General features: G+C 40.0%; 4 protein-coding genes across 4 annotated transcripts; 3 read left to right on the top strand and 1 right to left on the bottom strand.

Annotated features, from left to right (window-relative positions):
* The first annotated feature begins 17330 nt into the window (after positions 1-17330).
* LOC146606834 (uncharacterized) lies at positions 17331-49922 on the top strand. Its single transcript, XM_085349356.1, has 22 exons — positions 17331-17480; positions 17561-17612; positions 17870-18013; positions 18105-18290; positions 18959-19114; positions 19211-19378; positions 19841-19870; positions 20401-20556; positions 20669-20836; positions 20965-21584; positions 21693-21745; positions 35991-36103; positions 36228-36446; positions 37206-37409; positions 37612-37740; positions 37834-38012; positions 40635-40811; positions 40916-42229; positions 42324-42365; positions 49393-49443; positions 49564-49630; positions 49864-49922. The coding sequence occupies exons 1-22, from the start codon at positions 17331-17333 to the stop codon at positions 49920-49922; spliced, it is 4437 nt and encodes a 1478-aa protein (XP_085205482.1).
* LOC146606835 (uncharacterized) lies at positions 43576-48952 on the top strand. The gene is made up of 6 exons (XM_085349350.1): positions 43576-43738; positions 44440-45107; positions 46671-47216; positions 47862-48059; positions 48163-48276; positions 48878-48952. The coding sequence occupies exons 1-6, from the start codon at positions 43576-43578 to the stop codon at positions 48950-48952; spliced, it is 1764 nt and encodes a 587-aa protein (XP_085205476.1).
* Positions 49923-54847: 4925 nt separating the features above from the next.
* LOC146606833 (PAN2-PAN3 deadenylation complex catalytic subunit PAN2-like) lies at positions 54848-58045 on the bottom strand. Its single transcript, XM_085349367.1, has 12 exons — positions 57966-58045; positions 57694-57836; positions 57409-57515; positions 57214-57312; positions 56988-57116; positions 56594-56731; positions 56447-56506; positions 56108-56356; positions 55820-55963; positions 55542-55721; positions 55383-55434; positions 54848-55032 (listed from the first exon to the last, which is right to left on the bottom strand). The coding sequence occupies exons 1-12, from the start codon at positions 58043-58045 to the stop codon at positions 54848-54850; spliced, it is 1566 nt and encodes a 521-aa protein (XP_085205493.1).
* Positions 58046-64570: 6525 nt separating this feature from the next.
* On the top strand, positions 64571-69748 carry LOC146606832 (uncharacterized). The gene is made up of 5 exons (XM_085349364.1): positions 64571-64778; positions 66899-67162; positions 68208-68951; positions 69120-69542; positions 69684-69748. Exons 1-5 carry the CDS (start codon positions 64571-64573, stop codon positions 69746-69748), a joined length of 1704 nt encoding a protein of 567 aa, XP_085205490.1.
* The last annotated feature ends 2341 nt before the right edge of the window (positions 69749-72089 follow it).

Here is a 72089-nt window from a genome sequence, read left to right as displayed (position 1 = left end):
ACAACAGTCTCTAATGTAGACATGTACAGTGTAGTGTAAGCATTAAAAGATCATAAAAGAAAACACTCATAAGACCCTTATGAAAAGGACACCGAGGGAACAGTTTACCCTGCCCGGGATAGGGTTACCGGGGCCCCGCCCTGGAGCCAGGCCCGGGGAGGGTGCCCGAGGGCGAGCGTCTGGTGGCCGGGCCTTAGTCCATGGGGCCCGGCCGGGCACAGCCCGAAGAGGAGACATGGGCCCATCCTCCCGCAGGCCCACCACCCGCAGGAGGCGCCATAGGGGTCGGGTGCATTGTGTGCCGGGTGGCGGCCAGGAGTGGAGGCCCTGGCGGACTGACCCCCGGCTGCCAAGACTGGCAATAGGGACATGGAATGTCACCTCTCTGGTGGGGAAGGAGCCTGAGTTAGTGCGTGAGGTTGAGAGGTACCGGCTAGATATAGTTGGGCTCACCTCTACGCATGGCTTGGCCTCTGGAACCAGTCTCCTGGAGAGGGGCTGGACTCTGTCTCAGTCTGGAGTTGCCCCTGGTGAGAGGCGGCGGGCTGGGGTGGGTATTCTAATATTCCCTCGGCTTGCTGCCGGTACGTTGGGGTTTTTCCCGGTGGACGAGAGGGTTTGTTCCCTGCGCCTTAGGGTCGGGGAACGGGTCCTGACTGTCATCTGCGCTTATGCGCCGAGTGGCAGTTCAGAGTACCCAGCCTTCTTAGAGTCCCTGGGGGGGGGTGCTGGAGGGTGCTCCACCTGGAGACTCTGTTGTCCTGCTGGGAGACTTCAATGCTCACGTGGGTAACGACAGCGAGACCTGGAGGGGCGTGATTGGGAGGAACGGCCTCCCTGATCTGAACCCGAGTGGTGCTTTGTTATTGGACTTCTGTGCTAATCACAGTTTGGCCATAACGAACACCCTGTTCGAACATAAGAGTGTCCATAAGTGCACGTGGCACCAGGACGCTCTAGGCCGTAGGTCGATGATCGATTTTGTAATCGTATCAGCAGACCTGCGACCATATGTTCTGGACACTCGGGTAAAGAGAGGGGCTGAGCTGTCAACTGATCACCACCTGGTGGTGAGTTGGATCAGGTGGCGGGGGAGGACGCTGGACAGACCTGGTGCACCTAAACGCGTAGTGAGGGTGTGCTGGGAACGTCTAGCAGAGGCCCCAGTCCGCGAGATCTTCAACGCACACCTCCGGCAGAGCTTCAACAGCATTCCGAGGGAGACTGGGGACATTGAGTCCGAATGGACCATGTTCAGCGTCTCCATTGCCGAAGCTGCGGCATTGAGCTGCGGCCGCAAGGTGGTTGGTGCCTGCCGTGGTGGTAATCCCCGAACCAAATGGTGGACACCAGAGGTGAAGGGAGCCACCAGGCTGAAGAAGGAGTCCTATCGGGCTTGGTTAGCCTGTGGGACTCCGGAGGCAGCCGACAGGTATCGACAGGCCAAGCGGAATGCAGCTCGGGCAGTGGCTGAAGCAAAAACTCGGGTGTGGGAGGAGTTCGGAGAGGCCATGGAAAAAGACTTTCGGACTGCCTCGAAGAGATTCTGGCAAACCGTCAGACGTCTCAGGAGGGGAAAGCGGTGCTCTACCTGCACTGTGTATAGTGCTGGCGGAGCGCTGCTGACGTCGACTGAGAAAATTGTCAGGCGGTGGAAGGAATACTTCGAGGACCTCCTTAATCCCACTGACACGTCTTCCAAGGAGGAAGCAGAGTCTGGGGATGAGGGGAATGACCCGCCAATTTCCGGGGGCGAGGTCACTGAGGCAGTTAAACAACTCCTTGGTGGCAGAGCCCCCGGTGTTGATGAGGTCCGCCCCGAGTTCCTGAAGGCTCTGGACATTGTAGGGCTGTCCTGGTTGACACGCCTCTGCAATGTAGCGTGGAGATCAGGGGCAGTACCTGTGGACTGGCAGACCGGGGTGGTGGTCCCCATCTTTAAGAAGGGGGACCGGAGGGTGTGTTCCAACTACAGGGGGATCACACTCCTCAGCCTCCCTGGGAAAGTCTATGCCAGGGTGCTGGAAAGGAGAGTTCGTCCGTTAGTCGAACCTCGGATACAGGAGGAACAATGCGGTTTTCGTCCTGGTCGCGGAACACTGGACCAGCTCTTTATCCTCTCCAGGATACTTGAGGGTGCATGGGAGTTTGCCCAACCAGTCTACATGTGTTTTGTGGACTTGGAGAAGGCATTCGACCGTGTCCCTCGGGGTGTCCTGTGGGAGGTGTTGCGGGAATATGGGGTGTCTGGCCCATTGCTACGGGCCATTCGATCCCTATACAACCGTTGCAAGAGCTTGGTTCGCATTGCCGGCAATAAGTCGGACTCGTTCCCGGTGGGTGATGGGCTCCGCCAGGGCTGCCCTTTGTCTCCGGTTCTGTTCATAATTTTTATGGACAGAATTTCTAGGCGCAGCCAAGTGGCGGAGGGCTTTCGCTTTGGTGGCCTCAGAATCTCATCTCTGATTTTTGCAGATGATGTGGTTCTGTTGGCTTCATCGGGTGAGGGCCTCCAGCTCGCACTGGAACGGTTCGCAGCCGAGTGTGAAGCAGCGGGAATGAGGATCAGCACCTCCAAATCTGAGGCCATGGTTCTCAGCCGGAAAAGGGTGGAGTGCCCACTCCGGGTCGGGGATGAGTTCCTGCCCCAAGTGGAGGAGTTCAAGTATCTCGGGGTCTTGTTCGCGAGTGATGGGAGAAGGGAGCCGGAGATTGACAGACGGATTGGGGCTGCAGCTGCAGTAATGCGGACGCTGCACCGGTCCGTCGTGGTGAAGAGGGAGCTGAGTGTAAAAGCGAAGCTCTCAATTTACCGGTCGATCTACGTCCCTACCCTCACCTATGGCCACGAGCTGTGGGTAGTGACCGAAAGAACGAGATCGCGGATACAAGCGGCGGAAATGAGCTTCCTCCGAAGGGTGGCTGGCCTCTCCCTTAGAGATAGGGTGAGAAGTTCGGCCATCCGGGAGGGGCTCAGAGTAGAGCAGCTGCTGCTCCACATCGAAAGGAGCCAGCTGAGGTGGTTCGGGCATCTGACAAGGATGCCCCCTGGGCGCCTCCTGGGTGAGGTGTTCCAGGCATGTCCCACCGGGAGGAGGCCCCGGGGCAGACCCAGGACACGCTGGAGAGATTATATCTCTCGGCTGGCCTGGGAACGCCTTGGTATTCCCCCGGATAAGCTGGAGGAGGTGGCTGGGGAGAGGGAGATCTGGGCCTCTTTGCTTAGGCTACTGCCCCCGCGACCCGGCCCCGGATAAAGCGGATGAAGATGGATGGATGGATGGATGGATGGATGGATGGATGGATGGATGGATGGAAAAGAAAACACTAACATTTATGTGAAACTAATTGTAATAAAAAAATGAACAGGTGGTTAACCCTTTACAGCCGATCGGAGCGGGCACGCTCTGTTTTGCGTAACTATTTTTAAATCCCGGTAGCTCTGCAACCACTTAAGCTAGCACAATAATTTTTTTTGCATATGAAACTGGAGGAGTTGTACTTACATCTTATGCCATCAGCTTGTCCTAGGTCACAGTTTCCTTCCACATATAGCTTTGCAAAAACTGCATAAAAATCACTTGCAGCAACAAAAACATGATATTCCAGAAACACGCTTCGCCGATCCATCAGCTGTTTGTAACACTTCCTACGTCCATCAGCGGGAACTATCACATGACCGCATGACCTGCCCGAAACCGGAAGTGACGTCATTTTGCGGAAATGTAGTTTTTTACGATCGGGCCCTTATGAGCTTGTGTTTTACTTGTTATGTGTTTTAAAAAGTTATGTTTGAGTTTATGACTTTCTGTGTCGTTTCTGGGATGCTTAAGACTCATATTGCACTGCTGGAAATAGTTTATTTTGATGCATATGCTGTTATTTTGCAAATTTGCACTATAATATTTATTTTCGTTTTTCCTGCAGTATATAAAAATTGGTGTATTTCAAAAATAAAACTATGAAGACACTCAAAATAAATTTCCTGTGGTGGGAAACTAGTTTGTGTAACTTTTTTGTATTTACAGTTTTGAGGGATAAGCCTCTTAAATTTCTCTAACTAGAAATATATGTTAAAAAAACAAAAACGATTTTCAATTTTTTTGTAGTTTATTGCACTTTTTTGCAATTTATGTAATTACTATGCACCTAATGCAGACATATTATTAAAGTTTGGGCTATAATGGTTGTATTGATGTATAGCAACTTGAAATGCTCCCAAAAATGGCTCCACAGCATGTAAAAATATAATATAAGCTCTGGCGAACTTGGTTCTATGGTAGGTCTTAAAGGGTTAATAGATGTAAAAGAAAGAATCTGAAAACAACACTTTTTTGGTCTAAGTGATCAAAGTAGAAAACAGAACTGATGTTCAAAAACAAACCGTAGCTGCACTAATATTACACATCTCCATTGTTGTGGTGAACAGACATGTTGCTTTTAAAACCACATGCAGTGTGTGACCATGACTGTTCACTGAGACCATGGCTGTGTCCCAATTAAGAGACTGCATGCTTGAAGTACGCATTTTAAGTGCGGTTACGTCACCGCCACGCGACGACGGCTGTCCCAATTCGAAGTGTACTTCAAATGCATACTCCAAATGCGCCGTCGATTTCCTTTTTTTTTTTTTTTTTTTTTCAAAATATTAAACTTTATTAAGAAACAGTATACAGAACATGTATACAATCAGAACAAAATTAACATATGCCAGGGGGTGTAATACAAAGAATTACATACATTCAAATAATTTGTAATTACTACAAATAGTAATAGTTTTCATAGCCTTTTTGTTAAGTGATCCACTAATCAATTTTATGTAACATAAAACATCATTATAGTAATGTTTAAAATTAGGTTTTCTGTTACTGTATTTGCATTTGTGAAAATAAAGTTTAGCTAAGATAACTAATAAGTTTATTATAAAGTAAACATCTTTTTTTTGCCTTCGAAAGAAACAAAATACAACATTTTCCCATTTCACAGTAAAGTCATTATAGAGATGTCCAGCAATGAATCTACTGAAGTCTTTCCAAAATGTTCTAGCGTATGAACAGATCCAGAAGAGGTGTTGCACAGTCTCAGGATGGCTTCCACAAAATCCACAGTTCACATTTATGTCCCTTTTGAACTTCGTCATGTAATGATTAGCAGGATAAAATTTATGCAATATTTTAAATGAGACTTCCTTCACTTTATTCGTTACCAGATACTTGTTAGGAATTGTCCATACTCTTTTCCAGTTAATGTCACTGACAAAGGAATTCCAATAAGAGACCACATGTGGGATAGTTAGAGATTCTGTCTGGAACAAAGCACGAATATTCTTATTACTTTTACTGTGGTTTGTTAGACAGATTCTTCCTATGTGTGAATCTAAAGGGTTGGGGAGAGAAACAGATGATATGCAAGGTTGAATACCTTTAAAAAGCATTATAATACCCGTAGGTATTGCATCAAATAATATGGCATATTCTTTGGGTGTGGCTGGAAATTTATAGGTGTTTAAAAATTCTGAATAGGACATGAGCTGCCCATTAGGATTAAACAGCTGATTCACTAAAACAATCCGTTTCTCAACCCACCTAGAAAAAAATAATGATTTATTTTTATACACTATGTTCCTATTATTCCAAATTGAATACGTATGGGGTGTAAAGTTGTGTTTATATATAAGGGACCAAGCTAATAGAACTTGTTTGTGAAACATCGAGAGCTTTTCTGGAAGCTTATCTATATTATAATCACAACCTAAGATAAAACTTAGACCACCAAACTTAGAGAAAATGTAGTGAGGAATAAAATTCCAAATGGATACCGGATTTTTAAGAAAATGTTTAGCCCAATTAATCTTAAATGTATTGTTTAGAGTAGTAAAATCCAAAACATTGAGACCACCGTGTTCATAGTCATTCATCAATACACTTTTTCTGATGTAATGTGTCCGGTTTTTCCAAAGGAAGTTGAAGAGCATTCGGTCAATATCCTTACAAGTTTTGCCGTCCACATGCAGAGAAATTGCTGCATAAGTCAGTCGAGACAGACCTTCTGCTTTTGAGAGCAATACCCTTCCTCTTATACTTAAATCTCTCTGCAACCATTGATTTAATTTGGTTTGAGATTTTTTAATAATTGGGGGAAAAATTAGTAAAATTCTGTCTTTTGTATCTTTGCAGATATTCCCATCCATCCATCCATTTGCTTCCGCTTATCCTTTTCAGGGTCGCGGGGGGCGCTGGAGCCTATCCCAGCTGTCATAGGGCGAGAGGCAGGGTACACCCTGGACAGGTCGCCAGTCTGTCGCAGGGCTAACACACAGAGACAGACAACCATTCGCACTCACATTCACTCGCACATTCACACCTAGTGGCAATTTGGATTATCCAATTAACCTATCCCCACAAGTTGCATGTCTTTGGACGGTGGGAGGAAGCCGGAGTACCCGGAGAGAACCCACGCAAACACGGGGAGAACATGCAAACTCCACACAGAAAGACCCCGGCCTGATGGTGGAATTGAACTCAGGACCTTCTTGCTGTGCGGCAACAGTGCTAACCACCGTGCCACCGTTCTCTTTGCAGATAATCAGACCTAAATATGTTGCTTCATTTTTAACTGTTATATTACAAATACTCTGAACATTACACTCTTTGACAGGTAATAACTGACATTTATTTAAGTTTAGGACCAATCCAGACCCTTTTGAGAAATCCTCTATTACACGTAAAGCAATTGGCACTTGGCTGGCATTTTTAAGAAAAATTGTGGTATCATCTGCCAATTGACTGATGACAATCTCTCTGTCTGCTATGTTTATACCCTTCACAGGGCTATTCGAAATATGAGAGGCAAGAATTTGGGTGCAAAGTAAAAAAAGATAAGGGCTAATCGGGCAACCTTGGCGTACACCTCGATTAAGACTAAAACGAGAAGTGGTGCCATTTTTCATTCTAATAGAACTATTAGCATTGGAATACAGAGTTTTGATAGCTCTGCAGAAGATATCACCAAAACCAAATTTCTGAAGTGTAAGAAATATAAATTCATGCTCAATTGAGTCAAAGGCTTTATAGAAGTCCAGGAGAAGGATAAATGAGTCATCAGATATTAATGCTGAGTAGTCCAGAATATCCAAGACGAGTCTAATATTATTGGAGATGTGTCTGTTTGTCATAAAACCAGACTGTGTCTCGTCTACAATATCGTCCAAAATATATTTAATTCTTCTAGCTAGCAATAGAGCTAATATTTTATAATCATTATTGAAAGAAAACTCCGTCTGTGAGGATCGGGTTTCCTTCGAGACATGGGCAGCGATAAGCAGAGTTCATCCTTTAACATAAACAAAATTAAAATATTCTCATGCATGATCAATGGTTAATCACGGTACCAGCTGGAGTACCGGGAGCAGTTTGGAAAAACAAGAAGACGCGGAGACTGTTCTAGGTTGTCATTCCAAACTGACTCAAAGGTTTATTCATCTTACAACAGTATATATAGAGGAAAAAGGTTCGTGTGTCAACAGATTCTCAGTTCAAACCGGTACAGACCAAATAAGGAAACGTCTTCCTGCCTTGTGAGCAAAGAAGTATCCTTTGTGTAGTTTATCAGTTCAGCTACAATTTATGATCATCCCAGCAAAATACACTCCTAGACATAGAATACAGAGTTCTTTCATTAGTGAATTCTGAAACGAACCACCTGGCCTTTAACAAGCTCCTTTCTAGGAGATAAAGAAGGGGGGATGGGAGTAAGGAAGTGGTCTCTGTGGTATTTTCGACCTTGAGGTACCAACCTGTGATTCTTACACATTAATTCTTAGGTTACAGAGAAAGAGAAAAACAACTAGTAAATGGGCCTTATTGAGTAACAGTTTTCCTGTATAATATCACTATAAAACAATATCCTGTAAATGCTACCATGGTATCAAAATATCACAACAATTATTTAGGAGGCTTATTGGTCTCCAGTTGTCTATAAAAAGTAGGTCCTTCTTAGGTTTGGGAATTAAAGTAATAAGTCCCTGAGTAAGGCTGGGAGGAAGAGTGCCCCTTTTAATACTTTCATTATAAACCTGCAACAAAAAGGGTGCAAGCTGACAAGAAAATGATTTATAGAATTCAGCCACCAGCCCATCTGTGCCCGGAGATTTGTTGTTTTTAAGAAATTCAATAGATGTCAATATCTCTTTTTCAGTAATTGGACTGTCACAAAAAAGCCTATCAGCACTTTTAATCATTTCAACATTGTTTACAGAGTCAATGAATTGGGTAGCGACCTTTGCGTTATAATTGGATTCATACAACTTTGAGTAGAAATTACAACAAAATTGAGAGATAATTTTTGCATCATCACTGACCGTACCATTTATATTCAATTTATGAATAGTATTGGTTTTAGATCTATGTTTTTCTAAGTGGAAAAAATAAGCAGAATTCTGCTCTCCCTCCTCTATCCACCTTTTTCTTGAACGAACAAAAGCTCCTTCAGCTTTCTGGCGGTAAATCTCATCCAGTTTAGATTGAAAGGACCTAAGATGTAATCTATCCTCCTCCGAGACCTCGTCTGGTGGGAGTTGATATATTGCGGAAATTTGAACAATTAGATTTTCTTCTTCTGCTGCCCTTGACTTAGCTATTTTTGCCCCATACTGTCTCAACATTTTACTTGTCTCAAATTTAAAAATTTCCCAGTTTGTGCTATAGGAATTCTCAATATTAGCCTTGTGTATAAAGTGTTTTAACAGTCGTGTAATTTCAGATTTTACAATTGTATGGCTCAGAAGCGAGCTATTTAATTTCCAATAGGAGGATCTATTAATTGCAATAGTAGGAAAGAGTTGCAGATTAATATATATTGCTCTATGATCCGTAAGTGGAGTTGTAAGGATATTGACCGTAACACTGTCCTTTGATAGACTACTTGATATTAACCAGAAATCAATACGTGATTTCCTTGAACCAGAACGGTTACTCCAGGTAAAAGATATATCATCAGGAAATTTGTCTCTCCAAATATCAATTACATTAAGTTTGATTTGTCACCTTCCTTACGTACTATTTTGGTACAGGAAGTGCTGAATGAAAACAGACCAACCATCAACTAGGGCTAGGGTTAGGGCACAATTCAGTGTTGCTTAAAGAAATATCTAAATAACTGATCACTAATCAGTGCCAGTGTATTTAGATTTAAGAAATATTTAGATTAAATATCAATTTTATATTAGTAAATATTTCAATTTAACATTCAGTCATAACACTTGAATTCAGATGTAAATGTTTGTAAAATTTCCTGTGAAAAAAAGGGCGTGTTGAAAACATAATAATCAGAGCCCCATATCCTAAAGATTTTTTTAAACTGTAATTGCTAAAGTTAAGACATATATGGGATGGGTGGGGTTGAGTTGATAATAAATCAGTGCTATCCAGTGACCAATAATAAAAGTTGTCATGTTAAATATAACAAGAAACTAACATCTAACCAGATTATTATGTTTGCAAAGATGGGAATTTCTGCAGAGTAATATTTTATCAAAGGCTGTGTGAATGAGGAAATGAAACCAAGTCAGTCAGCTGGATCAGCTGTAGCAGGACAGGAGGAGTCAGAGAGAAACTCAGAGTTTGTTGAAGATAACTTGCCAGCATGCAGCTTCACTACTCAGGTGACTGTCTCAGAGATCTAGGTAACCCTCTTTGTCGAACAGAAAACCCAGTCGCCCCGATCTTTCACTAAGTCTCTTGTTTAAAAAAAATAATATTTTTATTAAATTGTTGGTAATCAGGTAACAAAGAAAATAATAAATTTAACAGTTACATATCAAAAACAATCACACTTTTAAAGAGTCGATTGTGCCGTTCGAAATATAGAATTAGGGTAGAGTTAGGGTTACAATTGTCACCTATGATGGCTCAAACCCCAAAAGTTAAAAAAAAAAAAGTCTAAAATTAGATCACAGTAAAATTCATTAACAAATAAGGAAATTTACTTTTTCATTTATTTGTTGAGGAAAATTACCCACTAGTGAGTGACAAAGGTTTGTAAATCTCTCTCTATATATATTTTAAAAAGTTCTCGCCACTCGCCATGCAGGTGGTCTTTATCCTTTAAGCCTGGATCTTCTACCAAAGGCTTGGGAGCTTGAGGGTCCTGCACAGGATCTTTGCTGTTCCTAGGACTGCGCTCTTTGGGACAGAGATCTTGGACGTTGTTCCTGCGATCTTTTGGAGCAACTCGCCCAGCCATGGGTCACTGTCCCAAGTGCTCTGACTACCAGGGATCACTGTTGCCCCACTGTTGCCTTCACCCTCCACCACGTTGTTTCATCCTGGATAGTGGTTCTGACACTCACTAGTTCTCAGTCACCTTCCTTAGCATACAATCTCAGGGTACTGGATTTGGGGTAAAAACTTCCATGCACGGTAAAAAGCTTTCTTATTTTGATGATAGTGGCTTCTACCTCTTTCTTTGGTCATCTTATTATCTAAGCAGGGTATCTGATAACCGGCAGGACGTAGGTGTTAATTGTATTCTTTCCATTCAGCTGACTCCTCAGGACTTGCCGGACCCTCTGCAGGTATGTTGCAGCTTTCCTAGCAGCCTTTTCATGATTTGCCTTTGTGATTGGATTTGCCTTCCAATAGCACAATGCCCTTTGTTGTGACTACTTTCCCTCTCATTGATACCATACAATTACACTCCGATATCATTGCTATAAGTGCTCGTGGTTGTATATCACTTGTTTGATATCACATTCACTCCTTAATGTCATGAGGTTAGCTTCTAGAATGAAAATTTTCATCAAACAAATTGAATGACAAATAATGATTAAAAAACAAAACAAAACTGCATGACATCTGAAGCAAATATCACAAATTTTAAAAAATGAAGCAAATATGTTTCTGGATCCAGGAGCTAAATGCATGCATATTATGAATTTAGTTCCTGACAGCCCTGTTTGTTTTTCTGTTTGTTTTTGGATGCCTCATTTCATGAGCTGTCTAAAAGAATAGTGTACTTTGTAAACATATGTTATCAGCCAATTTGTAAATAACAGATTAGATCGTGTTACAGTATTAGCTAAGGTGAGAGCACAGATTGAGCTCAGATAAAAGCACTAGACATAAAGACATAAAGTGAGTAAAAAAACGTCCTAAATGCATTTAGAATTTATTTAGAACTACAAATTAAATTTCTTTTAGCGATTATTGTTTTTTTTAATGTCCCAATTCTAACCCTGCTCCTTTATCTGGGCTTGGACCGGCAAAAGTGACCCGAAATAGGCACTCTGGTGGAGTTACTTTGTGTATGTGTGTGTGTGTGTGTGTGTGTGTGTGTGTGTGTGTGTGTGTGTGTGTGTGTGTGTGTGTGTGTGTGTTAAGTAGTTTTAAACCTTGTGAGCCACAAAACAACATAACAGTAAAAGAAGAATTGATTGCGTTACAGTCATTGTGGGAGCAGAGGTTTCACTCATGCACGATCATTTGCAGTTTGGACGCATAGGTGGGAACATTTCCTGCCCTGATAGCAGCTGGGGGAGGACTATCCTCTGCCCGTGAGCGCTTTGGCACGGGCGAGGTGCCCACGGCAGCACCCGCTGCTTGTTGAGAAGAGCAATACATACTTTCACGTCAAAAGTTGTCATAAATAAGTCTCCAATAACACCAGAAAAAGTCACCAGATTTGATTTCATTTTGTAATTTTGCAAACAGGTTTTAATCAGGTTCGTACAGTTTTTGGGTTCGGGGACCTTAGTTTTACTGCAACTTAGTGTAGTATGGTACTGTAACATGTAGCTGACTTCACTAATGAACTGAATGAATCAAAACATGTAATAATCACAACCTACAGTTTTGAGATTTTCTTTTTTTTATTATTTTCTTGTAATATTACATTTTTGCTTCATTTCTATTTTTTCCTAAAATTATTATAAATAACAGCACTAGTAATATACAACATGATTTAAAATAAATAGTTTAATATGTGATATCGCAAATGCAAACTCATGTGTTAATTATGTCTCAAAAGCCTTCAATTAAAGGTGTGATTATATAGTGTGAGTGTTGCTGGGCCCTGAGTTAATATGTTACCAAACAACAAAACACAAATATATTCTCCTTCCCCAGATCATCTGAGGTGTTCAACATGGGGCCTCACTCTTTTCCAGCAATAAGAAAACTAAAAAAACAAACCAATTAATGGCCATTTAATGATCTGAATAAAGTGAGATTATACCCACAGAGTCCAATTAACATGAAAAAAGGAAAACAGACAAGGGAATACATTCTGTGTATTTACAGGAACACATCAGAAGTTCACTTCATCCACTTTATGATGTTAGTTACACAGATATCTAAACAAATAACTATCAGATGAGTACCACAACTTTGGAACTTTTATAGCACTGGTAATATGTATAATAATACATAATACATAATAATTCACATAAACTTACCACAAAACATAAACCATGTTTGGCTCATTGTTTCTTTTCTGCAACAATGGTTCTTGGCAATAAATTTTATACAACTGGAAAGCCCATTTATTTGCGTTTTACCAATGAACAATAAAATGTGAAATTTTTCATCAAACAAATTGAATGACAAATAATGATTAAAAAAAAAAACCTGCATGACATCCTAAGAAAATATCACAAACTAATAAAATAAAGCAGATATGTTTCTGGATCCAGGAGCTAAATTCATGCATATTATGGGAGAAATTTTCAGATTTGGCACCCCTGTTTGGTTTTCTGTTTGTAAACACCAGTCAGCCAATTTGAGGTACTGAACGAAGACCATGAAGCACTGTCTGCCTCAACAAGGACAATCATCAACACATTGAAGTTTATCAAGTGTATGATCTACATTTCTCTCAAAGAAACCAGACAGACAGGTTTGTGACTCAGAAAAAGCAATCAAGGAAGTTGGTTTCTCATTTGATGCTGTAGTCTGTATGTGAAGGTGTGCTGCAAAATGATTATGCTCTCCTGACAAGAGGCTTTACAGACGGCAACAACGGCAAAAGGTAATCAACTTAATGTAGAATTTCCATTACTCAGTGTCTTTTATATTGTATTATTATTCCTCATATCTTCAGACCAATTTTAAAAAAGTATCCTAGAATGTTTACCGACATATCTAATATCTAGCTATTTTGCATTTACTGCTATTCAATAAGCAGTATTGAATAGCATACTGCTATTCAATACTGCTAAAAACAAACAAATAATTAACTTTGCAAGCAAACAGCAATAAATTAAATATTTTGAATGTTTGCTATCTGTTATCGTATGACTGTCACGATCCTGGGTCCTAGGACCCAGTGTTTTGAGTTTTAGTTCATTTTGATGTTTATAGTATGTTTAGGTCATTAGGCCTCCTATGTTGATTTGCTTATTAGTTCCCCCTTGTGTTTCAACCCATGTTAAGTCTCCCCTGCCCTTCATGTCTCTCTGTGCCCCCTCTGTTCTGTTTATGGTGTGTCTTTGCATGTTTGAGTTTCTTGTTTTCTGTCACCCTGCATTGTGCATTATGTTCTCATGGTTGGTCTTTTGTTACTCCCTCTAGTCTAGTCTCTTGTGTTCAAAGCTGAGTATTTCCCTCTGTGTATTTTGGTTCTTAGACCTCTGCCTTATGGTTTGTCTCTGTTTCTTAGTTGCTGTCTCCACTGTGTCTAGTTCGCGTCTCTGTGTGATACTTCCTGTTTTACTTTGAAGGTCCATGCCTCATGTGAGTGTTTCTAGTTTTGCGTCTCTGTCTCGTCCAGTCCTGATTTCTCCCAGCTGTGCCCTCCTTCTGTGTCTCATTCCCTCGTTATCCCTCTGTGTATTTAAGCCCTGTGTTTCTCTTTGTCAGTGTCGTAGTCTCCACCATAGCTGTGTGATTTTTCCCTGTGGCTCCTTGTGCTTTAGTTTTCCCAGTTTAGTCTATTTTGTATTGTTTTTCGTGTCCCACTCCATGCCAGCAATAAAGCTGTGTTTTTTGAGTTTACCTTTTGTCTCTGTGAGTTTGCGTTTGGGTCCTACTTTTGCCTGCACACAGCCGTACTGTGACAATGACAGCTGAGACAAGCTTACAACTCCTGCTACCCCGAATAGGGTATGTTGAGGAAGACGGATGGATTAATGGATGGATGACTGGAGATAATACACTTTTCAATTCAGGAACAAACATCAATAACATCAATAACAGATCTGAGACAGTCTCAGGGGTACACATGCGCATTAACTTATTAGTTTCCTTTTAAAATAAATTATAAGACAAAAATCTTATTAGTAAGGTTGAACTCTTGGGGTATAATGCTGCTAAGAACTGTGAAACATTTATCGAGTTCATGATCCAGAACAACTAATAAACATGGGCACATTTCAGCAAACCAAACGCCATCTTCACCTAAACTTAGACTAATCTCATTGTTACGTTTTTATGTCTGTGTCATTTCTCTAACTTAACGAAATTCTACTCACACTGTGCTGCTAAAGTCAAAAGTGAGTGTTTAAATTCTTTACCACTGCTGTACATATAAACTTTATTTTAATGCACTTAGTATGTATTGCACAACACAGTGTCTTTGTTTCAAAGTCTGACATAATTAGGGATGGGTATCGAAACCCGGTTCTTGTTGAGAACCGGTTCCCACTGTTTCAATTCCTTGAAATTGTTTGCCATTTTTGCAAATGATTCCCTTATCGATTCCAGTTACCGCGAATGATGTCACCACGTTGCGGAGCGTCATTTACCTGTCAGGAAACACGGCGCCTAAGCAGCTCAAACGCTCAAATGTTTTGTTATACTTTATGAGAACAGGGCAACTTGCAATACTTGCAAAGTAGATATTTCATTTAAGGGAGGAAACACTATGAATATGCAAAAGCATTTGCTCGCGATGACCTTAAATGAATGTCATGTTTTTAACCCTTTCAGGCTCAAATTAAGTTTTTTGTTGCTAATGCACAACCAAGTCCTGCAGTGGTACTTCTGAGTAAAACAAACTCATAAAATATGTATGTGGGGTAATCAGATTGTTAGTTTTTAACTGTTGCAAATCGGCAACGCCTGCCTCGAGACGGTTAATTCCGCCCCGGACTCGTGAATCACAACCCAGCAGCAGCGGTGACGTTGCACGTCCTCTCCCGTTAATGCAGCAGGTAAATAATCAACTAACAGTGCATATTATGTTAGCGCGATCTGCCTTATTACAAAACCTGCCATTACTGTGTGTTGCATTTAGGTGACCATGATGAGAGAGAGCCTCTCTCATCATGGTCAGAGTCTGGCTGGCTCAGATGCTGGCAGTTCTCGCTGCAGTCTACGGGTAGTGTCTCCTTTCAGGCCAGGATAGACGAATGTCACCGAGCAGTGACTAAGTTTGAGGTAAAAGGCTTGCACTGTTAGGAGTTGGGTTCTGGTTATGTGGTGTTTTTGTCTGTATGTGTTTTTTGGTGCCTCCCTTTTTGTATAGGTAGGCGGGGCAGTGAGTCACTGAACCTGGCACACCTGTTAATCATCAGATGCAGTAGCGGTTTTTGATACGGGCAACACAGGCGGTTGCCTCCCAGTCAACACACATATGTGGGGCCTAAATAGGGAGCAGCAGGTCTAATATTTGGGGCCCACTTGGGAAACCCAACTAGGGTCCAGCTAATTTTGTCCTCAGTTTCCATGGTGGCCCCAAATGTGTTTTCCTAGATGGGTTTATGCTGGGTCCGAGATAAGCCCCAAATCAGGCCCAGCCAACAAATGAGTATGGGGCCCAGATGGGTAGAAGCGGGTCTGATGGTTGGGGCCCACTTGGGCTACCCACCTGGCACCCAGCTACTTTTGTCCTCAGTTTCCATGATGTCCCCAAATGTGTTTTCCCAGATGGGTTAATGATGGGTCCCAAATCAGCCCCAGACAACAAATGAGTATGGGGCCCAGATGGATAGAAGCAGGTCTGATACTTGGGGCCCACTTGGGTTACCAACCTGGGACACAGCTATTTTTGTCTTCAGTTTCCATGGTGGCCCCAAGTGTTTTTGTCCAGATGGATAATGAAAGTAAGCTATAATTTAAATCACCTGTACAACAAAGCCAGTTTATCTTTTTTTCCCCTACAGTTTATAGGAAAAACAAATGCAGCAAACCACAGCTTCTCACTCATTCACCAATCCATTGGTCCTGAAAGAAATAAAATAAAATAAAAAATTAGTGCATTTTTACAAACAAAATCAGATTTGCGATAGTACTGGAGTTGTTTTGGAGGTTGTGCTGTTCAAGTTGTTTGACCTCCTACATTGAACTCTTTGAAGACCATGAGTATTCATGGAAACAGAAAAGCTATTTACAAAAGGATTTACCAAGTAGGCACTCAAAAATACATACATGAGGTGATCAGGGGAAGTGGAGACACATGAGGACACAGCTGACTAGAATGAAACATAATGACATTAAAGGGGAGAGTAAGACTAAACACGTAGTACAAAGAAACACAAGACCTTTCAAAGTAAAATAGGAGCCATGGGGACACGAGCCAACAGGGAATACTTAACACAGGGATGACTACATAAATGGATCTACTAAAATGGCCTGTATTTATATAGCGCTTTACTAGTCCCTAAGGACCCCAAAGCGCTTTACATATCCAGTCATCCACCCATTCACACACACATTCACACACTGGTGATGGCAAGCTACATTGTAGCCACAGCCACCCTGGGGCGCACTGACAGAGGCGAGGCTGCCGGACACTGGCGCCACCGGGCCCTCTGACCACCACCAGTAGGCAACGGGTGAAGTGTCTTGCCCAAGGACACAACGACCGAGACTGTCCAAGCCGGGGCTGGAACCGGCAACCTTCCGATTACAAGGCGAACTCCCAACTCTTAAGCCACGATCGCCCGTACTAAACAAGGACTAAAGAAACCTAGAAGCTAATACCAAAGAAAGAAACAATGAATATCAAAATACAAGGAAAACTCAGAACGCTGGGTCACACGACCCAATACCGTGACACAACTGTGATAAGAAAATTAAAACATCAGTTACTATTTTCTTATCTAAGAACAGGAAAGATTATTGGCACTCGAAAATTCTCATACTGTATATAGACCATCAGTTTTTTGTTTTTTTGTTTTTTTGCTTAGTATTACAAGTTGTTGACTTTGACAATGTTTGAAGTTAAACATTTTTAAAACTCTGTTTGCATGCTAACAAATAAACATTGACAGGCTGGTATGATCCAAATACATTTAAACAAGTTGAGCAGCACATTATCTGGAAGGCAGAAAACCTTTTGCCTTCCTGTTGGCTCCCATTTACAGAAGGAATGCCAGCAGCATGACACCGTGAATAATGACTGATTTTATTAAAAGGACTTGTGTTCTTTTCTCTTTAGTTAGGATGACATTACGAAAGGTCTCGTTATGCATCGTTATTCTCCTAGTCATATGGAACTGTCTTAAGTATGAGAGACACAGAGAGTTTCTAAACGGCTTCTTTGAGGTAAGAATAAAAATGAATGAATGTATAATGATGAAAAAATACAGTGAAACAAATCATTTTCCTCCTGGATTTTCTTCCAGGAGTTAATGAGTGCAGAAGAATCCAGCATTCATCTAAGACAAAAAAGAGAAAGTGAGTAAAATTTTAGCAGTGTTACTACAACGTAACACATGTTTGTTGACTAATAATATAATTATATAATAATTGTATTTATTAAAAAAAAACATGCTTTGCAAAGTGCTTTGAAAAACTAGACGAGGGAGGATATTCAATGAACAAGCAGAACTGAATAGCAATAACAGTATCTGACCAAGTCCAGATTATCAGTGTTATCATTGCTTTATGGTTTGTTTGGGTTTTTCTTTTTTTTTCTTTTTTTTTACCTTTAGCTTCATCAAATTCCACTGAGTATGAGTTCCAAGCTGTTATAAGCGTCTCAAATCTGGAACAATTCCAGTCGATACTGAACACTCTCAGTTTTCCTTTATTGATCAATGCCACTGGTGAGATTACAAGCATTAATACAACAACAGGTAAAACATCCATTTATGTTGCATCTCCATTGCTTGCCAATCTTATTCACTCAAAGTGTCACATTGAACCATTGTGTTGTGTTCTTCTCAGTGTGTTCACCAAACATAACTGCAAACATAACTGGATACCAGTGCACATGTGAGGAGAGCTTTGCTTGGTCATATAACAAATGCATTGACTATGAGGCCTGTGATGCCATCGTTGGTGATACGTGTGGATGCATTAATGGACTTCCAGCAGATGGGCAATATTGCCAGTTAAAAACCAGCAACCCAGGTAGGACTAGGCAAACATGTATCACATGTGATAGGTAAGTAAGTATGTAATGTAAATGTAAGTACATTTATCCAGCATATGTAGTTAGACTGAGGTTTCTACGTCTGTGTTCTGTGAAAGGATTTAATAATGTAATTTTTTTTTAAGTGTAAAGGATGTTGATTTGAATTCTATCCTAAAGCCATAACTTTGTATAAAAATGGTAAATGGCCTGTATTTATATAGCGCTTTACTAGTCCCTAAGGACCCCAAAGCGCTTTACATATCCAGTCATCCACCCATTCACACACACACATTCACACACTGGTGATGGCAAGCTACATTGTAGCCACAGCCACCCTGGGGCGCACTGACAGAGGCGAGGCTGCCGGACACTGGCGCCACCGGGCCCTCTGACCATTTGTATGAAATTTGTTTCAAAGGTTCAGTTGCTGTAGTCGCAATTTTCTTGTTTACGAGAGATATTTAAAATTTATGAAATGTTTGAGAAATGTTTTCTCAGTGTCAACACTAGCTACACCAACAGCTATATCACTAAATGATATATCACATGTAATTTAATATACATGTGATATATGTATTTCACATGTATATTATATATATAAAGTTGCAACAGAAGTAGAAACATCTTAAATAAATGGGGTGCTTGTTTTTTGTCTCCTCTACAGTGCCAGTGGAGTATGATATAGACTTTAACTTGCTCTTGCCAGTATCCAGCCTGCCCCCAAATTTCATTGATCTGTTCAGAAACTATGTGGGAAATTTGTCATTCCCCAAAACCATCACTCAGTCTTTAATAATTGAAGACTTGAACTTCACCACATGTAAGAATTTTGTACTCGGACAGATTTAAATGTGTTCATACTCTGGTGCATGGTTTATGAGGTGTGTTTTGTCATTGTTTTGAATGACTTTAACAGGGTGCTATCCAAACTCCACCGGAGGAATGCAGTGTCAGTGTGAGGACCACTTTGGTTGGTCATGTGAAAAGTGTGGCCTATACGGTGCATGCAGTAATGTCACCTCACAAGCCTGTGGATGCATCAAAGGGCTTCCTCCTGATGGAGAGTTCTGTGAACCAAACGCAAGTAAGAAACTTGCAGCTGAAGAAATAGAAGCATTTTAGAAGCATATTAAAGAAACATTAACAGATCTAACATTGCGTTCAAAATCCTTACTGACATTGCTATGACATAACCAAAAGTTATGGACTTCCTCTGAGTGGGGAGTTCTGGCAACCAATCACAAGTAAGAACTGCAATTGTCTAGCTGTTGGATGAACAGACTACTTCCTTTATCAAATAGATGAATGAACTTTTCAACTGTCTGATTACCTAACATTGTGTTATGAGAGTGATTAGACATTAGATATGAATTGCTCTGTGGAAACACACTGCAATTAATTCTATACTCACTGTATTAAAGAAACATTAACACACCTAACACTGCATTCATTATCCTTGCTGACATTTCTATGACATAACCAAAGTCATGGCGTTTAGTTTCTGGCTTGAAATTTAAATAATTAAACATGTAATGTTTTTCCACAGGTGTCGCTCCTTGCCCAACACCACCTCCTGGTATGACAAACATCTTTGTTATTCATTTGTGGAAGCACAGTTCAATTCATTCTATACACACTGTATTAAATTATCTGATTGTTTGTGTTCAAAGACACAAATGATCTTGTTATGTTTAATTTGTATTTTGGGTGTGTTATCAAATATCAATATGTAAGAAGTTATTTTTACAATGGAAAGTGTATACAATATGTTATTTAGAGAGAAAAACGTGGAGGCCATCAATTTGGCAACAAAGAAAACACTTTCAAAAGATATGGCTACTGTTGTGCTTTAGCTCAGCCGCTGCTAATTTTCTAAAACTTACCAAGTAGCTTTTTAGGCATTGACCTAAACCCATGTGTTGGTAATGGATAAACCTGGACAAGTAACATACTTTAATAAGTAATGCATTCTTAAATGATAAAGGTATTTGAAAATCTGTAACATGCATGAGTCGAACTTGGGTCAGTTTTACATTTTCACGTAAATATAGTTTCCCATCATTGCAACAGTTGTATGTGATGGATTTCCCCTTTTCTCCTTCACAGCACCAGTGGACTTTGATATAGACCTTGAACTGCACATCCCAGCATCTAGTGTGCCCCAGAATTTCAGTGTTGTGCTCAGAAATATTCTGAGAAATTTCTCCTTCCCCAAAATCATCACTGGGTCTTTAACACTGAAAGACTTGAACTTCACCACATGTAAGGACCTGATCTTATTTGACTTTTGCACTCCAACACATTTAATGCTGTTCATATGGTGCTGTATGACTTGTGAACTGTGTTTTGTTATTCTTTTAAATGTCTTGAAAAGGGTGCTATCCAAACTCCACTGGAGGACTCCAGTGTCAGTGTGAAGACCAGTTTGCTTGGTCATGTGGCAAGTGTGATGAGTACGGCGCATGCAGTAATGTTACCTCACAAACCTGTGATTGCATAAAGGGATTTCCTCCTGATGGAGAATTCTGTGAACCAGTCACAAGTAAGGACCTTGTCGTTTTTATAACAAGATGTATTTTTTTTATTCACTTTAAATTCATCAAGTTTGCGTCATGAGTGTTCTCCGTGTCACTAAAACAATATAAGGAATTCTTGAATGTTTCTCCACAGATATCATTCCCTGTCCACCAATGCCAAACACAACAACACCAGATCCTACAACTACAACACCAATGCCAAACACAACAACACCAGATCCTACTACTACAACACCAATGCCAAACACAACAACACCAGATCCTACAACTACAACACCAATGCCAAACACAACAACACCAGATCCTACTACTACAACACCAATGCTAAACACAACAACACCAGACCCTACTATAACAACACCAATGCTAAACACAACAACACCAGATCCTACTACAACAACACCAATGCTAAACACAACAACACTGATTCCAAACACAACTACACCAGATCCTACTACAACAAAACCATTACCAACAACTGCACCAACACCAATTCTAACCAATACAACAATTCTGATGCCAAATACAACCACACCAATGACAGACACAACAACAACACGGGTTTCGAGTACTACAAGAGTGCCAACTACTACAACCACAGCGATGTCAACTACAACAACAACAGCAAACACAACTACTACAATAACACCAACTACTGCTTCTGTTACAACAGATCAATTGACCATAAATGTGGAATTTAGTGACACATACAATAATCCAAACAGTGTTTTTTTCAGAAATGTTAGCACTGCTGTAAGTCTCAATTAGCCCCATCTTTGTGTCATTCAATTTTCACATAATCTCAAACTACTCAATTCAGGTGGTTTAATTCATGTTTGGCAATGTCACTATCTCAAACAGATTCAAGCAGAAGCACAGAAGAACAAAATCACAGCACAATTAATTAAATTCCGGTAAGTCACATTATCTTTTTTAATATACCAATCCTAACAATTGTTTCTTTGTTTAGGTTTTTTTGTTTGTTTGTTTTTTTACAGTTGTTACAGTCTTTGAAAAGTTTCTCCTCTGTGTCAACACTGCAAGTCAAAAGAAAATATCATTATGTGGCTACCTTGAAGCTTCTTAACATAAATGCCCTACAAAAAAGGGATAACTACAACCTAAAGTTCCACTACCCATGAATCACTTACACACACACCATACTGGCAAAAACATCTAGTATAACATCTGTATAATCATCACCTTATACAGAGGCAGACTGAGACTCTAATACAGGCCAAGAACTTGACTTACAGTTTTTTACAGCCGCTAGGACACATTTCTCAATACTTAGGTCACTTTTGCAAAACTCTTCACACAATTCTCCTAACTGACCTTCAGCTTGGCAAAGCAGTTCATTTCACATTCAAAATGCACTACAACTACCAAAACACTTTATTCAGGTCTCAAATAAATTCATTCTTCCAGAACACTAGCAAAGGTTGACAGCCGACAAACACACTTTGTCACCCACAAAACAATGACCTAAAAAACACTAGCAACATGTAGCATTACACAGTGTTTTCTTGTGTAAAACAAGGACACATCTCTGTTTATAATTTCAATATATGTTACTGGAATGAATTAGACATCATGCAGAATTCGTCAATATTTGTTTATGTATTTTTAGTTTTTTGCACTAAGTAATCCCAAAATACAAGAATTTGTATACACACCATCCACTGATACACATACAATAGTAATGCTAATCTACTCGGTCTTCTCCATTTGGCCACAGGTTCCCATCCACATCACATCTTATGTCATCTAGGGAAATACACCTAGGAAAGAATCTTCTGGCATGCCAGAATTGAAGGAGTTGAAAAATTGAAGGAGTAACACCTGTGTAGATGTTCATCTACAATGAGAATCAGCTGTGGCTGGTTAAACTGCATTTTTAGATTTACAGTTTTTTCTGATTGCTTAAGCACATTTTTTGTAACTATTGGCTAATTTTGCAAAACTCTTCACACAAATAAGAAAACCTGTCACCCAATAATCAAAACATTGTAGTTCTCTTGCAAAAGCAAACACAGCTAGATTAACTCTTCACACCTTCGTAAAAATGGTCTTTCCGTATCAAACAGTACACACAAGCCATCATCTACTAAGCACACAATGCGCCAACTGCACACTGATGGTATGAATACAAAACACATCTGGCTTTTGCTTTCTCTGTGCACAAGGTAGGCTATGTCAGTTTGAGCTCATACTTCTGTCATAGATCCATAAGCATGGAGGGATCCAAACTTCAAGTACTGGTGTTTATTCAAACACATCAAAACAAACACAAGTGTTTATTTCCAAGTATAGGATTATTTGCAATCGCCATAATGACTATATGGGTTACTTGGTCTGCAGTGAACATGCTTCCTCTGCCCCAGCATCTGGTCATCTAGCAATTCTGTAAAGTAACAATTTCAGTATTTTTACATCAATGGTATTGGTGTGTTTCTCATTGGCATATGGCAGTGCTACAAATCTTTGTGCGAAGTGACTGTACTAACCGATTCTCATTTCAAGATGTCCTTATGGTGCTTGCTACAGTGTAGCGGCTCGAGTTAGGCTGGACCCGTTGGCCAGCTACCCTCAGGGTCATTCCACGGTTGATTACATGGTCCACTATTGTAGCTCTGATGTCATCAGCAATTCTATTTCTTACTCTTCCTACCCTTCCTCTCCCCCCTCCTCATCTTCCTCTCCCCCCTCCTCATCTTCCTCTCCCCCCTCCTCGTCTTCCTCTTGCTCCTCCTTGTCCTTGTCATCCTCTTCATCCTACTTCTTCACCTCCACGTCCTCTTCCTCGGCTTCCTCTACTTCTCACTCTTTCTGCTCCCTCCATTGTACTCCGCACACACAGCTTACCTGTATTATAGTGCTTAGGCTGATTGCAAAGTGAACTAATTATCTAAAAAAGTTTTCACATGTGAAAGTGTGCCAGACAGTTGGCAAATTAGTGTTAATGATAGCCATACATGTGTATACTTTTGCTAGGAGTGTGTTGGAAATTTGGTAATTGAGTGTTGTGCAGTGAATTGTGCCTACAGTTTTGCAAAGTGTGTGTTACAAAATTGCAAACTGAGTGCAAAGCAGTTTTTGTGCTTTTAGTTTTGCAAACTCAGTGAGTGGTTTTGCTATAAGTCTGAATAGTTTTAGAGATTGTGCTACAGGAATCACAGTTAGGGTTTAAGCATTCAGAAAAAACTGTAAAGAATAATATAAGTTTCTACATGCTCCAGAAACCTTCAGATAAAACTCAGCACTTTTCCTCGACATTTTGCCGCAACATTTCAAAGAGCCGTAAAGTAAATAAACGGCAGACGTTTCATGCATACGCAGTACAGGAACGTAGCTTTTTCAGTGTGGATGAAAACAACTGAAAATGATAGTGTGGACGCGGAGTGTTTCTAGACATAAACACCGTTTTCAAATTTATCCAGATTAGTGTAGACGTAGCCTAAGCTGGTGGTGAGGAAATTCACGTAAATCCAGATGAGGCAACCCAGGAGCAATCGTAGAGGTAGGCACATTCAACTGCCACATCTATAAAATCAGTTTTCCTGAGTCATCTATGGACTTGGTGAATAGCAAGGTTAAACTTTAGTGCCCAGGAAAATAGGTCCCAGAGATCTGTTAATTTTAAGAGCTAGAACAACCTGTAAGAAGCATTATGAGATGTGATATTCATACCCTAGTTTTACTTTTGATGCTTCACAAAGAGTTAAAAGAAAAAAAAGGATTGTCCACAATATTAGACTTTAAATGGAGATTGGCATTTGCTTTGCCATGCCTAATCCTTCAGTGCTCCTCACTTTAAAAACAAAGCAGATGGAACATTTTGAGGAAGAGTTTGCTCTCTAAATGGTTCATCTGCTTGTGACAAAATCCGGAGAGCAGTTCTTTATTAAGAGAAACATCACTTTATACGCTTTCACAAACTTTACTCTCCCCTTTCCCTAGTCCTGTTGAAATCACTTTTGACCCAAATGACACCAGTTGCACCATGCTTAAATCCTTTTTTTACTGTTCATCGTGACCTTTGTACAAAAACACCTCCTATTCATGATACTATTGCACTTCATTCATTCAGAATCATTACAGAATGATTACTTCCACTTATTTTGTTACATTTATAATCCTGAATTTTAAGAAAATAACCATAGCGCAAACAAATTTTATATATTCCAGAACTCCATACTTTACCAATAATTATACGGCTAAAGATTCAGCACCTTATTTAGACCGACTCAGGCGGATGAGGCTTTGAGGATTTCAGTCTCTTCAACAGTCAGTCGTATACAGTTTTTCTGGCAACCACCAGAGCAAGATCGTATACAGAGAAGCGTTATTAATCACTCCAGTGCTCTTGAGTCTACTGGCAGCATGCTTTACACCACCACATCCTACACTTTGCATTGCAATTGATGATGTAAGGCTTGGCCATGGAAACCCATTCCATGAAGCTCTCTACACATTATTCTTGAGCTAACCTGGAGGCCACATGAAGATTAGACAGATTTGTCTAAGTATCTGACAAGTCATTGGCTGTAACAATTGACTCTGCTGAAACTTGGCAACATCTGAGCACTATTTTATATTACCCATCACATAAAATCCCCACTGATTGTTTGCCACTAATAATTGTCTCTAGAATATTCAGTACTAAGAAAGGTTCACAGCTGTACCATTCTAGAATTCACTGAGAATGACCCATTTTTTCACAAATGCTAGAGTTCAAATTCAGATTTTATTTGTCACATACACAGTTCAACATGTAGGGAAATGCTTGCGCCCAAGATTTAAGTGGGGGAGTGAAAACCTTTGGCAATATTGTGTATCTAGTGAGCGACAGTTCTCTGTAATAAATAAATAAATGAATGAATTTTAAAAATGCATTGCTAATATCAAAGCTCAGAGGAAAGTGCCCTAACTGCTTTGAGCAGATAGGAGGGAAACAGCAACTCAAATAACCACTTGTTGCAACTAAGCAGTGCTGGGGAGTAACGGAATACATGTACCAGCGTTACGTATTTGAAATACAGAACATGAGTAACTGTATTCCATTACAGTTACCATTTAAAATGATGATATTCAGAATACAGTTACAAATAAAGGAATTACACAGCGGTCTTTTCCTGTTTCATATGTTAGGCAATGCCCTCTCTATTTTTGGTAATTCCACGCCAGTGGAAACCCAAACAAAAATGCATTAAGAGGATCTACTGCCTGGGTCTCAATCTTGCAGCCCATGTCACCCCTACTTGCGGCCTGCATAATGACATGAAGAAATATTTTTCAAAATTATTATTCAAAAAATTATTTAACCCACTGGGGTCGACGGACACGCCGGCACGTCAAAATCGCATGACCAATTTAAGATGAAACAGCAACAAGATGCAGCAACCCAGAGTCTCCTTTTCAACCAATACCAATACTTTGTTCAAAAACTTAATGTGTTATTGTATTTCAAATTATAGCTTCATAATGATTACAGGACATCAGACTACTTGTTCTCATTGTTTAGTTATAAGAATAATCACATAGAAATTAAAAAACCTGAAGTTGTGTGTTAATTGACGCTATTTGAACACGTATATCTTTTCATTTTACATGTATATACTTGCCTGGATATTTCAACAAAAACATTCAACATTCACACTTTCACTCATTCACAGAAGTGCTCTGCCACACTACAAAGGCAATCAGGCAGCTAACTGGGGAAAGGGTAGTGTGCCGTGACTTATGAGATGAAATCTCTGAACACATTTTAATCACCACTATATCACTGTGATTGTGATCACTGTGATCTACATGTGTTTTGAAACTGGGTTTTTGGCGACCTGGTATATGTCAGTGTTTCTGTCTGTAGAGCACACAAAAAGGTTCAGACATTTTTCATTGTGCATGGTTGAGGTTTATTTTTTCCAAAGGAAAATAGGTCTACATATTCAACTTGAACGATAAAAGCAAAGTATCGATCCAATTTCCTTTCCTTCCTTAAACAGCTCCATTTCCTTCCAATTCACCTCTGTGTCAATTTCAAGATCCTGCTTCTTACTTTCAAAGAGCTTCATAACCTCGCTCCTCCATATTTATCTGATCTTCTCCATATGTATGCCTGACTACAGACCTGTTGGGTCTAACACTTAAACGCCGCTGGCTCAGAGACCAATCATTTGTGTACGACCACAGTGCTTTTTGTCTTTTACTTGCTGCAAGGGGAGCCTGAGCTCTTCATCTGATCTCAGCCAACTCCAAACTCTGGGACCCCTCTCACAGTCCTTTTATTAACATCAGTATTTACACAAACATCTCATTAATCATGCGACAGATAAGACACCCACCTGTGAACATGGGACGTGTGTGTCTGCGATGTGTGAGCATGTGATGTCACCAATATCCTCAGTCACCCCATATATGGCGTAACATTTTAACGAACCAGTGTTTAGAAAACAGAGCTGAGCATTCTTGCTAAAGATCTAATCACCTTGCTAAAGATCTAATCATCTTGCACAATGACAACCATATTGATGCACAATTCTCTAACAGGACTTTTAGTTGCTCTGCCCCAAGACTTTAGATGCACTTCCACCAGCTCTTCAAACTACAAACTCTCTCTGTACTTTTAAAACACGTCTCAAAACCCATCTATTCAGAACTCCATACCCTTTTATACTTGTTTATATACTTTCATGCTTGTTTTTTTTTTTACCTTATGTTTAAATTTTGTTTTGCTATACTTTATTATATTGTATTGTTGTATTATTGTAAGGTGACCTTCGGGGTCTTAAAGGCACCTATAAATAAAATGTATTATTATTATTATTATTATTATTATTGTTATTATTAATAATAAGGCAAGGCAAGGCAAGGCAAGTTTATCTGTATAGCACAATTCAACAACAATGTGATTCAAAGTGCTTTACAGAGACATTAGAAACAAAAACAAATAAAAAGCATGATTTAAAATTGATTAAAACAAGCAAACAAACAAACTAATTAACAAACAAACAAAACAGTATATAAAATCAAAACAGATAAAATCAGAACAATAGATAAAATCAGTAGTTAAATGTAAGTTTTGAAATTTAAGCTTAAAAGTTTTCTTCTACAACATCAGCTGTAACTGCTGCTACTTCACTGATGAACAGTTTAAGCACACCATCAACACGGAAAATAAATTATCAATAATCCATTTTAATAGCAGAAGTCTGTATGCCAACTTCAACAATATAAAGGAATATCTAAATGAGTTGGCAAATCCATTTGGAATTATTGCCATTTCTGAAACATGGATCAATGCGGAGAAAGGAATGGACTTTGGACTGGAGGGATATGAAGTGAATTTTGTAAATAGAAGGAACAAGAGTGGAGGGGGAGTAGCTGTGTATGTGGATAAAAACCTAAACTACAAGGTGGTAGAAAGTATGACAACTGTAATTGATAATTTACTAGAATGTATAACAATTGAAATTTATAAGGAAAAAGAAAAAAATGTAATAATTAGCTGTATATATAGAACACCTGGCTCTAGTATTCAAGTATTTAATGACTTCATAGAGGAAATATTCTCTAAAACAAATCAAAAAGTTATGTTGGTGATTTTAATATTGACCTGTTGAATCCAAAAAAGCATAAAATAAGATAAGATAAGATAAGATAACCTTTATTAGTCCCACACGTGGGAAATTTGTTTTGTCACAGCAGGAAGTGGACAGTGCAAAAGTTATGAGGCAAAAATTAGAATACAATAAGAATAAATACAGTACACAACTGTACAGAATAGAATAAAATAAAATACTATATACAGTAGAATAAAATAAAATAAATATACAATAAGATAAAAATAGAATACAAATACAAATACTATATACAACTGAGTAAAAATACAACGATGACAGAAAGGATTATTGCACTTAGTATTATTGCATATGTATGGATGTGTGTGCTTGATCAGTTAAAGTCTTTATTATGGAGTCTGACAGCAGTGGGGAGGAAAGACCTGCGAAATCTCTCCGTCCCACACCGTGGGTGCCGCAGTCTCCCACTGAAGGAGCTGCTCAGTGCTGTCACAGTCTGCTGCATGGGGTGGGAGATGTTGTCCATCAGGGATGACAGCTTAGCCGCCGTTCTCCTGTCACTCACCACCTCCACTGGGTCCAGAGGGCATCCTAGAACAGAGCTGGCCCTTCGGATCACCCTGTTCAGTCTCTTCCTGTCCCCAGCAGAGATGCTGCCGCCCCAGCAGACCACACCATAAAAGATAGCAGAAGCCACAACAGAGTCATAGAATTTCTTCAGGAGTGGGCCCTCCACTCCAAACGACCTGAGTCTCCACAGCAGGTACAGCCTGCTCTGCCCTTTCCTGTAGAGGGCGTCTGAGTTATGAGTCCAGTCCAGTCTATTGTTCAGATGAACACCAAGGTACCTGTGGCTGTCCACAGCCTCAATGTCCATACCTTGGATGTTCAGTGGTTGCAGTGGAGAATGCTTGTGCCTGCGGAAGTCTACCACCAGTTCCTTGGTTTTACTGGCGTTGATCTGGAGGTAGTTCAGCTGGCACCAGTCCACAAAGTCTTGGGTCAGACCTCTGTACTCCTTGTCGTCCCCATCAGTGATGAGGCCGACTATTGCAGAGTCATCAGAGAACTTCTGCAGGAAGCACTGGGTGGAATTGTGGGAGAAGTCTGCAGTGTAGATGGTGAAGAGGAACGGAGCCAGAACCGTTCCCTGTGGGGCCCCCGTACTGCAGACGACCCTGTCCGACACACAGCCCTGAGTCCTCACATACTGTGGTCGGTCGGTGAGGTAGTCCAGGATCCAGGTAGTGAGGTGATGGTCCACTCCAGAGTTCACCAGCTTGTCCTTTAGAACCGAGGGAAGAATGGTGTTGAAGGCACTGGAGAAATCAAAGAACATGATTCTCACAGTGCTTCCAGCGGTCTCCAGGTGAGCGAGGGAACGATGTAGGAGGTGAATGACGGCATCATCCGCTCCAATGCCAGGCTGGTAGGCAAACTGAAGTGGGTCCAGTGATGAGCTTATTAGGCGCCGAAGCTGAGCCAGGACCAACCGCTCCAGGGTCTTCATCAGGTGGGATGTCAGAGCCACCGGCCTGTAGCTGTTGAGGTCCTTGGGGCGTGAAGTCTTTGGCACTGGTACAACACAGGAGGTTTTCCAGAGCTGTGGGACTCTTCCCAACCTCAGGCTCAGGTTGAAGAGGTGCTCCATCACCCCACACAGTTGGTCCGCGCAGGACCTGACGACCCTCGAGCTGATGCCATCTGGACCCGCTGCCTTCTTGCCATTAATCCTCCTCAGTTCCCTCCTAACCTGGGTGGTTGAGAGAGACAGGCTGGAGCCTTGTGTTGAGTGTGTATTGGATGCTGTTGTTGGGGGTGGGGGGGAGTGAGCAGGGTGAATAGAGGAGGTGTGAAGTGTCTGAGGTGGAACAGCAGCAGTGGGGGTGGGTGAGTCTGCAGCCGATGTTGCAGACTGCCTCATGGCTGAGTCAAATCTGTTGAAGAAATGATTCAGTTCATTTGCCCATCTCACATCCCTCCCAGGCAGAGAGTTCTGCTGTTTGTGGCCCGAGATGGTTCTGAGGCCTCTCCAGACTTCACCAACGTTGTTTTGTTGAAGCTGGTTCTCCATCTTCTGCCTGTAGCTCTCCTTCCCATTCCTTATCAGTCCCCTCAGCTCTCTCTGCACCCTTTTCAACTCCTCTTTGTCTCTGGATTTGAAGGCCCTCCTCTTCTGCTTGAGGACGGTTTTAATTTCTGGGGTAATCCAAGGTTTGTTGTTGGAGAAACACCGTACAGTCCTGGTAGGTACAGTGTTATCCACACAGAAGTTTATATAGTCAGTAATGCATGTAGTAAGGCTGTCGATGTCCTCACCGTGGTCATCACAAATCACCTCCCACACAGTCGACTCAAAACAATCCTTAAGAGCCTCCTCGCTCTCCTCTGACCATCTCTGTACTGTGCGGGTGGCTGGTGGCTCCCTGCGCACTAAGGGCTCATACACAGGGACAAGGTGCACCAGGTTGTGATCAGATCTGCCCAGGGGAGGGAGAGGTGATGAACTGTATGCCTCTTCTGCATTGGCATACAGTAAGTCCAGTGTTTTATTGACTCTGGTTGGGCAGGTCACATACTGGGTGAAGGTGGGCAGTGTGGAGTCCAGTGAGGCATGATTGAAGTCCCCTGATATTATGAGAAGGGCTCTCGGTGATTGTGTTTGCAGTCTGCTGACCACAGAGTGGAGAGAGTCACAGGCTGCATCCGCGTTGGCCGAGGGGGGGACATACGCTGTTATCGCGATAACATGCGAGAACTCCCGGGGCAGGTAGTACGGACGCATGCTAATGGCTAACAGCTCAATGTCTCTGCTGCAGAGTTGCTCTTTTACAGTGATGTGCCCAGGGTTACACCATCTGTCGTTCACAAAAACTGCCAGTCCCCCTCCTTTCCTCTTACCGCTGTCTCTGGTCCTGTCCGCTCGCAGCAGCTGGAATCCCGGTAGTGTCACGCTTGTGTCCGGAGTTAGCGATGTTAGCCACGACTCCGTTAGCATCATGATGCTACATTGCCGGTACTCCCTCTGTGACCAGGTTAGCGACATGAGCTCATCCATCTTATTGGGCAAAGATCTTACGTTTCCAATAATTACAGAAGGAAGAGATGGTCGATAACGTCTCCTTCTCGGGCGACGGCGCTCCTTCCCAGCACGACACCCCCGTCTTTTCCTCCTCAGCTCGCTGGGAATATCGGGTCTGTCCGCCGGCAGTACCGCTGCAGGACTCAGCGCTAACAGCTGATCCTTACTGTAAACAAAGGATCTCTGCTCTGGGTCCCCAGACACGGGTGAAAAAAGTAGAAATGACCGACGAATTCCTAAACACTATGTACAGTTTGAGTTTACATCCTAAAATAACCAGGCCTAGCAGAATTACACCACATTGTGCCACCTTACTTGACAATATTTTCACTAACAATATGGAAAACAACATTGTGAGCGGATTATTAATTAATGACATCAGTGATCACCTACCAGTTTTTGCAGTTTATGACACTAATTATAAGAAAAATCAGCATGAAGAACAACTGAGATACAGACGTGTAAGGACAGAAGAAACTATGACTGCATTTAAGAACGATCTATTAAATCAGGACTGGGACAATGTGTACAAAGAAGCTGATATTGATATTGCATATGGCATATTTTTAAGAATATTCATGGAGTTGTACGATAAAAACTGTCCAACAATAAAATACAACAGAAAGCACAAATATTCAGATAGACCATGGCTCACTAAGGGTTTACAAAATGCATGTAAAAAGAAAAATACACTCTATAGGGAATACCTAAAACAAAGAACAAAAGATGCTGAAAATAAATATAAAAAATACAAAAATAAGTTGACCAATATTATACGTGTATGTAGAAAGGAGTATTATAGTAAAATATTGAACAACAATAAACATAATATGAAAGGAATATGGGATGTTTTAAACGGTATCATTAAAAATAATTCTGGACAACAAAGTTATCCACAATACTTTATCGATAATGGCAATATTATGGAAAACACTGCTGATAAGGTCAACAGCTTTAATCATTATTTTGTAAATATTGGACCAAAACTGGCAGAACAAATTCCTGAGTCACTGCCATCAGTAGAATGTAGTGAAAACCTGATTGATAGGAACCCTAACTCAATGTTCCTCACATCAGTGGAGGAAAAAGAAATAATTGACATTGTACACATGTGTAAATATAAAACATCTACTGATTGTAATGATATTGACATGAAAATCGTCAAGAAGGTCATTGAAGGAATTGTAGGACCTCTAACATATATTTGCAACTTATCATTTCAGACGGGAAAAGTGGCAAACAAAATGAAAATAGCTAAAGTTGTGCCGCTGTATAAAACCGGGGATAGACGCCACTTCACAAATTACAGGCCTGTTTCTTTACTACCACAATTCTCCAAAATCCTAGAAAACCTGTTTAATAAACGATTAGACAAATTCTTAGATAAATATAAATTACTCTCTGACAGTCAATATGGATTCAGATCAAAAAGATCAACATCTCTGGCATTAATCGAATCAATTGAGGAGATTATGAATGCTATAGATCAGAAACAGTATGCAGCTGGAGTATTTCTGGATCTCAAGAAAGCATTCGACACAATCAATCATGACATATTAATTAATAAACTGGAACGGTATGGGATTAGGGGGGTTGTACTGCAATGGGTGAAAAATTATTTAAGTGACCGGAAACAATTTGTGAAGCTGGGTGTCCATTCCTCATCATGCTTGGACATTGCTTGTGGTGTTCCACAAGGCTCTGTACTGGGTCCAAAATTATTTATTATTTATATAAATGATATTTGTAAGGCATCTGATATATTAAAATTTGTATTATTTGCAGATGACACAAATATTTTTTGTTCTGGGGGGAATCTAAAGGAGCTGCTGGATACAATTACTTCAGAAATGTGCAAAATTAAAAAATGGTTTAACAGGAACAAACTATCGCTAAATCTAAGTAAAACTAAAATTATCTTATTTGGGAATTCCCTTAGAAATGCACAAGTGCAGATTCATGTAGATGGTGTGGAAATTGAAAGAGTACTTGAAGATAAGTTTCTTGGTGTGATTATAGATGATAAATTAAACTGGAAATCTCATATAAATCATATACATAACAAAATTTCAAGAAGTGTCTCAATCTTGAGTAAAGTAAAACACATTCTGGACCACAAATCACTCCACATTCTCTATTGTTCCCTGATTGCACCGTATTTGAATTACTGTGCAGAGGTTTCGAGCAATACTTACAAATGTTCGCTATCATCAATCTTTATATTACAAAAAAGGGCCATAAGGATAATCCATAAAACTGGTTACAGAGATCATACAAATCCACTATTCTTAAAATCAAAAATTCTAAAATTCACAGATCTGGTTCATTTTCTCACAGCACAAATTATATATAAAGCAATAAATAACCTGCTTCCTGACAATATTCTAAAAATGTTTTCTAAAAGGGAACGGGGATACAATTTGAGGGGGGAATTAAATTTAAAACATCCTCGTATCCGTACAACATTAAAAAAATTTTGCATCTCTGTGAGTGGAGTGAAGCTGTGGAACAGACTAAGTAAAGATATGAAGCAATGTCCAAGCATGGCGCAGTTTAAAAGCGGTTTAAGGATACGGTTTTTACAGGGTACAGGGAAAAGGTAGAGATTTGATAGGGTGTTCTTGTCTAATATTTTCATGTGTGTGCGCATGCACGGGTTTGTTGGTATGGGTATATATATATATATATATATATATATATATATATATATATATATATATATATATATATATATATATATATATAATATATAATTGTAGGCTGTGTATCCTTGAGGTGTTAATGGGGTTATTGAAAATGTGTATATGTGCGTATGTGTGTATATACGTATGTATGGATAGATAGAAACATATATGTGTATATATTTAAAAAATAAAAAATAAAAATTACACATAACATATAATGTAATTGCAAGGAGGTATTTCTGTAGTCTATTGATACTAGATAGTGGAAAAGGGGTGGGATTAAATAAGCTTATGCTTCTTCCTGCTCCTTTTTGAACATGGACGTTATTTGGAGTTGTGGTTGCTCGTTTTCCTTTTATTTGCTTTGTTCATTTGTCTCTTTTAATTCTATTTTTTTTATACTTTTTCAACATGTTCAAAATAAAGATTCAATCAATCAATCAATCAATCAAAGTGTGGATTTGGTGCTTTATTAAAATGCAGCTGAGAATAGGTGAGTCTTCAACCTGGATTTAAATAAACTGAGTGTTTCAGCTGATCTGAGGCTTTCTGGGAGTTTGTTCCAGATATAAGGAGAATAAAAGCTGAATGCAGCTTCTCCGTGTCTGGTTCTGACTCTGGGAACTGATAAAAGACCAGATCCAGATGACCTGAGGGATCTGGAAGGTTCATACTGGGTCAGGAGGTCACTGATGTATTTTGGTCCTAAACCATTCAGAGCTTTATAGACCAGCATCAGAACTTTAAAGTCTATCCTCTGACGGACAGGCAGCCAGTGTAAAGACCTCAGAGCTGGACTGATGTGGTCCACTTTTTTGGTCTTAGTGAGGACTCGAGCAGCAGAGTTCTGAATGAGCTGTCTGACGGATTTTTTAGGTAGACCTGTAAAGATGCTGTTACAGTAATCAAGCCTACTAAAGATGAATGCATGGACTAGTTTTTCCAGGTCCTGTTGAGACATCAGATCTTTTATCCTTGAAATATTCTTGAGGTGATAGTAAGCTGATTTTGTTATTGTCTTAATGTGTTTTTCTAAGTTTAGGTCTGCATCCATAACTACACCCAAATTTCTCGCCTGGTTTGTGGTTTTTAGGTGTATAGATTGAAGTTCTCTGGTGACCTGTAATCGTTTTTCTTTGGCGCCAAAGACTATTACCTCAGTTTTGTTTTTGTTTAGCTGGAGAAAATTGTGGCACAACCAGTCATTAATTTCCTCAATGCATTTACCAAGAGCCTGTACAGGGCCTCGGTCTCCTGGCGACATTGTGATATATATTTGTGTGTCATCTGCATAGCTGTGGTAGTTTATTTTGTTGTTCTTTATAATCTGTGCCAGTGGGAGCATGTAAATGTTAAACAGAAGGGGTCCCAAGATGGAACCTTGGGGAACTCCACATGTGATACTTGTCTGCTCAGATGTGAAGTTACCTATTGATACAAAGTATTTCCTGTTTTCTAAGTATGTTTTGAACCAGTTTAGTACAGTTCCTGAAAGACCTGCCCAGTTCTCCAGTCATTTGAGTAATATGTTGTGGTCATAATAATAATAATAATAATAATAATAATAATAACTTGATTTTACCAAATGGTAAACTACTAACTCGTAAATTGAAGAAAAATGTGAGGTTTTTGGAGAATTCTTTTTAAGTTAAGTATAGTGCAAAGCTATTTAGGGGATTGGATTCCAAGTGCTAGTAGACTGAAAATATAAAACTATGACTCAACTATCATTGACTTATCTGTAGGTGTGAGAGTGAAAATGTACATTACATGCCAGAAATGTTAGCGTTTCCAATCCTTTTCCATATTATAGGAGTGGAAGCACCATCGCTGAATATAATGTCACTGCTGCTACTACAGTCATCCAAACACTAAACAATGGAATTTTTGACCAGCTAGCAAAAATCTACTCTATGATATCAGATGGTAAGCACTTGTCTACATTTGTGATTTTATTCAATTTTACATATATGTTTAATGTCATATCAAAAAACACATGAGATCAGATGATTGTTTAATCATTTTTTTATATTTATGTTCATTTTTATAGAGCCACGTTTTCTGGATTTTAAAATTGAAGGTAGTGGATTTTGGGAGGATAAAGTCATTGTAACATGTGGCCATCCACCATTGGATCTCTTTGGTACTGACTGGAGAGCAGAGTGGAGACGTGATGGCAATGTCATAGTTGCAGATGGAGTACATACCATTTCAAAAAACAACAGTCACTCAGTCTTATCTGTGTCACAGTTCATTCGTGCTGACAGTGGTAAGAAGCAAACAACTGCATTCCATGGGGAAATTCACAAATCATATACATTTAAAATGCGAGTGTAGTCTCAGCATTTTTTAGTGATTCAGCAAGTGCAATTACAACATTCTGATTGGCTTAAGGGTAAAACTTGTTTGGTTCAGAAAAAAACATCACATGTATCTTTTATCATAACTCTTTTACGTGGCCTATCGACACAATTTAAAATCTGGTATATAGTTTGAAGTCCGCACTTCTGACCCAAGTTGAAATGGAGTCGCTGGGTTGCTGCAACCCCAGAGGGTTAAGGAAAACGTTGTTACTGCAATGGAGCAATCAATATTAGTGCAGAAGGACTGAAATCATTTGATTTAAATAGTTAAACCATTGCTGTTGCACAAGCCTTTCTCAAGAGAAAGAAATACCAAATTACAAGTGCCAGTGTAAATGTGTACTTGTGTGAACACAGATGTCAACTAATTCATATTAGAAATCCTATTTAAATTTGGAAATAAGTGGTTGCTGAGCTCTTAATAATATAACAGTAAAATAAAATGTTGCTAGACAGAGAATGGTATTCTTGAAACAAAATGGAGCAAAAACTCGTTATCAGCTACATTATTGCTTTTTTGTAGGAAACACTGAATCTGCATAGGAGAACCAGCCATATTACAACTGTATAATACAGAAATAAGTGACACTGTCAACCCATATATTATTATTTTTGTTTGGCAACACTATTTTATTTATGTATATAATAATTTACTTTCATTCCAGGAAATTATGAATGCAGGCTCATACGGGAAAAGGATGAATCATTTTATCGACAACGATCCAATGGAGCCTTCACACTCAAAGAGAAACCCTTGATCAGAGTGGACCCAATTCAAAAATTTTTGAATTGTAGTGGTCAAAATGTGCCACTAAGCTGCACTGTCAACAATGACTACAATATTAATTTCACAAACGTGAATATTAGCGGTAAATCTGAAACAAAGAATCAACAAAATGCAAATCAGCTATTGGGAAATAATTTCTCTGCTCATCTTGCAATACTTACGTTATTTACTAATATGAGACAAAACTTTTTAAAAACTAGTCTGATTAATATTACATCAGATCTGAATGTTTAGCTTGTATTGCTATTCATATTGACTTTGTTGTTTCTGCGATTTATCCAAAGGTAAAAAAAGCATTACCTATCAATATAAAACTGATAGCTGTACAGACAAAGAGCAGGATACAATTACCTGTCAATCAACTACCTATCCTGAATTCAAAGAAACAATAACACTCAGATTTTACAAAGGAAGTGAGTATTAACACATTATAAAGCAATTTATTAAATTCAGGTTAAAAATTATCTACATTTAATAAGGTCTTTTTTTTGTTTTTGTTTTATTAGATCCTCAAATGTGTGATGATAAAGAATTTGGAAAGGCAGTTAGTGGTTCCAGAGCCAGAATACCCTGTGCAAACAATGAGGTAGGAGAAAAGAGTGCATTGTGCAACATCACAACATATACTGAAATACGAGACACCTGCATACTGCAACCCATTAAGGAGCTGCTTGACCAATCTGAGGTGACTTATATAAACTGCCATGTTCTTTTTAGTTCTTTGTATTGTGGAAAATGTACCTTAGAGATAAATCACAATATTACATATTTTAAAGAGTTTAGAAAGTTCACCTAAGTGAAGCCACAAAAATATTACACAAACCTCTCTTTAAGTTACTCTTTTAATTAAAGTTAATTTGCTATGTGTTTTACTTGACAACTGTGACTATAAATTTCAAAACTAGATTATATCAAATGATAAGATAGGCTCTTAAATGACTAATTTTTTCTACTCTACATTTCAATTTTGCTGATGATGGAAATGACCATGTAATGTAATGTAAAATATAAATGGTTCTCAACACAATCCTGTTGATTCTATTCTGGGCTATAATGGAAGATGAATCCACCTCTCAAATTATTACAGCTCCTTCAACCAGTTTCCAAATGGATGGTATCCTGTTAGACAGCAAAACGATCATGGTCTTAGGATTAAGTGGTGTTTTTATTTCTTGGTGAACATACTTGAGTTTTAGTTGACTTTAGTTTTCTAGTGTTAGTTTCAAGTTCCAGGGCTCTATGTACTACAAAGTAAGTTAAATATATACAGGGATTCTTTCCATTATTTGGATTCAATTGCCCTAACGTCAAACATCACAACTACTAAGTTAACTAAGTTTCAGCTATAAAATTAGAGATATAATTCTCCTCTTTCAAGGAACATTTGAATTCTCTCTCTAGCCCAAAATGGTTAAAGCATTACAGTGATGTGAACTGCACATGTTAACTAGTATCTAGTAGAAGCTGATTTTTCTGTCTGTGTTCAGACAACAGTACCTTCTGAATGCGTTGTGCTAACATGATACTTAAAATATCACCATAAAGCTTGTCTTCTCTTCCTTCCGAAAGCATCAGAGCTGGGGCAGGTGCTGTGCCAATGGTGAAAAAAAAGAGTTAAATAAATGTTTAAATTTGCATAACGCAGTTTTAGTTATTATTCTTTCAGCTGGAACCTTGATGTTGTTTAATAGTCTGAGAATAAGTAAAATACAAATACAAAATGTAGGAAATGTAATATTCCCTAATTTAAAGTAACCAATTTATATTGTCCACAAGTACAAATAGATGCCCCTAAATTGTACGTGCTTTGGAGTTTGTAAGTGCTTTTCGAGTTTTGGGAGCTGAAAGAGCCGGTTCTCTAAAAGGAGCCGGAAATCCCATCACTACAGAAAACCCTGGTTCACCCCAAAGTTACCCGGATAAGACAAAGTTCTGCTTCATAGTACAAACCTCAGAAAGTTAAAAAGAAAAAAAAGATAAAAAAGGATAACCACTGCACCAAAAAACCCCGCACAACAGAAATTAAAGTAAGCTGCAATGAGTCAATGCTTATCAAGTCCTTTAACTTTGTGCAATACATGTTTTACAGTTTTATACCATTTGTGATGACAGACAAACTGTTAATACAATTTGTGATGACAGACAAACTGTTAATACAAAATAAACTTGTCACCCATTTAATAAAAATAAAACTTGTCAAATAAATAACCACAAAGTAAGCAGGTAGTTTAAGTTTATAAAGTATGCACAAAAAAAACACTTTTTCAATAAATAACCACAAAGTAAGTAAGTAGTGTTTCTTTGTTTTGCCACTACAGCACTATTTACAATTTGTGATCAGAAGACATGGAAAGCACAAATGAAACACGGTATTAGCGATGGTAAATTCGATTCTTTTTACTGAATCGAGTTTTAATGAGTCACTTACCAAAGTGAATCGGTTTTTTAGTCATTTGATTCACTGTGTCAGTTGACCAGAGAGTGCAAAAAATGTACATTTTCAATCAAACTTAATTTGTTTCCCTTTTCATGTAAATCCTACTGCTAAGATGAATGATTCTAAAAGAAAACAACTATTTTATAGAGCAAAAAAGAGCAAAAACATTTCTAAAATTAAGCAATTTCCTATCAAAGTTGCTTAATAAACATTTATTTTATTTTATTTTATTAGTATTTTCCTTAAATGTGTTAAATATATATTTTCTCATCTAAATGTCCACTGAGCTGTGAGCCAGGGGGCGGTAATGCGCCTTAACATTGGTTGCCAACCAAGAAGAAGAAGAAGCTGTGAGCCAGGAGGGAGGGGGTGAGCGAGTCCTAAGTGATTCGCTTAGGCAGAGCGATGCTACTGTGAACCGAGGAGCTATTTTCTTGATGTGAGCTTCTACTCAGGGTTTTTTCTTCCAGTTCAGAGCAGAAGTTTTTTTGTTACGATACTGGATGTTGTGTTTTTCTCCACAATTTTAATTATAAGCTAGATACATTGCTGCTAACAGCAACAGGGATGAGTCAGTGAGTCAGTTGGGCTTGTGAATCATGATTCATGAGTCAGTAAAGTGATTCTCGAGTATTGAACGATTCGTTCATGATTCGCGCATCACTACACGGTATTCACTGTTCGGTTTATAACTGCAGGCAGATTAAGGTTAAAAGACTGTAGTAAACGTAAGCCAGATTCTGTGAGGATTTCTACAAACAAAAACCTTTGAGATAGGAATTAGTAAATAGGAAGCCCAAGTTTGTCATTCTAACTTAAACATTGAGTTAAATTGTGAAACTAAATACTTTTTCTCTTCAACTCTTGCAGGTCTTGACTGCCACTACACTGCCAGCATTTTTGCAACAGCTCAGCAATGTTACTAATGGGAATTCTGAGCAAGTGGTTAACTCACCTAAAAATATTGATGCTGTTGTTCAAATCCTCAGAAATGTAGCCAACAGAATAGAATTATTCAATATCTCAATCAATGAAAACTCAATGAAGGTACATGCTAGTTTACTGAAGTTTGAGTATTCTAAATAATACATGCTTTTTTTTTAATTTTGTATTTGTTTATTCAATCTAATACTTTTTTTTTTTTACTGTAGGATATCCTGATAACTGCAGGTGTTCTCACCACAGATCAGGCAAGGGACTCATGGAACTTTCTGAACAAAAACAATGAAAGTATCTCGTATAGCATCTCTAACCCTGACGGTGTTAGTTCATCATTATTGCAGTCTCTTGAAATAATAACAAAACACCTTGCCAGTTTCAATAATTCTGGTATTGACACGCCTTTTATCATCTTGAACAGAACTATATACACAAACCCTATCATTGGTGATTTTAATTCTTCAGTGGTGATAGAAATACCACAGAATGAGGGTAAAAATAAGTCAATCACAGTGATAACATTTGCCTCGCTGAATAATGTACTCCCTGCAAGAGAAATAGACAATTCATCGATTAAGGTCATCGGTGGCAGGGTTGTACTTGTTCAGTCCAGTGGCCAAATCAATAATATCTCTTTGACATTTGATATTTTAAATGATACACTGAGAGATCCAAAATGTGTCTTCTGGAACTTCAATCTCCTTAATGGTCTCGGAGGATGGGACGATGAGGGCTGTGAAGTGGTAAATACAAATGAAACTGGAACTGTCACCTGCAACTGCAACCACCTGACCTCATTCTCTATCCTGATGTCACCAAACAGTCCAATTAGCCCAATTTTGGACTATATAACCTACATCGGAGTTGGCATTTCCATGGGTTCCTTGGTCATATGTCTCATCATTGAAGTTAACATTGCTGTGTCCCTCCTGATTGCAGATATTTGGTTTATAATTGGAGCAGCCATTTCAGATGCAAATCATAAAAACCACTCAGCATGCACTGCAACTACCTTTTTTATCCATTTGTTCTACCTAGCTCTGTTCTTCTGGATGTTTGCCTCAGCTTTGTTGCTGCTCTACCGTACAACTAATGTCTTTGGTGGGGGTTTGTCTAAAGCATCTATGCTGGCCATTGGATTTTCTCTAGGCTACGGAGCTCCTCTAATCATAGCAACAGTAACTATAGCTGCAACTGCACCAGACAACAAATATATCAGAGAAAATGTAATCTGCTGGCTCAACTGGGATGAGTCCAAAGCTCTACTGGCGTTTGTGATTCCTGCACTTTCAATAGTGCTGATAAATCTCATTATCCTGGTTGTGGTTTTGTACAAAATTATAAGGAGAAGGGTTGGAACAACTGCTGCACAAGCAGGTGAAAAGAGCGTTTTACTGGTTATTGTCAAGAGCTTGGCTGTGCTTACACCATTTTTTGGAATAACTTGGGGTTTGGGAGCTGGACTTCTGGTGCATCCAAGAGACATAGGAATCAATATTGCATTCGCACTCTTCAATTCGCTACAGGTACAAATAAACTTTTTACCTTTTTATACCATAATAGCAGAATCTTTAATCACTGAATCCTTGATAACGGACATTACTCTGTCTTTTAAAAAAGGGCTTCTTTATTTTGGTGTTTGGAACACTGCTGGATGGTAAGGTATGTACAGCTCAATTTTAAGTCAAGTTAATGAATAAGTGCTTATTGTTGAATTACTTTAAATTAATGTTAAATTATATAATTTGGTTTAACCAACAAAGTGCTTAATGTCTACAAACCTTTACTGACGAAGGAATATGAATTGTAATAATACTACACTAAAATCCTCTTGTCAAGTCAAACTTCTGCCTTTTAGTGCCATTTCATGGTTTCTCTGTAAATCCATATAAATGACTAATTCAGACTTGATGGTGAAAGTAGCAAACAGCAGGTGGGCCCACACTTCAATAAATAACAGTTATATGTGTCATCCAGGGAAGGACGGATGTTGTTTTGCTGTGCTGTATTTTAATGTGAAGTGTACATATTTATTTTTTATATTGCATGCATTGGTTATATTTTTGTGCAGTGTTTTATTTAGTTTGCATGTTTTAGTTGCCGGCAAATTGTCCTGGAGAGACTCCGCCTTTCCCCATTTTTACTAATTGGACACACCTGAGAGGAAAGGGAGTGTAATTTACAGAGTGCTGAGTGACACATAAGAGGGTTGGAGCTTGGCGTTCCAGGGAGAACGGACAGTACCAGCGCACAGGGCACCAGTGCAGAGAGTGACAGTACCAGCGGGGAGAGCGGAGACAGCACCAGCGGAAGGCACAGGACGGCTGTGTGGCTTTGCAGTTTTTAAGAAGCGGCGGGCGGAGTTGAGAGCTCTGCCCACCCGGGGTAAGTCTTTGACTTATCCCCTTTTATTGAATAAAAACTGCCGGAAGAATAGTGACTGCCGCTCCTCCCTTTCTCTAGCATATCAAGACGCGAATGCGGAAAGGAAGGAGAGGACTCCGCTGGGTTTCCCTTTTACTTCGCTGGATTTCTTAACTCCCTGGGACTTTTATGCTGTGGTGGATTCCACTGGACTTTTAATGTTGTGTTTTATTGATTTTTATTGTGTTATCCCTTGGCCAAGGTTGTTTTAATTTATCTTACATTTTTAACTATTTAAATATAATAAATTCTATTTTTAATCTTACAGTTTAAATTGTGTGTTTCCCTTGGCGGCTCCACTGCTCTGCCCGTTTTTAGGAAGGTTTCCTTCCTTTAAAAAACGACACTGTGGGAATAAAATCAGCCTTCCGGCTCCGTTACATAATTGGCGTTGTCGACATAGGATACGGAGCCAAGAGCAGTTGGGTTAGCCAGGGGAATAGCAAATATGATGATGCCTGTATATCCCGGAGCCCCGTGGCTGCCAAAGTTTAAAGGGCCTGATCAGGATGTGCAATATCAGGAGTGGAAGGAGCAGATGCGGGGGCTGCTGGGATCTCAGGACTTGCCTGAAGTGAGGAAAGTTGCTATTGTGTTGGGAGCGCTAGCAGGTGAGGCTAAACGTCAGGTTAGTGTTCTTGAAACCAGTGAAAGAGACCAAGTACAAAAAATCTTTTCTTTTTTAGACTCTTTATATGGTGATCGTGTCCCCACCCCAGTTCTTAGGTCACAGTTTTTTAGTTGCACTCAGAACTCAAGTGAAACCGTATCTTCATTTATCTTGCGGTTAAGAGAATTATACTGTAGGTTGCGAAAGCATGATCCAGATAATGTCCCCTCTGATGCAGCCCTGCGAGATCAATTGTTGCTAGGATTGCGGGAGGGCCCTGTAAGTCAGGCACTGAAGGTCTATGTGCGGCGTAATCCAGACCAAGATTTTGCTGCCATACGCCAGGAGGCACTGCTCCTAGACTCAGAACATGTACAGCCCCAGTCTGAGGTAACCTGCCTGTCTGTAAATAAGTCTCATGCTCCTTTTAAGGTTGAACAGAAAGAAGATTGGAGGCAGGTGTTAAAACAGGAGATACTGGAGGATGTTAAGGCACAAATTGAAGGATTGGCACAAGAGCTAGTAAGGGAAATTAGAGGCTCCACTCAGCCAGCTGTAGCTACTCTTCCGCCTGCACCTCAGTTTAGGAGAAGACCGCGACAATCAAATGCTAGCTGGGATGCACAAGGTCGGCCTATCTGTCGGAGGTGTAAACAAGCAGGACATATAGCTAGGTTTTGCCAGACCTCCATGTCTTCCCAGCCAAGTTTAAACTAGATGACCCTGCTGCTGAGGTCCGAGGGGCGGGGTTTTTTGGTTCACCTAAGGAATTAAGGGCCACAGAAACATTTATTGGGCAGTGTCCAACAGTGAAGATAGTGATCGAAGGGGTGGAGCTTCAAGGCTTGTTGGATACCGGGTCACAAGTGACTTTGATACAGGAGAGTCTGTTTAATGAGTATTTTTCCCAGGCTAGGCTTGAGAAAACTCTAACCGCCTTTAGGCTGAGAGCCGCCAATGGTCTGGAAATTCCCTATACCACCTATGCTGTCCTGGACATGGAAATAGAAGGTGTTAAGGTTCCTGGACGCGGGGTTGTCGTGGTAAAAGATGACCATTGCACTCACCCACTGATTATTGGTATGAATGTTGTGACTGCCTGTTGGAATGTATTTAAGTGGCCAGAAAAGACTACTCCTGCCCCACAGCAGTTAACGAATCAACAGGCCTGGAGGACTGCCTTCGCAACATGCAGACGGATAGAAGCAAGTACAGTGGAGGACGGAATGGTGGGGTATGTACGGCTAGCTGGCCGACGCAAAATTAAAGTTCCCCCGAGGAGTGAAATAATGGTGTGGGGCCGGACTCAGACGGGTCCGCAAGGAACAGATTATTGTGCCTTGGTGGAGGCACTGCCTGAAACCCCTGATGTGGGGGTGGCGAGAACCCTTGTCATGGTAAGGGCCGGGAGAGTGCCAGTGAGGATTTGTAACCCACACCCCTATCCTCTTTTTATAGGTCGTTACCAGAAACTGGGAAAGCTATCCTGCGTGGATGAAGCTGACGTACATGGCTCACAGGACCTGAGCCTGTCCCTTGGGACGGACGGTGTGGTGGAGGTGGCTCTGGTCGATAGTGGCGCCCCCACGGAGGAGGAGAGATTACCTGAGGAGATGAATAAACTGATTGAAAGACCTGACCTGTCTGAACTGCAACAGGGCGAGCTACGTGCTTTATTGCTTAAATGGGAGAAGGTGTTCTCTAAAGATGACGAAGATTTCGGGAGGACTGACCTGGTGCATCATTGTATCCCCACAGGTGATGCAGCTCCCATTAGAGAGAGGTATCGTCCTTTGCCCCCCGCAATGTATAAGGAAATGAGGAGTCTCTTGGTAGATATGATGGCAAAGGGAGTTATCCGGGAAAGCTGTAGCCCATGGGCTGCACCCATTGTTTTGGTGAGAAAAAAGGATGGCGCCTGGAGGTTCTGTGTGGACTACAGAAAATTGAATGCGGTGACGCATAAAGATGCTTTTCCCTTGCCACGAATAGAAGAGACATTGACAAGCCTTACTCGAGCGAAGTGGTTTTCCACCCTGGACTTAGCCAGTGGATACTGGCAGGTCCAAATGGACCCGATGGACAGAGAAAAGACTGCTTTTACGACCCCAGTTGGGTTGTTTGAGTTCGAGCGGATGCCGTTTGGTCTGTGCAATGCACCCGCTACATTTCAGCGCCTGATGCAGCACTGTTTGAGTGGACAGATTGCCGAGTCTTTATTGGTGTACTTAGACGACATTATCATTTATTCACCTGACTTTTCGTCTCATTTACAGCATCTAGATGAAGTGTTTCAGAGGCTGTGGCGTCATGGGTTGAAGTTACAGCCGAACAAGTGCGAGTTCCTGCAACAAGAGGTGAAATTTCTGGGGCATGTAGTGGATAAGTATGGTGTAAGACCAGACCCGGATAAGATTTCTGCGGTGATGGATTGGCCGGTCCCTGATACCATCAGACAGGTCAGATCCTTTTTGGGCCTGGCTGGTTACTACAGACGTTTTGTGTCCGGTTTTGCTCAAATCGCACGCCCTTTAAATGCATTATTGACAGGGGTCCCTGTGAACAAGAGAACAGACCGTCGTAAAGTACAGTGGTCCCCAGAATGTCAAACGGCATTTGAGGCCTTCAAAGCAGCTTTAACGCAGGCACCTGTTTTGGCATACGCAGATTACTCTCTTCCCTTTATTGTGTATACAGATGCCAGTGGCCGCGGGCTGGGAGCCGTTCTGGCGCAGGTTCAAGAGGGCCAAGAAAGGGTAATAGCGTACGCCAGCAGAAGTTTACACCACACGGAACGGAATGACGCAAACTATAGTTCTTTCAAGTTGGAGCTGTTAGCCCTTAAGTGGGCGGTTACCGAAAAGTTTAAAGACTATCTGACTGGTGCACGATTCGTTGTGTATACTGATAATAACCCTGTGGCCCATTTACAGACTGCTCGCTTGGGCGCAGTAGAACAACGTTGGGTTGCCCAGCTGGCCTCTTTCGACTACGAGATCAAGTATCGTTCGGGTAAGAGCAATATTAATGCTGATGCCCTTTCTCGACTCCCCACTGTCCCAGCAGAGCACCTGGAGGGGGCTGGATCAGAGCGTGGAGTCACTTCAGCAGCCATTGAATTGACCTGTGAGGTAGAGGGGAGTGACTGGGCAGAAGCACAAGTTCACGATCCGGATATTCAAGTGGTAAAACAACTTCTGGAAGCTCAGGTCGCACCTACAAAGTCAGAACGTCAGGCATTGTCGCATGGTGTGCGGCGACTCCTACAGCAGCAAAAAAGACTTTTCATTAAAGACGGAGTATTGTGCCGTAAAGTGTCGGACGAATATACCCAGGAGACTCGTCATCAAGTTGTGTGTCCTAGTTCCAGGTGCCATGAGGTGTGGCGGAAGATCCATGAGGCTGCTGCCCATGCGGGGGTAGATCGAACCCTCTCTCGGATACGGCAGCGGTTCTACTGGGTTAACATGGAAGCGCAGGTACGTCAGTTTCATCTGGGTTGTGTCCCCTGTGGTCTACAAAAGGAGAGGGTAGAACCTAGGGCTCCACTGCACCCTATTTCAGTCTCATACCCTTTGGAGGTTGTAGGCATGGATTTTCTGTCCTTAGGCCGACCAACTGACACTTATCAAAACATACTTGTGGTGACTGATCTGTTTACGCGGTTCGCTTGGGCTATCCCTACAATAAACCAAACAGCAGAGACTACAGTAAAGGCTTTGTGGAAGTATGTGATACAGCCGTTTGGTTGCCCAGGCCGACTCCACTCCGACCGTGGGTCTAATTTCGAATCTGCATTAATGAAACAGCTTTGTGATACCTATGGTATAGCCAAAAGCCGTACGACACCTTACCACCCTGCAGGGAATGGTAGTGTAGAACGTTTCAATCAGACCCTATTGAACATGCTCCGCTCCCTAGAATCAGTTAGGCAGAGCCAGTGGGTAGGAAATCTGCCGGAACTCGTTCATGCTTATAATAATACTATCCATAGTTCCACAGGTTATGCGCCTGCCTATTTGATGTTTGGTCGACACTTGCGACTTCCTGTGGACGTGGTGTTAGGCGTGGCCCCCCAGCAGGCGAGGCAGGATGTAAGTGAGTGGGTGTATTCTCATCAACAGAAACTCTCCCTAGCTTACCGTTTGGCTGGGCAGAGGATGTATAGTGCGGCCTCCCAACACAAAAGCCAGTATGAGAAAAGAGGCTGTACCCTCCCATTGTTGCCCGGAGAGAGAGTCTGGGTACGTGACCGAAACAGACAGGGCAAAGGAAAACTGTGCTCCTGGTGGTCTCCTGAGCCATATGTGGTGTTGGAACAGGTGGGAGATACGGGCTTAGTGTATAAGGTCAAACCAGAAAAGGGGGGTAATATACAAACTTTACATAGGAATGCCTTAAAAGTGTGCATTGCTCCTCAAACAGACTTTACCCCTCCTACGGAGGAGCCGACCACAGGCCCTTCGGATTTCCCAGCGCCAGTGTTTTATGGATTTTTACCCCTTACTGACTGTGTGTCACCTCACCAGAGTGATTCAGGTATGTCCCTTAGACGGTCCATTAGGGCCACGCGTGGGATTCCACCAGAGCGTTATAGGGAGATGGGGCATTAGCAGGGACTGCTAATATTTCAGTGTGGGGGGATGTCATCCAGGGAAGGACGGATGTTGTTTTGCTGTGCTGTATTTTAATGTGAAGTGTACATATTTATTTTTTATATTGCATGCATTGGTTATATTTTTGTGCAGTGTTTTATTTAGTTTGCATGTTTTAGTTGCCGGCAAATTGTCCTGGAGAGACTCCGCCTTTCCCCATTTTTACTAATTGGACACACCTGAGAGGAAAGGGAGTGTAATTTACAGAGTGCTGAGTGACACATAAGAGGGTTGGAGCTTGGCGTTCCAGGGAGAACGGACAGTACCAGCGCACAGGGCACCAGTGCAGAGAGTGACAGTACCAGCGGGGAGAGCGGAGACAGCACCAGCGGAAGGCACGGGACGGCTGTGTGGCTTTGCAGTTTTTAAGAAGCGGCGGGCGGAGTTGAGAGCTCTGCCCACCCGGGGTAAGTCTTTGACTTATCCCCTTTTATTGAATAAAAACTGCCGGAAGAATAGTGACTGCCGCTCCTCCCTTTCTCTAGCATATCAAGACGCGAATGCGGAAAGGAAGGAGAGGACTCCGCTGGGTTTCCCTTTTACTTCGCTGGATTTCTTAACTCCCTGGGACTTTTATGCTGTGGTGGATTCCACTGGACTTTTAATGTTGTGTTTTATTGATTTTTATTGTGTTATCCCTTGGCCAAGGTTGTTTTAATTTATCTTACATTTTTAACTATTTAAATATAATAAATTCTATTTTTAATCTTACAGTTTAAATTGTGTGTTTCCCTTGGCGGCTCCACTGCTCTGCCCGTTTTTAGGAAGGTTTCCTTCCTTTAAAAAACGACACTGTGGGAATAAAATCAGCCTTCCGGCTCCGTTACATATGTATGTGTTCGTATCCCACACAAGCACACAAAAAAGCAAGATAAACATCACCATAGACTTACAAAAAGATTCCTTTTAGTGTTTGGCTGGGCATCATGAATTAATTTACTTTTACAGCTAACTTGTGCAACTTCCATTGTAGTGTAACATTTGAGATTTCACTTACCAGGTGCGGTCAGCAATATCATCATATGCACGACCGTCCAGAAGTGGGACAGGGGTAAGAACAGTTTTCGTGTTCCTTTTTTCTTTCCTTATTTTTGGATCTCAGCCAACTTGTTTTTTGTTTTGTTTTGTTTTTTCAAATATTGCATGATTTGTTTTTTGTATTGTATTTTAGAGCACAAGTGCTGGAAACTCATCGTCAAGTGGACTTCGATTTTTAAGGAACTGGAGACGTGGAAGAGGTAAATAACAATTAAAAAATTAACATAAAGATGCAGGAAAAGCTGTGTGTTGTTAGGTGTGCTTGTACCTTAATCAGGCAGTCCAACACAGAAAACAATTGGATGGGTTGCACATTAACACAAATTAATTTTTTTAATTTTATTTATTCATACAATTATTTTACTTCTTACTTCAGTGTCTACTGTGTATTATTTTTTGCCACAGATTAACTATACTGCTCTGTTTTTTTTAGATGGCTACAACATGACATCCAGTGCATCCAGTGATTTACATTCAGCTAGCAACACATAATGAATGCAGAAATCTGTGGTTATTCAGATAACCAACAAGAAGTCAGGCTTTTCTTTGTTCCTTTTTTCCATAGTATCAGTGAGTTAATCTGTTGTGTTTTTATTAATAGCTTATATAATATTTAATCCCAGAAGAATTTGGCTTGGTTTTTAAGGAAAACAAATAAAGAAAAATATGTGTGCTCACCAAAATATTTTTGAATGGCATAATAAATTTTGGAATTGTAATCAAACTTTAAAAAAAATTATGTCATCGTTTTCATCTTTGATTTTGATTTGCATGCATGATTATCAACACAGCACAGAGCATAGATTTGTAGTTATACTAATAGATTTTTATCAATCTATAGATGTTTTTAAAGAAAAGAGTTGAGTGTTCTTATATTCTAAAGAGTGAGTAGATTTGATGTCTGATGTAAACATAAGTAAAACATTGTACTCGCAATATACACAGAAATACAAACTACCTTTGTTTAAAAAAACGTTTTTGTGTTGGGGACATCTACTCAAAATCTTGCCGTTTCATTCTGTGTCAGTATGTATCATGGCACACAGTCCCACAAAGATCCACATGAAAACTGTTAATTGAGCTGTAACAATTTCATTCATTTGTAATTCAATAATTTCTGGTAATCTTTTATTTTGTGCATTTTGTGAAGTAGCCATGTGTTGTAAAGATGAAACAGATGTCAGGGAACTGTTGCACATTAGGTAGATCTTAATGCTGAAATTTCTCATACTCATGTTAATTTTACCCATATTTATTTTTTTCTTTGCAGAACAGATAACTGTTATTCTAATTAGCACCTTCATAATCTTTACTGGCTACTCAAAGATTAACTAAGTATGCTTTCTGTGCGCCTTTTGTGCATTTAATGTGGTATGTTTTTGGATAGCTTTGACATGCCTTAATTTTGATCCTGATTAATAATGTATACAACTAGCTTTCTATTACTTTCTATTACTAATTATGTCCTGAATTTGTTAAACTTTTATTCAGAATTTGGTGATTTAAATCTTTTAAAAATACCAATCTTGTGTCAAACTCCAGCTTCACACACCCTGTTAATCTGGCAGATTTGTTTGAAGTATCCTAAAATCCAAATTCCTAAAACAAATAAATAAATAAATAAAATAAAATAATAAAAACCTGAATTGGAATGACACACAGACGAAGTTCCTAATAGTGGTGTGCGGATCGATATTGAAATATCGATTCTTCCGATACCAGTAATTTATGTTCTAGAATCGATTCTCATATTAAAATATCGATATTTTAGTACTTTGGGGTAAATTTGTAGTGTTTCATTAACAGGAACAGTGGAAATAAACTATATCATTCGGATCGTCTAAATTGGAAGGAACTACTTCCTCTTACGCCTTAGTCATTTGTGAAATACGGCTGGATAAATGTGTAGCAGCCTCTGGCATGCACACTCACAGCAATGGCTGAGCATAAACGGAGTCATGTGTGGATGTATTTTACCTCCACAAACAGCTAAGACGCGGTTTGCGATACATGTGGCAAGACAGTAAGGTGTTGTGACAGCACCATTAACCTCGTCAAACACCTGAGAGTAAATCATAGAATATGATGAGCTTATGTTGAGGCGAACTGAAGAGGAGTAGAGGGACAGACTCAAGCGCAGACCACAAACTCCTTTCGAACAAGAGTGAATTTATTTACAGTGATCTGCCACAGTGCAATATATATACAAAGGTGTTTGGGGGAAAGGGCCAGGGTTCCAGGGTCCAGGAGTGAAAGGGGCCGGAGTCCAGGGGAGGGGGTTTCCACACACAAACAGCTCCTCTTTTCTCCACCACTCTTCTTGCTCAGTCACAGTTGCACAGGGAACGGGTCCGGTGCCGATCTGCGATGCGTTTGTTGTTCTCTTTTGTGCGTAGTAGGGCCGCTTGAGTGGCCCGCCAAACTCGACAACACCTGTGTAAATTCATTTCTTTTGAATTAATCCCTTCTTCTGAAAAAGAACCTCTCCTGGTTTAAATGGCACTTTGGATTTCCTTACTTTCTGTTCCGCTCCCAACCCCAAATAGATGCTGACAAGCTGACACAGTAACATGGAAGAGGAAAAGAAGTTGGAAGGAAAAAAAAAAAAACCTAATGCCTAACAATGAAAAATGTAAAATAAGATCAATAATAATAATAATTATAATAACGGTAAAAGATGAAGCAACAAGTTTTTAGTTTCTTGTTTATTCCAAATGATCATCCAGATGTATGTGACATGTGATGACAAACACCATGTTTGTCATCACATGCTTAAACTCATCATATATTTTTACATATGCTGAACAGGCAGTCAGACATGCTGTCACTGTGGGGTAGATAACTGCATGAACACCATACGGCAGGGGTCTCAAACTCCAGTCCTCGAGGGCCGCCGTCCTGCAACTTTTCCATGTGTCCCTGTTGCACAACCCGTTCTCACTCCCGACGCGTAACACACCTAGTAGGTCATTAGCAAGACTATAGAACTTGACTGCATGCTGAGTTGGAAATTCAGCCATTTGATTCATGTTACAGCAGCTCATGAGTGAATGAACATGGTGCAATAAAAGTATTTTTAGAAGTATATGTTTCCAAATACATGCATTTACTTACTCGATGTTACAATATTTCTGAGAGCTCGTTTTTAAGCCTCCCAGTTATCAGTTTTGTGATCACACTATTGCTTTAACATTATTGAGACTACACAACACATTCATCCCTGACCTCCTCATATCCAGCTGAACAGGATTACTATACTGTGTAGATTTACAAATTCTTTCGTGGAACATCGAAATCCATTGTGTTGTGTAGATTTTTAACATATCTCCTGGATCATTACTAACTGTATGTTTGGTTTTACTTGTAGAGTTGTTGTAAGACCAGACAAGGAGCTCGAAAAATTTTATGGTTCCCAAAACAAAACAAGCAATGAAAATAATGACATAAACCTTTAAAAACAACTGTGTGGAAACGGTAAGAGTATGCAGATCATCCAGCAGAGGGCACCATTATATCAAAAAATCGTTCAAATGTGACTTAAAGATTTATTAACCCTCTCAGGCTCAAATTAAGTTTTTGTTGCTAATGTACAAAAGAATACCTCCAGTGGTACTTCTGAGGGGAAAAAAAAAAAAACTCATAAAATATGTATGTGGGGTAATCAGGTTGTTTAGCTTTTACTTGTTGCAAATCTGCAACGCCTGCCTTGACAGGGTTAAATTAAACACATCTATTAAAGTATGGTTACTACTTTTCAAAGGTGGTGGCTGTAAATGCTGCACTTGAAGCACAGTCCTTACCAGTTAGGGCTTTTTAAAGAGCTCGATGTGAAATATTGAGGACATTTTTTTCCCCCAAAAATGTTACATGTGTCATTTATAGAAGAGAAATAACAGCTTTTGAAAAATTAAAAATCGATCTGAATTCTGAGAAACCTAAAAAAATAAAAATAAAAATCCAGCTGTAAAATGAACAGTGCAACAGATTTCACAGAAGCTGGTGAAACAAACAAACTAAATTCATTGTGGTTGGAATCTGTTTTAATCAAGATTTGCATGGATTCATGCACATTCTCCACTTCCTGGTATCAAACATTTTACAGTTGTTACACCCCAGCCCAGGGAAAACTGGCGTGCAACAGAAGAAAAATAAAAATAAGGAGAAATGCCCCCACACTCCCTGCTCTCAAGGAAGACGAACCAACAAAAACAGCTACCACGGATTTCACAACAGCCTGTCAATTTATCAAGTCCCAAAAGGTAGCAGGCGTCAGGGTGAGCATGGCCAAAACAACAAACAAAAACTCTAGAAATGAAATGCAGCTGGCTTACCTTCACAGAAAACCCCAAACGAAAATTACAGGTGTCTTACCTGCCTCCCTAACCAAAAACAGGAGAAAAGGTTCCCAAAGAAAAATGGCTTCTCACCCCTACAGCTACCAAGTAAGACAAAGTATCGACAACTATTTACATCTATATACAACAAACTATTTACAACACAGGGGGAGATCGCAATAATCCATCCATCCATTCGCTAGCGCTTATCCTTTTCAGGGTCGCGGGGGGTGCTGGAGCCAATCCCAGCTGTCATAGGGCGAGAGGCAGGGTACACCCTGGACAGGTCGCCAGTCTGTCGCAGGGCTAACACACAAGGACAGACAACCATTCATACTCACATTCACACCTAGTGGCAATTTGGATTATCCAATTAACCTATCCCCACAAACTGCAAGTCTTTGGACGGTGGGAGGAAACCGGAGTACCCGGAGGGAACCCACGCAGACACAGGGAGAACATGCAAACTCCACACAGAAAGACCCGGCCTGATGGTGGAATTGAACTCAGGACCTTCTTGCTGTGCGGCAACAGTGCTAACCACCGTGCTGCCCACAACAGCAACAATGACAAACTGAAATATAGGGCTTAAATACATAGAGGGAGCTATCAGGGAATGGACAACAGGAGGGAAACACAGCTGGGGCAAATCAGAACTGACGAGACAAGGAAGCGTAAACTGAACACACTGAGATAAGACAGACCTTCAAAGTAAAGCAGGAAACACATAACAGTCACGCCTAAACAAAACACTGACAACATTGGATTGTAACACAGTGCTCAGGATGACTTCATTTACATGCAACAATTTTGTTTTTTTCTTTTAAAGAAAAAAAAAAGGTTCAAATTCATATTTTGAATGATCACTTTCCCCCCTGTAAACCTCTCTGAAATAAAAAGCTTATATTTAGATATGATAAAAACAACTGAGTCACTGACTCAAAGCAAATAACTATAAAATATGATACAAAATAAGCAGCCCGAGCATCCTCAGGTCATGGTGTTGCTCACAGTCCCATCACAGAGGGAAGCACAGCAGCACCCGTGGATGGAAGGAGAGTGCATTCAGTCCACTCAGACGGACTATCTCATGTCCGAATCAGGGACTTTCCAGTTCAACTGGAAGCCTTTGTCGTAGACTTCGTAGAGCACCTTCATCACGTAATGATTCCCTCCTTCCTGATACAGCTCCAGGTACTTCCTGTAAAGCTTCAGGGCTGTGCATGAGTCCTCCGTGCTGTCGTGGGTTTCTCCCTGGATGTTGAGGCCTGTGGACATGAAAAAAAGGTCAGGAATGATTAAAATGAAAGTGTTCAGCTTCAGATTACAGTGTGGATATGAGGAATTGACACGTACGCTTTAGTGCATGAACTCAAAAAAGCCTCTAAATACTTTGTTGTTCAGATTTAATTCCAAGATGAGTTTGATGACAACTAAAACATCATGAACTATACTGACTTAATACTGAATACTTAACTTAATACTGACAGTAATATGAGCGGATTATCCAGTTTACATATTTAAATCCTAATCCCTCTCACTGTAATAATGTGATTTAATTCGATTACAGACTCATATTTGGATTAGATTTTTGTTTTTTTTATTTCTACTAACTTACCAAGAAAATACCAAGCAAGGAATTTCGTGTCGATAACTTGATCTTTGGGAACCTTAAGAAACAGAAAATAAAAAACATTAAAATCAAAGCACATCTATAAAAAAACATCTCTAAACTATATGAACTAATTTGAAATATATAACAGATGAAATAACGTACCACTAAATTAATGACACGAAAGTCATTCTGCAGGCCGTGGCCGACGAAGCGAACTCCTGCATTGATGAGGAAGCGTAGCTTCAGGTAGGTCGACTTCAGCGTGGTCACGTGCTTAGAGGATACTGTGGCATCCAGGTCTCCAGGTTCGATTCCAGAGTATTTTGTCAAATAGTCGACCACCTGGAAGAACAAATTGACAAGTTAGCGGGTGGATCCTTGAAACATTATATATTCATTCTTTCAGGTCATCGTGGTCTTTTCTCTCTGCAGCTTCTTACCTGCTCCTGAGTGGAGATGTAGTCATCGATGAAGGGGACCCCCTCGTTGGGCCCCTGACCCCTCACACAGGTGATCCTGGCCACAGACATCTGACTGGGCGTGATGGTCGATTTGGTGCCGTCGCTATGCAGCACTGCTTCCTCCTGCAAACGCACACATTCAGGGGTCAAATTTGTTTTAAATACTTGAGTCAGATTAGCTGAACTACTGAAAATATGTATTAGGAATATTTAAAATTGTTTTTGATCCTATATTATAATTAATGATGGTATCATAGCCAGACTTACCTCACTGAGCTTTACAAACTCAGCGTCCAGCCCCACCAGGTCACCAGCCTGCGGCATCTCACTGACTGTGAGTGGGATGAAAGTGGCGTCTGTCTTGCTCTGCTTCTCAGTCCGATATAAGTCGGATTTGACTTCAGACTGATTGTGCTGACACTCACTGCGGAGGTCGTATTTGGTGTGGTAGTTTCTCTTGGCGTAACACAGGATGGCTGGCACTTTCCAGCTCACATCAAACTGTGCAGCCTCAGTCTGAAAACAAAAGGAGAAACATTTTTAAATGACTGCACACATTAAAGTTAGCATGAATAAACAAGCAGGAATCTTATCTAGGATCCTTACCTGCTCAATCGGCTCAATGAGGAAGTCATTGAAGAGGTACCACTGCTGGCGAGAGACTCCCTGAAATAATAAAATCATTTTGAATGTTAAAAATGAAACTTTTTGTAGTCAGCAGATGTCAAATTTTCTTATCTAAGCGTCGCTCACCTCTTTTCTTTGATGGTAGGTCTCACCCACTTTGATGTGTGCGACCATATTACCACCCGCGCCGGCGTCCAGGATGTGCGGCACCGTCGCCACCAAGTCATACAGAGAAGCTCCCTCCGCCTGTTCAGCAGCACTTAACTAGTAACAGAAAGTGCAAATAATTGTAAGATAAACTTTTTCATTTCACAAAAGTTGAGAAATTCATGTGTTACAGAAACAAAAACACTAAAACCAACCTATAGTTCAATATCTACAGATTAGTGTAATAATGTTTTAAAAATATTGCTCCTGGAAATATGGATTTAATTTTGAAGTGAAATTTTAACTCAGTAATGAAAAGTTACTCAGTTATTTCTTCAAGTGCAAAGATCAGCTGAAAATCTAAAGTCCTCACCTCCTCGCCCTCAGGCCAGCTGCTGATCTCCAGTCTCTGACTTTTGCTGAGGGACATCTTGAGAGTGGCGGGGATCCACACGTGACGCTGATCCTGATCTGTCTTCTGCATGGATTTGTTGAAGGTGTACTATAAAAACAGAAACATGGGCAATCATGTAAATAATGAACAGATAAATCATTACTTTCTTTTAACTGTATTTAAACACAGTGAATCAGTGGCTTACCTCGGCCTGAACCTTCCAGAATTCGGCCTCTTTGCTGCTGTTCACCTCACAGTTTATCACCAAAACATCTGGGAGACGTCGAATGTTGCGTGTCTGCACCTACAGTGTAACACAAAGAAATGATTACCCTGCACAACAGGTAACAATCAACCATAAATGAATTGTCATTATGAGTGAATGAAAGCTGTAACTCACTGTGGGCTGATACTTGTCACAGTTTCCACACCATGTGTGAGATCTCTGCTGCAGGCAGATGCTTTTCTTCAGGATCTCAGCAAAGTCGTGCTCCTTTATTCTTTCTCCTGAAGTGTCAAAGTACAATGAATATCAGTGTATACATCAAATCAAGCAGATATTTCCCTCTGCTCATTCAAAAACTAAATTAATTCAAACCATTATGTAATCATTAATAGTTCAAGTTTCAAAGACAGAGTAATTCACAGTCACAGATATCCATGCTCTCAGTGCTCTCAGACTCACCTTGAGAGTCAGGGTAATGCATGTTGAACAGCAACATGAGGGAGGAGTAGACTGTTTCTATGCCACAGAGACACGGGCTGCGGTTCTCAACTTCAGAACAAAACAGCTCTCTAATGACAGAGTCGCCAGGGGAGCCCAGAGAACTGCAACACAAACACAAATCACAGTTTCAGAAACCAGAAGGAAAACTCTGCATTTATAAACAAACATAATGATAAGACTGGGACAGTGTCCAGTAAGAATGCAGGTCAACAACGATGTGTTTTACCTACTCCTGGTCGTCCTGTAGGCCCGTGGATCCTCCTGCTCCTGTGTCTCCTGGAAGAGCTGGTAGAGGATGAAGTGATTCCATCTCTGGATTAAGCGACCTAGCTTGACTGTTCCTGTCGTCTCCTCATAGTTTTTAACAAGTTTTTTCTAGTTTGATGTCTTTAGTGTGATGATGTTATTCTGATGTGAATAACTTTTTTATTTATGCTCTTTTATAAATTAATATTTTATGCGTATATACATGCCTTGTTAGTTTCTTACTTCATGATATACAAGAAAACATTGACAACTGTGATTAATAAAGAATTGTCTAGCAGACCAACCACTTATTAGATCAGAACTTTTAAACTTACTGACAACTGGGCTGAATTAACCACCCTGCTCGCATTTCTGTTGTTTTTAACAGAGGCAGCCCAGTTACTGTTTTTAAACTGTTCTTGTTTTTTTTCAATCCCTCCTTTACGTTCAGGCTGCCCAGACATCCACTGCATGTCTTCCTGTTGCAGGTGTTTGGAGCCTGACAGGAAGGGCATGGTTTGGTTTTTGGCTTTGTCATTTCTGCAAATGAAAATGGAACATGTAGGGATTATTTCAGGTCTGTTTTGGTGAAATGATTACAAAAATAATTTATGACCAAAGAAATAACTTATATTACGAGGCAGTATTACACCATATTTAGAAAAAAAATCAATTACGAGATTAAAGTCGTTAATATTGAGTTAATTACGTGAATAGGGTTAAAAAAAAACTGAATTGATTACAGAAAAGATACATTGCTAAAATCGAGCAGCACTAACATTAGCTGGGTGGCCAAGCAAGTGTCTTACACATGAGAATACATCACCAAAAAAAATTAAATAAACTTTTGCAGAAGTAGTTCTCTTGGTACACAGACTGCTCTGTGAAAACATTTCAAGTTTAATATCAGTTTAACATGCAAATTACCCACAGTTTATTACAACTTACTTAGCTAGGATCTGCCTCGTGTCGAGTCGAAAGATTCGCTGCAGGACCGTGAGTTGAAAGATACATTTACTACGACTCCCAAGATGCATTGCAGTAAAAACCATCCAATCGCCTTGCTTAAGATCTGTTGACATGTCACTAAAGGCGCGCTGTAGATAAATATTGCAATTTGTAAAAAATAAAATAAAAAAATAAAATTTGCAATTTGTAATTACATAATTAAACACTGGGCCAGTTTATTTTCGTATTATCGCTGGTTATTATTTTAGAGTAAATAAAGGAATAACGGGTAGCACCAAGCTGTTGTTATCTTCATTTCTATAGCAACGGCGTTTGAGGATTATGGGTAGTGTGCAGTTACGGGATTAGTGCGCCGTCTGCATAAATTGGTCTGATTGGTTGGAGCCGAGCGCATCCAAAACTAACAGTGGTGGAGTGGTGGATGAATCTATAAATGTGTTTTACGTGTGAAATGAAAATAATAAACCTAACAAAGGATTATATACGTTAAATCTGCGCACTTTCAGCTCGTGAATCACTTTGGAAAACACTGTGTGATGGCCACAACATGAAGCGATTTTATTGTTGAATTATCCGTGATACTTTCATGTGTTTTTGTTGAGAAATGTTAACGATGTCATTAAAAGAAAGCATTCAATTGGGGGGGGGGGGGGGGGGGGAACCCTAAGCATTTATTAAACCTCATGTTTTCCTTTAAACGTTTTATTTTGCTTTATATTTTAGTGATACTCTGGTAGAGAGGCTCTTATACTGTTAATTCAGCATATACTAAAAAAAATAAAAGCCTTTAAAAGCCTATTTCTGGACAATTATTATTTTATAATTATATAATTATATAATCAACTATTTTGCAATACTTCCAATCAACACACATCAAAAGAAAAGCTTGTGATGGCATCACATGAGATAACTTAAAGCTCAAAGGCTGTTCCATTGACATGTAACCAATCACTTCAAAGCACAAAACCTCTAATGTCATAGTCTTTTTGTGTGTGTGTGTGTGTGTGTGTGTGTCCTGTCTGGCACTGTAGCAATCAGAATTATTGTCTGAAGGCCAAGAAAAATGCCCAACAGATTTACTTTCCCAAGTGGGCCTTTTGCTATACTGGTCCACTTGATTGTCATAGTTTATTTGATCTTTATTACTTATTTTTATTCTAAGTTATTGTAATCAGGCCAGACTCGTGGACGGGAAAGAAAAACAAAAAGAAAAGTTCAGAAGAAAGTTAACAGAAGGAGAGGGAAAGAAAAAGGAGAAAAGAGATAGAGAGAAAAGACAATGAAAATCTGCTTCATCACCTTTGTCTTTGTGTCCTTTTTTTTCTCTTTTTCTTTTCCTGGATCACCTGTTGAGAAAGAAAAAAGAAAAGAAGCAGAAGAAGACTAGAGCAATAGAATAAACAACATCACGATGATCTATGGGAATATAACAGTAAATACTAAATGTTAAACATTACTGTGCAGCACGTAAGATCGACAGCGCACAGTGTGCTTTAAGGTAGGAGCCAAAAAGGGTGTAGTTTGTGTGTATGAGCACCCGTGTGTACACCTGTGAGCATGAGCGCGCTTGTATTTAAAAGGTTCCATGTAATGATCTGTTAGAGGGTGTGGGGGGGCCACAGCCCCGTCCACCAGGGCATGAAGCAGGTATGGAGGAGATCAAAACTCCAGACATCCAGAGACCCTCAGAACACAAGAGACCAAGGAAGACTAAAAGAGGGGCTGCAGCACCACTATCCCAGAAAGAGCTGAGGAGAGTCCCAGATGAGGGGTCACTCAACAGCCGCGGAGCATAAGCTGTTGAGTGTTCATATAGATTTTAAATAACATACCAGTTGATACTGACATATTTTTGTTACATTTGCAGTGTTGTGGTGTTATATTCTCATGATTCTGTTCATTTTATGAGTATATCCTTCTGCCTTGCTTCACATATTTAATGCTGCTTGGCTAGTTTTAGTCGTGCTAGCATCAGTACAGGTAGAAACAGAGAAACATCAGAGAATCTGCCATGCATCGCCCCATCTAAATACAAATGGAAAGTACGAAAATAAAAATATAGATAACTTTATTAAAGCAATCAATGTTCCCAGTGTTCCCATGGTGAAAACACATTTTTTCATATTATGTTCAAGTCAGTTGTTATCCAATTTTAAAACTATAAAATATAATAAAGTCTATTAGTTTATTTTGTTAATAAATAGATTTTTTTTAGGATTTTCAGAAACACTAACGTTATACATAGCAAAATATCTGTAGCCGTATGACAGCCATGTATAGTAGAAGTCCAAGATATTTCTACAACTCTAGCGTTAGGTTCTTCCAGTCAAACTTTTTCCCCTCACTGTAGATTTCTTGCAGTGTTTGTGTTTGTACAAAAGTGTTGCGTTTTTCAGCCCCCGCCCGCCCCCAAAATAATAATTAATAACAATAAAACCTTGCATACTTTGAGGATAAAAGTTATTTTATAAATGTAGAATGCAGAACTTTAATGAATAATAGTGAAGTTTGTTGAACTGAGTAAAAAGAAACCAACTGATAATTCAGAAGTCTTTTTGACAATCAAAAACAATAATTTTAAATTATAATATAATTAAAAAAATAATTAACACAAAGACGAAACTTAGCTTTAGCAAAGTTGCCATTTTTTTATTTAAAAAAAGTGAATTACTCTTGTTTAGAGGCTCTAGACGAACTTGGTCCTACACCCAGGCCATTTTACCCTTCTATATAGCTTCCGGAAAGTTTTCTCTGTCTTTGAGTTCTTTTGGACATGTTTTCTTTCAATTTAGAATAAGAAAAAATATTTCTTAATCGCGACATTTTTGCTCCTTCATACCAACTCGAGTGTTTTTCCCCCCTTCTTCTTCGGTGCTTAACGGCAACTGGCATCCTTTTCGGCGCATTACTGCACTATCACTTTGAGGTCACTCAATACTGTCGCCCTTCCTGTGCCACTGACATTATGTACTCGAGCCAGCCGCCGTAATTTCCACCACCTTTAGAGTTACCTCCCGTGTATGGCAATGGGAATGATTTATTCTTACAAACTTCTTACAGTATGTTTAAAAAGAACAAAGAAAACAAAATGAATGCATATGAAATATAAAATACTAAAACAAATATAATAAACGAGAGTATATATACTAAACCTGTAGGCATTAATTATTTCATGCGTGTAGTTATTCGTGACTGCGCTACACACTGAAAGCAAACTTCTGACAAGCGTCATAATTCGGTTACAAGAAACGTTAAAGTTTCATAACTGCATACCTGTGTCTAATAACAAATGCATAAATGTTGTTGTTTTTTCATAATCAGTCGCACGGAAGTAGCTGTCAACGTGCGTAATCTGGGCGCTGCAGCTTTATAAGCAACTTTCTGGCAGACAATCACTTTTTGGCACACCACCTGTTGAGGATCATGGCCTCAGATTTGGTGCTGATTCTCATTCCCACCGCTTCACACTCGGCTGCGAACCGTTCCAGTGCGAGCCAGAGGCCATCACTCGACGAAGCCAAAGAACCACATCAACTACGAAAAGCAGAGATGAGATTTTGAGACCACCCAAGTGAAAGTCTTCCGCCACTTGGCTACGCCCAGAAATTCTGTCCATAAAAATAATTACGAACAGAATAGGTGACAAACGGGCAGCCCTGCTTAATGATATACAGCAGGAGAATGCATGGAGCACCTGTAATAAATACTGTATCAATAACAAGGTTAATAAAGTGTATTTCTTAACCTTTCAGTTTGTGGGTAATGTCGCAGGTTTGTTGTACGGACCTGTTTACACTGTCTCTATAAGTTTTGTAAACCAAAAACAAACAAACAAAGGCGTCTGTTTAGTCTCTTGGCCACACAACAACAACTCACAGCAGAGCAGGAGTGGAGGGGGAGGGGCGCGGTTGGCCGGTTAGGCTGTGACTGGACAGCAGGCGGGAAAGTGATGTGACGGAAGTGAAAGGAGAGCAGAAGTAGATGGCGGGAGAGATGATGTAGAGGTGAAATAAGATAACGGGAGGAGGGATTTCAAGTGATCATAAAATCCAGAATGGCCGTCGTTTGGTGAGTGGAACCAGATTCAGCAGCAACACCAATAAATAAGCACGGTGGGAGACCTTCTTAGGCCCTGGGACCATTTTTGGTCCCTTTAGTTTTTCGGTTACAAGCCATTTGCACTGTGTTGAATGGAATATAGCCAAATTCTCTAAAAAAAAGTTTGGCATAATTTCATTTCAAAATTCAAGTCTGACTTCCTTAAATTAGCTTCAGTGGCTAAGCTAACAATACACATCCCCTTAGAGCCCTAGGGACCATTTTTGGCCCATTGACTTCCATTATAAACGCTATTTTTCACTGCAGAATTATTACCGTTAACATCTGGGTGACGGCTTAGGTTTCGTTTTTGTTTTGTAGAAGAGGCCTTAGAGTTGTAATTTTTTTATTTGTCCACCGGGTGGCGCCCTTGCTCCACATTTGATCCCTGCTGGAAAACAGCGGGCTGCTTGCACAGACAGGCGGGTGTTGTGCCAAAAAGTGATTGTCTGCCAAAAACTGATTTCCGGTATTTGCCAAAAACTGATTGCTCGTATTTAAACTGCTATAAGTAACTTGTTGGGCTATAATATGTGAAACATATGTCAAATGCATCCCTCATGGATGACATAAAGTCATCTTGAGCCACAAACAACATTCGTGTAACAAGGTAGAAGCCGCAATCAGTTTTTGGCAGTGACTTTTATATAACCTTTATTTAAACAGTTAAAAAAAATCTCATTAACATTAAAAATGCCTTTTGTAAGAGTAAGTTGGCCAAGAGGACAGCAGAAATGGCAGCAAATATTACAATATTTCTGTAAAAATATTTTAAGTGGGGATAAAGGACCGGATTGGTTATAATGTAAGTACAATAGCAGAGAGTTGTAAAGATACTTGAAAAACAGATATTGTTTTAATTCTCTATATAACCCCTTTGTAAACCCTGTTCACCGAAGTCTATTTACGAACATACGTAAAGATATTACACATAAAAAATACACAGAAACATTGGAAATCAGTTTTTGGCAGACAATCACTTTTTGGCACAACACGGGAAATGAAGCCTCATTTCCGGCGTGCAGCAGCGGCTTCGCCCAATTTAAAGTGGAAAAAAATATGAATATATAATCTTTTTATTGCACTTTTTGGGGCGGGACCATTTTTGGTCCCCAGGGCCGTAAAAGGATGCATTTTTAAGGGCCAGACAAGGGTTAATACAGGCATACAACGTGTTATGGAAAACATTAAACCCAGAAATCTAGGCGTAAATGGAAAATTGTAGTATTGAATTATAAGACTGATGAAACAATATAATTGTCTTCCCTGCTATTCTCCTGTTCACACTCCAGTCCAGAAGGTGGGATAAATGCATCTGTAAGCTGATATGTCAAACGCCATCAACCCCCAAAGAAGAAGGGAGGAGGACAGCACTACTGTGGTAGTGGAGCAGTGTGTTTGCAGACATAGCTGCTGCTGAAGAAGCGGACTGAACCTAGAGAAGAGACAGAAGCTAAAGTATTGATCCCGTCAAGTTAGTGTGGATCTGATACCAATATTAACATCTGTGTCACTTCTATTGATGCTTGTATTGATCCGCCCAGTCTCAGTTGAAGCAGCAATGAGTTCAGTACAGTATCTGAGAGAGTTCATCAAGGAGAGACTAACTGCTGTTTATGAAGAAATCTTCTCAGAGGTTCAAAAAACCATCATCCAGTATGAGGAGGAGATCAACCGTCTACGCAGACAGGATATCAACCGGAAACCTGACAGAAACTCACACATCATAGGTATGGACATGTTTTTAACAATGTGCTGTTGAAGCTGAGATTCTTCAGTATGATTAGCTTTACTAGAATATGTTAAACTGGGTATCCTTTGCTCATCCCAATCGGTCGCAGCAGATGGCCCGGCCCCTCCCTGAGCCTGGTTCTGCCGGCGGTTTCTTCCTGTTAAAAGGGAGTTTTTCCTTCCTACTGTCGCCAAAGTGCTCACTCAAAGGGGGTCATATGATTTTTGGGTTTTTCTCTGTATTTGTTATTGTAGAATCCACTGTACAATATAAAGTGCCTTGAGGCGACTGTTGTTGTGATTTGGCGCTATATAAATAAATAAATTGAATTTATCAGTGCTGTAGTTCAATGTTCAGTGATGGACTATGTTGAACTGGTGCAGGTCGATGGTCACTGATAGGTTAGGTTTTAATACATTTTAATTCATTTATTTATTTCAATTTTTTCTCTAACAGATTCCAATGTTGAGTACATCAGGCATTAGTGTTTTAGATCATCTGTAAACACTGAGATTGTGCAGTAAAATATAGTTAGATGTCAGCGGAATACACATTTAACAAGTTGTTAACAGCCTTCTCTGAAGTTGAAGTGAAGTTTCATTTAAAAAAGGATTTTACACACTGTAACAGGGCAGCCCTTAGCGGCTGGAAACACAGTGAGACAGACCAAGGCAAGTGTAGTGGAACAAAGTATTTATTTGCTGTATGGCTCTCCTTACAACAATTAACTTGTCGAGCTTCTGCACAGCACAAAAAAAAATCCACCCTCTAATGACAACTGGCAGCCTTAAATATGTTCAGCTGTCACAGACTTAACCATTATTCCACTCTCAGGTCAATTCTTAAATCCCAACCTTCCACCACAGTACACAATATATCAATAAGAATAAATAAATACATAAATACATTTTCACATTTACATATTAATAAATATTTCACACTTTAATGTTACCCCAAACCCAATATTATAAAAACCCAGAAACCCAAGCACAAAAAGATTCACCACACTCTCTTTACCAATGGTCTCTCCCGGAACCTTTAAATGGTGTCTGGACCCCAGGGGAAACATTTGCCCAAACACCTTGAAGAAGACACAGGCAAGAAAGGTGAGTAATCATTAACTTACAAACACTTATTTGCACCACTTTTATCCCTAGATTTCACACACACATTTGCCTTAGTTTTCCTTATTGGTAAACCTTAATCACAATCTCAATCACCATTCTTCTCTCCTGACAGACAACCACCACATTCCTTGACGAGGAACAGCTGTGCAGGATCTGAAACAAGGCCACCAACTGACCCTAAAATTCCCAATAAATAGTCAACAAATATTTAAACTTCTTGTGTGCAAATCCATGCTTAAAGTGCAATGCTCATAAATTGCTTGATAAGGTGCTTTTAATAACGTGAAAGGTGTGCTCTAAAGTGCTATACAGACAATACAATATAAATAAATACAGTAAGGGAGTCCTCTTCCTTACACACACTGATGTTTTCATGGTGGTCACATTGCATTTTAGTTTGGTGAACTTTGTGTCTTTGCTCACAGTGAGGATCCTTGCTGTGAGTGTGCACAACTATTTCCCTGAGCGTGCGTGTGCGTGGGGCTCGTAATGGGTCATATGATAGGCTGATCACCATTTCTTGGTTTTTGATTCATGCTTTTAAAAATATTAGTTTTTATATCACTGTTATGTTCCCCTGAGGGGTCTAGGTGGTGAGGGGGAAGTAACAAAAAGTGTCCGGGTGAGGAAAAAAGAGTTAAGGAGGCAAACGGGTTAAATTAAACAGTTTTATTAAAGTAGCTCAACTAAAAGAGCCGCTATCACCATTTAAGAAAACAAACAAAACTCAGGCGTTGGTCAATAAAGTAAAACATAAGCCAAAAAGAAAGAGCAGCTCACTAGCTGCAAACCACAATAACACAGCTCACTAGCGGCAAACACCACAAACTCTCAGCTCACTAGCTGTAACCACTCACATGGCACTCTGGCCCAGAGCTCACCTTCAGGAGGAGGCCCTGCTAGGGCCGTAACAATCACTAAATATAAAAAATATATAGTTTTTCTATCACACAATAGTGATTATTGTTCTTGTGTTTCTTTATTCCTCAAGACCTCCCAAAACAACATGACTGTAAGGAAGAGGAGGATCTGGATGAGCAGCAGGTCTGTAACCAGGAGAGGAACTCCAGTCTGGACCAAGAGGACCCAGAGACTCCGCAGATTAAAGAGGAAAAGGAGGAACTTGGCAGCAGTCAGAAGGGAGAGCAGCTTGGGCTGAAGCAGGAGGCTGAAGGCATTATTGTCTGGACTGATAAAAAGCAGCTCAGACTGCTGGAGACCATCTGGAAACCTGTGATAAAGTTACACAGAATAGGTATGTAAAACTATGTTGATTTAATAAAAGTGAATATAACTCACAGACAGCTCAGTGGACCAGTGGTTAGCACTGTTGCCTCACAGCAACAAGGTCCTGAGTTTGACTCTACCAAGTAGCCAAGCCTTTCTGTGTGGAGTTTGCATGTTCTCCCCTTGTTCACTATCCAGAGACATACGAACAGCCGGGTTAGGTTAGTTGGTGATTTTAAATTGCTCATAGGTGTGAATATGAGTGTGAATAGTTGTCTGTGTTTCTGTGTTGACCCTCCGACAGACTGATGAACTGTCAGAGAATTGAAGGTCAAAAAGTAATAAGCAACATGAATGAATCTCTTCAGCCTGATTTTCTGTTCTTTATTTAAACACATTTCCACCATTAACCTGTGCAAAACGGTGAAAATTAGTACGTAAAAATTCACCAGAATGAAAGACGTGAAACATCTGGGTTTCAAATTTCCACTCACTGGTCAGACCAAATCTACACAGAGACACAAAGTCAACAACACAAGTTTCATTTTGTTCTGTTATCAGTTTAAGTTAAAGAATTATGTTTCCTCTGCAGCATGGAAATGGTAAATTTGAACAGTTTACAGGTCTGGGTAATATGAATAAATATTTCTATTCTGTTTTGGAAAATATGGAATTCAGAGTTTCTAAAGTTAAATTTGTTAGACAAGAAGAGTGTTTTCATGGCATTTCAAGCACAGCCAAAACGGTTACTACTGTGTAAGAGAGCTCTTCCCCAGCATGCCTTCTTGTAACTGCGGCCAATTCAGACATCCACATTCATTTAACAAAAAACAACATCTATTTATTTTATATATCAAAGACATAAGAAGCTGAACTTTGAAATTTGCTAATAAGAGTGTCAGAACTAAACATTTGCATCAGTGCCCAAATAATTTGTCCCGTTTGTAGACTTTAATTTTAGTGGTATATGTGAGCAACAGGCTCACTATGTAGAGACCTGCTAATGGTTCAGACCAGTAAATATTTTCTCAAATGTTTGTTTTACTATCATCTTTTCCCCTTTGTGCATTCAGATGCCCTACAGCAGCATGCTTTTGAGGAAGAGGAGGTTCTTACAGACCAGCAGGTCTGTAACCAGGAGAGGAACTCCAGTCTGAACCAGGAGAAACCAGAGAATCCACAGATTAAAGAGGAAAAGGAGGAACTTGGCAGCAGTCAGAAGGGAGAGCAGCTTGGGCTGAAGCAGGAGGCTGATACCTTCATGGTGACACCCGCTTATGAGGAAAGTGCCTACAGTAAACCAGAACCAAACAGTGAGCAGCTCCTTTCTCACAGCTCTCCTGAAGCAGAGACCCGAGATAATGAAAAAAGTCAGCATGTGGTCTCAGGAACTACTAGAAATACAGAGCTGAATGAGAGACGTCACAGTCAAAGAGTAGACAACCTTCCTGTGTCATCGAGTAAAAGTAGAACGGACACAAAGAACAAGTCTGTACAATGTGAAGTGTGTGGAAAAACTTTACAGGATGAATACAATATGATTACACATCTAAGAGTTCACACAGGTGAAAAGCCGTATTCCTGTAGCACCTGTGGGAAAAGATTTGCTGACTTATCAACATTCAAAAAACACAAGAGAATTCACAAAGGTGAGAAGCCGTATTCTTGTGGCACCTGTGGGAAAACATTTGCTACTTCATTAGAAGTCAAAAAACATACGAGAATTCACACAGGTGAGAAGCCGTATTCCTGTAGCACCTGTGGGAAAAGATTTGCTGCCTCATCAACATTCAAAACACACATGAGAGTTCACACAGGTGAGAAGCCGTACCCTTGTAGTACCTGTGGGAAAAGATTTGCTTCCTCATCAACATTCAAAAGACACAATAGAATTCACACAGGTGAGAAGCCGTATTCCTGTAGCACCTGTGGGAAAAGATTTACTGACTTATCAACATTGAAAAAACACAAGAGAATTCACACAGGTGAGAAACCGTATTCTTGTAGCACCTGTGGGAAAAGTTTTGCTGACTTAGCAACATTCAAAACACACATGAGAATTCACACAGGTGAGAAGCCATATTCTTGTAGCACCTGTGAGAAAAGATTTGCTTCCTCATCAACATTCAAAAGACACATGAGAGTTCACACAGGTGAGAAGCCGTATTCTTGTAGCACCTGTGAGAAAAGATTTGCTTCCTCATCAACATTCAAAAGACACATGAGAGTTCACACAGGTGAGAAGCCGTATTCTTGTAGCACCTGTGAGAAAAGATTTGCTACCTCATCAACATTCAAAACACACATGAGAATTCACACAGGTGAAAAGCCGTATTCTTGTAGCACCTGTGAGAAAAGATTTGCTGCCTCATCAACATTCAAAACACACATGAGAATTCACACAGGTGAGAAGCCGTATTCTTGTAGCACCTGTGAGAAAAGATTTGCTTCCTCATCAACATTCAAAAGACACATGAGAATTCACACAGGTGAAAAGCCGCATTCTTGTAGCACCTGTGAGAAAAGATTTGCTACCTCATCAACATTCAAAACACACTATCTCCCCTTCTCTGAAGATAACCGTATTGTGAAGAAGCAGAATAGCTTGAACTAAGTTGTCACATGCAACGTGGGGTTTTTTCTTTCCTTTTTTTTTTTTTCTTTTTCTTTCCTGCTTCCTCTCTCGGCCACATTGTTTATGCTGCGGTTGACAGGACAACCAACTGCTGGACATCCAGGAGGATGTTAAAATTCAACATATCTCTCCTGACAGCTTGTAACGTTGCAGAAAGGAGACTTTTGTGTTTTTTCAATGTGTTGGTGACTGCATAAAACACAAGTTAAGAGAATAAAAGGATATGGTTTAGCTAGCAATCATTTTTGCAAGCTATAATTTTATAGTTAGCTAATTTAGTTGGCTAATTTACCAGCCACATAAGCCCTGGGAGTTTTTGTGTTTCAATAACATTAAAATCAAATGAAGGTTCCTCCATTATTCAAATTCCTACTGATGCTAAATAAAGTTGACCCTGATGGATAAATTCCATGGCTGTTCCCTTTCATGAGTGAGTGATATTGGTTTTTGGTGTCTTCTCCCTGTCGTATGATGAGGGTAGAGCTGTACATTTTAGTTAGAACATGGTTTATCATATTTAGGTTGAAACTAACTTGCTAAATTCATGTGAACTTCTAACTCCACTGAACTTGGTGAAGTCCTTATTGTAACACCTCTGAGAACAGCTGCACATTGAAAGACCGTTTTTAACTCTCAGAGGTGCCTCAGTTGCTTTGACTGTGGGGACTGAAGGAGCATCTGGATCTGGAAACTTCAAACAACATCAAACAAACAACTTCAGACAGGACAACAAATCTTTCAGCCAGATATTGCCCCTTGGTAGCATAAGAAAGAATGCAGCTTTAAGACACTTCTGTGTCAGCTTCACTATTAAAAACCTAAAACACATCCATCTTTAATACGATCTATTATTGTTACCGATATAACGTCTGAAGCAAGAGAATCACTTACATTTTAAATGAAGCAAATGTGAAAATCAACCATAAATTAAATTATATAATAAAACAGTATCTAAAAAGAGCTTCTTGCATTATTTTAATAGTCAAGATCAGCGCCTCTTAAAACTTAGAAAGAAAAATCTAAGACCAAACCACATCAACACAGACAAATTCAGCGTTTATTCTGATCTCAGTGCAGCTCCTACAAGCAAATATAACGTTTTCAATCCAGCTGCTGATTAAACTGAATAAAACTTGTCATAATAAAACTTTTTGCAAAGCACTTGACAGCAGTCAGACACTTTTCTTTTTCCCTGCCATGTTTTCTTTACAGCCCAGGTTTTACTGCTCAGGAAAAACAACTCTAAGGGGAAGCCTTTGTTACTCAGTGAGAAGTCAAGACTAGGGTTATTTTTTAAGCTCATTTAAAATACCTGCTGTACAGGCTATAAAAAAATGTACATTTATGATCACTATATCAACAAACATGCACAGAAATACACAATAAAAACATAACACTCAATAAAACAGCTGAAACAGCTAAAGCTGAAAGCCAGTCAGAGTAAACTGATTTCTAACAGAGTCTTAAAATGATCAGACAGCTCTTATGTTAATCGGGGAGGTTATCCTAAAGATTAGTGGCAGCCACCAAAAAGACTCTGCCACCATGTTCACGAGATACTAGACATATTTCTTTGGCTGAATGTGATTGTGCTGCTGATTTTTGCTGGATGTTTCACAGATGTGCTGAGCAGGCTCACTTTGACTTAAGCTACCACTGTACTGATTCTTTGGTAAGTGTTGTGTTTCCAGGTGCTGAATTGTACTATATGCTGTTTAGCCAACAGAAAGCTGAATTTCATTTAAAATACACTTAATGACAAAAGATACTTGACTGTTGATTTGGTTTACCATTAATAATCCTGGAAGTTAGACGACCTCTGGAAGGTGGACTAGCTTTAGATGAAAACCATACTCAGGTCTCTCCACTTATGCTTATTTTTAACAGTGGACGTCTTTCAGGATCTTTCTCCACCAACCAACATGGAATCTACTGCCTTCATCAGATGCTGCTCTCCGCATAGTTTCATTTGCCTTTCATGATAAAAGTGACCACTCCATGAGAACCATGAAATACTCTTCAGCGTGTGACACAAATTTCCCTCTTGAATTCACAATGTGTAGTTTCATAAGCATTATATGTCTAAATGATGCAACACAGATACTCATTTTTTCTTGAGCCACAAGCATGTCTGCAAGAAAAATGTCATCTTACCTTTCTCTCGTTGAGCAGGCATTTCAACTCTACTAAGTTAGGAAAATAAGTGAAAAAGACCAAACAATTGATCCAGGGCAGGCAAAGGCTCTTCCATGCTCACGAACAAGAGAGTGTAAGGTGAAGATAAGGGTTATTTGAAATCAGCAAAGCTTCCAGAAGAGCT

Source organism: Diplotaxodon limnothrissa, unplaced genomic scaffold, assembly GCF_057381915.1.
Source record: "Diplotaxodon limnothrissa isolate DT_005_m unplaced genomic scaffold, D_limnothrissa_male_GT1.1 unmapped_scaffold_6, whole genome shotgun sequence".
NCBI lineage: Eukaryota > Metazoa > Chordata > Actinopteri > Cichliformes > Cichlidae > Diplotaxodon > Diplotaxodon limnothrissa.
Note: the sequence above shows the minus strand (reverse complement) of the source record. Positions and strands in the feature narration are given on the sequence as shown.

What these genes read in the sequence shown, in the direction of transcription:
- LOC146606834 (XM_085349356.1), top strand. Translation starts at nt 17,331, where the DNA reads ATGACTGATTTTATTAAAAGGACTTGTGTTCTTTTCTCTTTAGTTAGG. An exon ending in AGACTTGAACTTCACCACAT is followed by an intron (nt 19,115 to 19,210) that starts GTAAGAATTTTG and finishes TGACTTTAACAG; the next exon opens with GGTGCTATCCAAACTCCACC. An exon ending in AGACTTGAACTTCACCACAT is followed by an intron (nt 20,557 to 20,668) that starts GTAAGGACCTGA and finishes TGTCTTGAAAAG; the next exon opens with GGTGCTATCCAAACTCCACT.
- LOC146606835 (XM_085349350.1), top strand. Translation starts at nt 43,576, where the DNA reads ATGATGATGCCTGTATATCCCGGAGCCCCGTGGCTGCCAAAGTTTAAA. An exon ending in GGGTTAACATGGAAGCGCAG is followed by an intron (nt 47,217 to 47,861) that starts GTACGTCAGTTT and finishes TCTCATCAACAG; the next exon opens with AAACTCTCCCTAGCTTACCG. An exon ending in ACCTCACCAGAGTGATTCAG is followed by an intron (nt 48,277 to 48,877) that starts GTATGTCCCTTA and finishes CCCTTTCTCTAG; the next exon opens with CATATCAAGACGCGAATGCG.
- LOC146606833 (XM_085349367.1), bottom strand. Translation starts at nt 58,045, where the DNA reads ATGGAATCACTTCATCCTCTACCAGCTCTTCCAGGAGACACAGGAGCA. An exon ending in GTGACAAGTATCAGCCCACA is followed by an intron (nt 57,313 to 57,408) that starts GTGAGTTACAGC and finishes GTTACACTGTAG; the next exon opens with GTGCAGACACGCAACATTCG. An exon ending in CCTTGCTTGGTATTTTCTTG is followed by an intron (nt 55,033 to 55,382) that starts GTAAGTTAGTAG and finishes TCATGTCCACAG; the next exon opens with GCCTCAACATCCAGGGAGAA.
- LOC146606832 (XM_085349364.1), top strand. Translation starts at nt 64,571, where the DNA reads ATGCTTGTATTGATCCGCCCAGTCTCAGTTGAAGCAGCAATGAGTTCA. An exon ending in CAGAAACTCACACATCATAG is followed by an intron (nt 64,779 to 66,898) that starts GTATGGACATGT and finishes TTATTCCTCAAG; the next exon opens with ACCTCCCAAAACAACATGAC. An exon ending in GATAAAGTTACACAGAATAG is followed by an intron (nt 67,163 to 68,207) that starts GTATGTAAAACT and finishes TTGTGCATTCAG; the next exon opens with ATGCCCTACAGCAGCATGCT.